The 72,089-nt window shown below is 38.8% G+C and overlaps 1 protein-coding gene across 23 annotated transcripts; it reads right to left on the bottom strand.

Moving 5' to 3' along the window:
* Window positions 1-13,194: 13,194 nt before the first annotated feature.
* NLRP3 (NLR family pyrin domain containing 3) lies at window positions 13,195-62,543 on the bottom strand. 23 transcript variants are annotated; one of them, XM_082724064.1, is made up of 13 exons: window positions 62,205-62,232; window positions 61,644-61,704; window positions 60,600-60,676; window positions 60,447-60,508; window positions 59,908-60,236; window positions 55,958-56,056; window positions 53,681-55,448; window positions 51,415-51,588; window positions 49,076-49,246; window positions 47,581-47,751; window positions 17,655-17,825; window positions 17,010-17,180; window positions 13,195-13,825 (listed from the first exon to the last, which is right to left on the bottom strand). In XM_082724064.1, the coding sequence occupies exons 5-13, from the start codon at window positions 60,188-60,190 to the stop codon at window positions 13,726-13,728; spliced, it is 3,108 nt and encodes a 1,035-aa protein (XP_082580190.1). In that variant the 5' UTR covers window positions 60,191-60,236; window positions 60,447-60,508; window positions 60,600-60,676; window positions 61,644-61,704; window positions 62,205-62,232; the 3' UTR covers window positions 13,195-13,725. The 23 variants fall into 23 exon arrangements, with proteins under 23 accessions (XP_082580190.1, XP_082580209.1, XP_082580201.1 ...); XM_082724083.1 differs by lacking the exon at window positions 61,644-61,704 and having other exon boundaries at window positions 59,908-60,085; window positions 62,205-62,324; XM_082724075.1 differs by lacking the exon at window positions 61,644-61,704 and having other exon boundaries at window positions 62,205-62,220.
* Window positions 62,544-72,089: the final 9,546 nt, after the last annotated feature.

Below are 72,089 nucleotides of genomic sequence, written 5' to 3'. Positions count from 1 at the left end.
AAACAAGATTGCAGTTGTTAGCAATTAGCATTGCAGCTAATTAAGATGAGGACATACTAGTGTACAGTGGACCTCCTCCTTTACTACAGGTATTTCTTCAAAGTTTGGTTACTAGGAAATCTTCAGTTGAATGCCTTGATTCTGGGACTGAATGGTACCATTGTAACCCAACTGTACATTTTGCTATTACGGACTGTACGTATTTGCTGGGGCTGCCGCAAACAGCATAATCTAAACAATAGACATGTATCATCCCACAATTCTGGAGGGTAGGAATCTGACTGTGGTATGCCAGAAGATTTGGGTCCTCTCAGGGTTATAAGAAAGAATCTGTTCCATGTCTCTCTCCTGGCTTCAAGTGGTCTGTGGGAAATCCCCAGCATTGCATGGCTGGTACATCTCTGTCATCATTCATCCTCACCTGGTGTTTTCCCTGCATCCATTTCTGTGTCCAAATTCCACTCTTCCCATCTCATCTTATATATAAATTGGGACTCACCACACTCCCTGTGTTCCCATCTTAACTAATGACATCTGCAACAGCTTTATTTCCAAGTAAAGTTACCCTATGAGGTACCAGGGGTGAGGATTTTAACCTCTGAATTGAAAAGTCCGGGGGGTGGGGGCAGGGGACACACTATACCCCATAAGAAAAGGAAACAAATACAAGGGAAGTCTAATGAACTGGCATCTACAGCTAGATACAGAGGCTCAGTCCCAGCGGACCTTCTGAAAGAATTGTAGAATGCATCTCAGAAAAGGGGTGAAGGGGGGCCTGGGTGACTCAGTCATTAAGCATCTGCCTTCAGCTCAAGTCAGGATTCCTGGGATCAAGCCTTGCATTGGGCTCCCTGCTCAGTGGGTAGCCTCTTTCTCCCTCTCCCTCTGCCCCTGCTTGTGTTCCTTCTCTCATTATCTCTCTCTCTGTCAAATAAATAAATATTTTTTAAAAAGAAAAAGAAAATGGGTGGAAATCTTCATGGGGCCCCCACCAGTGTTGGTCAAAGGCAGCGCCACAGGCATTCACTTTGTTGTATTGACAGATTGAGCAAAAGGGAGTGGTTCTGCATGTGTCCTAAGCAGTGTCACAGAAACTCTATGAAGAATCACAGGCGGCCCACTGATGTGCCATGCTGTCAGATTATATCTCCTGCAGTTTGTGGCATGTGTGGGCATAATGATGGCTGGAAGGAAATGTGGACCAGAGCCCAGCACAAAAAGTCTTAAGCTGGGGCTATAATGTTAACTTTACAATATTCAAAAATTTTACTTTTTAGTGTAGTTTAATTTACTGTTTTTTTTATACTGTGTGCATTTTAAGTCTATTCCAAGAAATTCATTCAACTTATATCTTAGATATTTTGCCCTATTTTCTTCTAAATGGTTTATGCCTTTATCCCCCCCAACACCCATGGAAACAATATGCTTTTATGGTAATTCCATTCTGTTAAGTTAATGTTCAATGTCAATATGCTTACATGACATGCAATGAAATTTGTTGGCTTTTTTAATCCAGGTTTATATACGGTATATAATGTAATCTTTTGAAACAAGTATGCATTGTGCAATCACTACCACCAACAAGATATTTAACATATCCATCATTTCACATAGTCACCCTTTTAATCTGTGCATTTGTGTGTGTGTGTGTGAATGATGAGAACACTTAAGATCTACCATCTTAACAAATTTCAAGAGTGCAATACAGCATAATTAACTATAGTCAGACTACTCTACATTTAGATCTATTTTTAGAAGAATCCATCAAAATGGCAGCAACCTCTTTGACATCACCCATAGCAACATCTATATTAGAGGTGTCACTGAAGGCAAGATAAAGAAAAGCAAAAATGAACTATTGGGACTTCATCAAAATAAAAAGCCTCTACACAGTGAAAGAAACAATCAACAGAACCCAAAGACAACGTAGAAAGGTATTTTCAAATCACATATCTGATAAAGGGTTACTATCTAAAATCTGTAAAGAAGTTATTAAACTTACCCCCCCCAAATAATCCAGTTAAGAAATGGGCAGAAGAAATTTCTCCAAAGAAGACATACAAATGTCTAACACACATAAAAAGATGCTCAACCTCACTCATCAGGGAAATACAGATCATACAGATCAAAAAGAGATACCACCTCACACCACTCAGAAAAGCTAAGATTAACAACTCAGGAAACAAGTGTTGGTGAGGATGTGGAGAAAGGGGAACACTCTTATACTGTTGGTGGGAAGGCAAGCTGGTGCATCCACTCTGGAAAATAGTACAGAGGTTCCGCAGGACATTAAAAATAGAGCTACCCCAGCACCCGGCAATTGCCCTACTGGGTATTTACCCAAAGGATAGAAACATTGTGATCCAAAGGGACACTTGCACCCCAATGTTTGTAGTGGCAATGTCCACAATAGCCAAACTGTGGGAAAAGCCCAGATGTCCATGGACAAATGAATGGATAAAGATATAGTATATAGTGGGTATTATAGAGGGCATGGATTGCATGGAGCACTGGGTGTGGTGCAAAAATAATGAATACTGTTATGCTGAAAATAAATAAAAAATAAATTTAAAAAAAAGATATAATATATATATATATATATATATATATATATATATATATATATATAATGGAATATTACTCAGCCTTCAGAAAGGATGAAATCTTGCAATTCGTAATGATGTGGATGAAGGTAGAGTCAAACAAGTCAGTCAGAAAAAGATAAATAACATGTGATTTTACTCATGTGGAATTTAAGAAAAGAAACAGGGGAACATAGGGAGGAGAAAGAGAGAGGCAAACCATGAAACAGACTATTAACTATGGAGAACACTGAGGGTTGATGGAGGGAGAGGAGTGGGGGGTGATGGGCTAAATGGGTGATGGGTATCAGGGAGGGAACTTGTGATGAGCACTGGATGTTATATGTAAGCAATGAATCACTAAATTCTACTCATGAAACTAATATTACACTATATTTTAACTAACAGGAATTTAAATAAAAACATGAAATAAAAAATAAAATAAATAATATCAACATTATTGAAAAAAAAATAAACTGTGTCTTTCCTACATAGGGAAATTATTTGTATGATATGAATAGCAGTGTTCCCATGCTTATGGCTATTTGTCCCAACCAGGTTCCTTTCTTCATCATTTTCAATGTCACAGATGACATTTCTATGCATTCCAGTGGCAGCACATGAACTCTATCCTGCCTCTACTGCATAGACCAATTTTAACACCTTAATATCTAGTACAGAAAATCCTCCTATGTTGCCAAAATTCCCCTCAATCCTCTCTCCATCTATTTTTCATATACATTTTCAAAATCATCTGGCTCAAATCTATTAAAATCCCTGTTAGTATGTTAATAGCAATTGCACTGAATTTTTGTTAGTTGGTGGAAAGTGGGGGGCAAGGGGAGAGAACTTGCATTGTTGCAGTACTGAAACTTTGGAACCTTGTCATCCATAAATAGTTCTCCATTTATTTAGTTCTTTTTTGTATAATTTTTATACAGTTTTTGATAGATTTACTTCAGGTACCTGATTTTTTTTAAGATTTATTTATTTATTTGACCATCAGAGATCACAAGTAGGCAGAGGCAGACAGAGAGAGAGGAGGAAGCAGGCTCCCTGCTGAGCAGAAAGCCTGATTCTGGGCTCAATCCCAGGACCCTGGAATCGTGACCTGAGCTGACGGCAGAGGCTTCAACCCACTGAGCCACCCAGGCATCCCAACCCCCCAATATTTTTTATTAGATAGTCAGACCACTATCTAATTTCTGTTCTTTATACAGTTACTATTTTTTTTTTTGCAACTGATTACCCTACTGTGGAGAGATGCTTTCCAACTGTGTAAGTATCCTGCTCTTCACTTATACTCTTTTTAGAGTTTTGCATCCATTTGCTTCATACCTTATCCAATCTTGACTATGATAGTTGAGAAAAGTTATTTGTTTTACAATTGCATGCTCTTGATGTTTGTGTGTAAATCTTCTATCCAGAAACTACTCATTTTTTAGTTTTACTGGTATAGAAAGCCTCATGGATTTTTCCAAATTAATAGTCACACTGTGGCACCTTTATTTGTTCAGATATTCCTCTGATGATTGACAGGTAAACTCTTAATTCAGTTGTAAGTTCATGGTGCCCAGAAGTTTTTCTCTTTCCAGATTAAATGTGCTTTAATTACATTTTACTCAGCATGTCAAGGTGTATATAGCAGAGAGACAGTATGCAATAGTTCCCTTCACCAACATGTGAAAAATAAAAACCTACATCTCAGTTACTTCCAAGTGCTAGTCCTAGACAAGAAAAAAGTTTGCAACAGAATATAAATCACATACTTCTTCCTTTATTGATATAATCTTACCAAGAAAAAAAAAGCTTATATAAAAAGCATATTTTGTAATGTGATTGACTTACATTATTGCACAAGTTCCTTATATCAACAGTCCACAGGCCATGCTTGAGCAAAAGAAGTCTGGATCACTAATTTAACAGAGGAAGAAGTGTTTCCATCCTGAAAAATCCCATGTGGTTCAAGGGTTGTCCCATGTGTGAGGAGAAATTAATCAATATGAAGTATGGCAGATGAACTGCTCCTCAGATCAGATAAATCCAAGATAAGCTCTTGTAATTGAAGGCAAAAGGCATTTTTTTAAATTTATAAGAAAAAGTTTAATTATAAAAAGGAGGCTGTAATTTAAAAGACTGCAAAGACATAATATGCTTCATTAAATTTTGTAAAATGCTGTTTTTCTTTTTTTTTTAATTTCTTTTCAATGTAACAGAATTCATTGTTTTTGTACCACACCCAATGCTCCATGCAAAACGTGCCCTCCATAATACCAACCACCTGGCTCCCCCAACCTCCCACCCCCCACCCCTTCAAAACCCTCAGGTTTTTTTTCAGGTCCATAGTCTCTCATGGTTCACCTCCCCTTCCAATTTCTCTCAACTCTCTTCTCCTCTCCATCTCCCTATGTCCTTCATGTTATTTATTATGCTCCACAAATAAGAGAAACCTTATGATAATTGACTCTCTCTCTGCTTGACTTATTTCAACCAGCATAATCTCTTCCAGTCCCATCCATGTTGTTACAAAAGTTGGGTATTCATCCTTTCTGATGGAGGCATAATACTCCATAGTGTATATGGACCACATCTTCCTTATCCATTCAACCGTTGAAGGGCATCTTGGTTCTTTCCACAGTTTGGCCACTATGGCTATTGCTGCTATAAACATTGGGGTACAGATGGCCCTTCTTTTCACTACATCTGTACCTTTGGGGTAAATACACAGTAGTGCAATTGCAATGTCATAGGGAAGCTCTATTTTTAATTTTTTAATTAAATTTATTTATTTTCAGCATAACAGTATTCATTATTTTTTTCACCACTCCCAGTGTTCCATGCAATCCATGCCCTCCATAATACCCACTACCTGGTACCCCAACCTCCCACCCCCCCACCACTTAAAACCCCTCAGATTGTTTTTCAGAGTCCATAGTCTCTCATGGTTCACCTCCCCTTCCAATTTCCCTCAACTCCCTTCTCCTCTCCATCTCCCTATGTCCTCCATGTTATTTATTATGCTCCACAAATAAGAGAAACCATATGATAATTGACTCTCTCTCTGCTTGACTTATTTCAACCAGCATAATCTCTTCCAGTCCCGTCCATGTTGCTACAAAAGTTGGGTATTCATCTTTTCTGATGGAGGCATAATACTCCATACATAGTGTATATGGACCACATTTTCCTTATGCATTTGTCCGTTGAAGGGCATCTTGGCTCTTTCCACAGTTTGGTGACTATGGCCATTGCTGCTATAAACATTGGGGTACAGATGGCCCTTCTTTTCACTACATCTGTATTTGTGGGGTAAATACCCAGTAGTGCAATTGTGGGGTCATAGGGAAGCTCTATTTTTAATTTCCTGAGGAATCTCCACACTCTTCTCCAAAGAGGCTGCACCAACTTGCATTCCCACCAACAGTGTAAGAGGGTTCCCCTTTCTCCACATCCTCCCAACACATGTTGTTTCCTGTCTTGCTAATTTTGGCCATTCTAACTAGTGTAAGGTGGTATCTCAATGTGGTTAATTTGAATCTCCCTGATGGCTAGTGATGATGAACATTTTTTCATGTGTCTGATAGCCATTTGTATGTCTTCACTGGAGAAGTGTCTTTTCATATCTTCTGCCCATTTTTTTGACATGAGTATCTGTTTTGTGTGTGTTGAGTTTGAGAAGTTCTTTATAGATCCTGTATATCAGCCTTTGTCTGTACTGTACATTTGCAAGTATCTTCTCCCATTCCATGGGTTGCCTCTTTGTTTTGTTGACTATTTCCTTTGCTGTGCAGAAGCAAAAGGCATTTTCTACATTATGCATTCATTTATGAGTATAGGTTCTATCTATTCTAAAACCTTCTTTTGCATGATTTTTAACTTCCTGTCCTATCAGAGCTGAAATTTTAACCAGCAGAGTTAGGGTTAAGATGATTTTTTTCCCCCATTTATTACAAGTGAATCATTTGCCAAAGAGATTTTTTAATGCATAAAGCAATTTAATTTATATTCAGTAGTTTAAAGTAAAAAGATTTCTAGTCACCTTCTTTTAAAATTAAGGGAAAGAGGAGTCCAAGATGGTGAAGTAGGAAACATTAATTTCTTCTGGCCCCAGGAATTCAGCTAGATAGCTATCAAATCATTTTGAACACCTGCATACTTAGCTGGAGATTGGAGAAAAGAATAGCTACAAATACAAAAAGACAAGCAATCATTTTCCATAAGGTAGGAGGTACAGAGAAGTGAATCCAAGGCGATATATGGGAAGATAAACTCCAGGGGGAGGCAACCTCCATCAGCCAGCTTCTAGAAAATGATAGAGCAGAGGAGCACAAAATCAGAACTTTTAGGAGTCTGCTTCTCTGACGGTCATCCCTCAGGCAGCCAAGCAGGAGGTAGAACACTTGCTGGGACAGTGTGGTCCCCAGATTCTCAGGGTCACAGGAAACCTTGTGCAGCAGAGATCCTGTGTCAGAATGGGGGAGCCAGCCCAAAAAATGAGCCAGCCCAAAAAATGAGCCCAGGAGTGGGATTTCAGCTCAGGCATGACTGACACCTGAGAAGCCAAGAAACAGGCCTTTCCCTAAGAAGACCGACTAGAAGAACAGATGAATAAGCTTTTAAGCTTATTTCCCAGAGCACTGTAAAACTCCAGTGCCAGGGGGAAATAATATAAGGAGCTCCAGGTGTTCCCTTCCAACTTGATTATACTTTAGGCTAAAATGTTATATTTCTTTATTAGTTTTTTTTTCTTATTTTCTTTTTTTGACCCTGCTGTCATTTCAAATAGATTTTTATTTCCCAAACTATGTATTAAGTCACTTTTTAACTTTTGTTTTCATATATATATATAATAGACTTATACCCCAAACATATTCCTTGGATTCATTTCTCTACACCTCATACCTTGTGGCCCATTTTTCACTCTATTCAATTTTATCTTGATATATGTGCAAGTTCTGGTTTTTTGAAATGTTGGGATATAGTGTCTTCTAACACAGAGACCAAAAATGAAGCAAAAACAGGCAAATCACCCTGCTGTGTCCACTCGGTGAGGTTATCATCTCTCTCCCTGTCACCCCTCTTTTTTTCTCTCTTTTATCTTTGTTTTTTGTATTGTTTCAGATCATATGCTTTAATGGTGTATCTATGGTAGCTTTAGACTACTTTGGATTTTTGTGGGGGTGCATTTTGCTTGGGTCATGGTTGATATTTTGGACTCTGTACATTCCTTCAACCATTTCTCAACAGAATGACTAGGAGGAAGAACTCCCAACAAAGAAAAGAACCAGAGAAAATGGTCTCTGACACAGAACTACTAGATATGAATATAAGCAAGATATCAGAGATAGACTTCAAGGTAGCAATTATGAAGTCAATAGTTAGGCCTCATAAAAGCATTAGCAACCTGGGGCGCCTGGGTGGCTCACTGGGTTAAGCCTCTGCCTTTGGCTCAGGTCATGATCTCAGGGTCCTGGGATCGAATTCCACATCAGGCGCTTTACTCAGCAGGGAGCCTACTTCCTCCTCTCTCTCTCTCTCTGCCTGCCTCTCTGCCTACTTGTGATCTCTCTCTGTCAAATAAATAAATAAAATCCTTTAAAAAAAAAAGCATTAGCAACAATATAGAATCTCTGAGGGCAGAAATGTGGTCTAATAGGCCAAACTTTAAAATGCTATGAATAGAATACAGTCTAAACTGGATACTCCAACAACCAGGGTAAATGAGGCAGAACAAATTGGTATTCTAGAAGATAAGCTGATAGAAAGGAAGGAAGCTGAGGAGGATAGCGATAAACAGCTAGAAGCCCATGAGAACAGACTTAGAGAGATCAATGATGCCATGAAATGCTCCAATGTCAGAATTCTTGGGATCACTGAGGGGGTGGAGAGAAAGAGAGGACTAGAAGATATATTTGATCAAATCATAGCTGAGAACTTACTTAACTTGGGGTAGGAAACAAGTAATTGTGTCCAAAAGGCAGAGAGGACCCCTCTCAAGATCAGTAAAGTAAATAAAATCGATAAAAATAAAGCAACACTGACATATAATAATAAAACTTTCACATCTTAGAGCCATGTAATCTGTCCTGAGAGCAGCTTTGGAAATATATTTCTTACATATGGAGGGAGGGTCATCAGAATAACATCAGACATGTCTACAGAAACCTGGAAAGCCAGTAAGGGCTGACAAGACATATTCAGGGTACTAAATGAGAAGAACATGCAGCCAAAAATACTGTATTCAGCAAGGCTATCATCCAGAATGAATGGAGAGATAAAGAGTTTCCAGAATGGGCGGAAACTGAAAGAATATATGGCCACCAAGCCAGTCCTGCAAGAAATATCAAGGGAGATTTTATAAAAGAAGAAAGATCCCAAAGGTAATATGGACCAGAAATTTAGAGAGATAATCTATAAAAATAGGGATTTTACAGGCAATATGATGGCACTAAATTCTTATCTGTCGATAGTTACCCTCAACATGAATGGCCTAAATGCCCCCATGAAATGACACAGGATTGCAAATTGGGTAAAAAAAAAACAGGACCCATCCCTACATAGTCTACAAGAGACTTATTTTGAACCTAAAGACACTTCCAGATTGAAAGTAGGGGGATGGAGAACCATTTATCAGGCCAATGGACCTCAAAAGAAAGCTGGTGTAGTAATTCTCATATCAGACAATTAGATTTTAAACCAAAGACTGTAGTAAGAGATGCGGAGGGACACTGTATCATACTGAAAGGGTCTTTCCAACAAGAAGATCTAAAAATTATAAATATCTATTCCCCAACATGGGAGTAGCCAACTAGTCAACTGTTAACCAAAAAAAGAATCACGTTGATAATAATACATTAATAGTAGGAGACCTAAACACTCCACTCACAAAAACAGATACATCATCTAAGCAGATCAACAAAGAAACAAGAGCTTTGATTGACACATTGGACCAGAAGGACTTCATAGATATATACAAAAATTCCACCCTAAAATAAAAGAATTTTCATTCTTCTCCAGTGCACATGGAATTTTCTCCAGAATAGACCACATACTGGGTCACAAATCAGGTCTCAACTGATACCAAAAGATTGTGATTATTCCCTGCATATTATCAGACCACAATGTTTTGAAACTTGAACTCAATCACAAGAAAAAATTTGGAAGAAATTCAAATATTTGGAAGTTAAAGAGCATCATGCTAAAGAATGAATGGGTCAACCAAGGAATCAAAGAAGAACTTAAACAATTCATGGAAACTAATGAGAATGAAAACACATCAGTCCAAAACCTATGGGATACTGCAAAGGTGGACCTAAGGGGAAATACATAGCCATCCAGCCCTCTCTCAATAAAGTAGAAAAATCCCAAAGGCACAAGCTAACCCCACACCTAAAAGAGAAAGAACAGCAAACAAAACCTAAGACAAGCAGGAGAAGAGAAATAATAAAGATTAGAGCAGAGTTCAATGAAATAGAAACCAGAAAAAAACAGTAAGACAGATCAATGAAACTAGAAGCTAGTTCCACGAAAGAATAAGATCAATAAACCACCGGCCAAACTTATCCAGGAAAAAAGAAAAAAAAAAGGACCCAAATTAATAAAATCATGAATGAAAGGGGAGACATCATGACTAACAGCAAGGAATTGAAACAATTATTAGAAATTATTACCAGCAACTATTTGTGAACAAATTAAGCAATCTGGAAGAAATGGATGCCTTCCTGGAAATATACAAACTAACAAAACTGAAACTGGAAAATATAGACAACTGAATAGACCAATTATCAGATGTAAAAAAAAAAAAAAATTGAAGCAGCAATCAAAAACAAAACAAAAAAAAAAAAAAAAAAAAACAAAAAAAAAAAAAAAAAAAAAGTCCAGAGCCAGATGGCTTCCCAAGGGAATTCTACCAAATATTTTAAAAAAGAAATAATACCTATTCTACTGAAACTGTTCCAAAAAATAGAAACAGAAGGAAAACCTCCAAACTGCTTTTATGAGGCATTACCCTGATCCCAAAACCAGGCAAAGACCCCATCAGAAAGATTTACAGACCAATATCCTTGACGAACATGGATAGATGCCAAAATACTCAAGATTCTAGCCAATAGGATATGACAGTACATTAAAAGTCTTACCTATCATGACCAGGTGGGATTTATGCCTAGGATGCAAGTGTTAAACTTGCAGATCAATCAGTGTTATACAGCACAATAATAAAAGAAAAGAGAAGAACCATATGGCCCTCTCAAGTGATGCAGAAAAAGCATGTGACAAAATACAGCATCCTTTCCTGATTAACTCTTCAGCATGTAGGGATAGAGAGGACATACTTCAATATCAAAAAGGCCATCTATGAAAAGCCTATAGCAACTATCATTCTCAATGGGGAAAAACTGAGAGATTTTTCTTTAAGGCCAGAAACATGACAGGGATGCCCATTCTCACTACTTTTGCTCCTCATAGTACTAGAAGTCCTAGCCTCAGCAATCAGACAACAAAAAGAAATAAAAGGCATTCAAATTGGCAAAGAAGAACTCAAACTCTCTCTTCACAGATGACATTATACTTTTTGTGGAAAACTCAAAAGACTCCTCAAATTACTAGAACTCATACAACAATTCAGTAAAGTGTCAGGATACAAAATCAATACACAGAAATCAGTTGCATTTCCAAACACTAACAATGTGTATGAAGAGGTATTAAGGAATCAATTCCATTTACAATAGCACCAAAAACCATAAGATACCTAGGAACAAACCTACCAAAGATATAAAAGATATATATTCTAGAAACTACATAATGCTTATGAAAGATACTGAGTAAGACACAAAGAGTTGGAAATACATTCCATGCTCTTGGGTTCGAAGAATAACATTGTTAAATGTCTATGCTGCCAAGAGCAATCTACATGTACAGTAAAATCCCTATCAAAATGTCACTGGCATTTTTTGCAGAGCTAGAATAAACAATCCTGAAATTTATATGGAACCAGAAAAGACCCCAAATTTACCAGGGATTGTTGAAAAAGAAAACCAAAGCTACAGGCATTACAGTGCTTGACTCCAAGCTATATTACAAAGCTGTGATCATCAAGAAAGCATGATATCAGCACACAAACAGACACATAGATCAGTGGAACATAATAGAGACCCCAGAAATGGACCCTCATCACTATGGTCAACTAATCTTTGACAAAGCAGGAAAGAATACCCAATGGAAAAAAAGACAGGCTCTTCAATAAATGGTGCTGGGAAAATTGAACAGCCACATGCAGAAGAATGAGTTTGGACCATTCACTTACACCATACACAAAGGTAAACTCTAAATGGTTGAAAGACCTCAATATGAGAAAGGAATCTATCGAAGACCTAAAGGAGAACATAAGAAGTAACCTCTTCAACATTGGTCACAGTGATATCTTTCAAGACACATGTATAAAGGCAAGGGAAACAAAAGCAAAAATGAACTATTAGGACTTCATCAAGATAAAAAGTGTTTGCACATCAAAAGAAATAGTCAACAAAACAAAGAGGCAATCCACAGAATGGGAAAAATAATTGCAAATGATATTATGGATAAAAGACTGGTATCCAGATCTATAAAGAACTTCTCAAACTCAACACCCAAAAAATAAATAATCCAGTCAATAAATGGATAAATGGGCAGAAGAGTTGAACAGACATATCTCCAAAAAGAAGACATACAAATGGCTAACAAACAAATGAAAAAATGTTCAACATCACTAGCCATCAGGGAAATACAAATCAAAACCACAATGAGATATTACCTTACTCCCATTAGAATGGCAAAAATTAAAAAGACAGGAAACAAGTGTGGGTGAGGATGTAGAGAAAGGGTAACTCTCTTACACTGTTGGTAGAATGCAAGCTGGAACAGCCACTCTGGAAAACAGTATGGAGGTTTTTTCAGGTTATTAATAATAGAATTACCTTAGGATGCAGTAATTACACTACTAGGTATTTACCCAAAAGATAAAGATGTAGTGAAAAGAATGGGTACATACATCCAAATATTCATAGCAGCAATGTCCACAATACCCAAATTGTGGGAGGAAACAAGATGCCCTTCAACAGATGAATGGATAAAGAAGATGTGGTTCATATATACAATGGAGTATTACTCAACCATCAGAAAGGATGAATACCCAGCATTAACATCAACATGGACAGAACTGGAGGAAATTATGCTAAGTGAAATAAGTCAAGCAGAGAAAGACAGTTATCAGACGGTTCCACTCATATGTGGAAACTAAGTAAAAGCACAGGAGAAGGGAGGGAAAACTGAATTGGAAGAAATCAGAGAGGGAGACAAACTATGAAAGACTCGACTCCAGGAAACTAACTGAGAGTTAAAGAAGGGAGGACATGGGGGATGGGGTAGCTGGGTGATGGGTATTAAGGAGGGCACATGTTGTGATGAGCACTGTGTGTTATATGCAACTAATGAATCGTTGTTCATTAAAAACTAATGATGTACTATCATTGCACATAATAATAATAATTTTAAAATAAAATTAATTAATTAAGGGAAAGACTATTTAAATCAACAAATACAAAAAGGTTTTAAATTTTCTCACTTTTCAACCAGCTACAATAAACATGAATTATTTTATTAGAAAATATAACTGTTACAAAAATTAAAAATAAATAAGTTGCTGCTACAAAACTGCAACATAGCATATAGTTTACTAGTTCTGTTATAGTCAGAAAGATAGGAGTGTGTGATAATGATGATATGGGTGAAGGTAAACAGAACAAAGATGGGTAAAAAGGGTATGAGGGAAAGGAGATTTAGAGATAGTAAGAAGAGAAAAACAGAAAAAGTGCTTTATTACATGAGTTAGTTATATGAGGTCACCAACAGGAACATATCCTCTAAGGTTCTATAATGAGAACCACCTCATTTGGATGATTTCATTGTCCTGGTGTCTTCAAGCCAGGGGAAAGGAGATGCTTCTCTTGTAAAACACACCATCGGCAAGATTTCACTGTCCCACCCTGGACCAGAGGAGTTGTGGAGTGATGGTCTTCACCTTGGTTGGGGGAGTGCTCATTCTCACTTCTCCACACCTGGATGACAGGGAGCCAAAATGCTTGCATCTGGTAGCCGGCATCTATCACTACCAAAAGGGCTCAAAGACAATGGTCAACTCGGGCTTTTCTTCTTGAAGTGTTTCTAATGCACATTTTGTATCATAATTGAAATACATTTCACATAACCTGTAGGAACAAATTGACAGCCTTGTGTTATATTCTTCAGAGAGCACTCTCAGAGTTTTGCCTTAAAAACCTCATCTCCTTACTTTCCTTAATCTAACATACTTCTAAGTTCTCCAATGCTACACTTCATGCCTATTGTTTTTATGTTATATTTTTAACCTTCAAGTTTGGAAATATTTAAACATGTTAATTTAGAGAGAATGAGTTAATCGTTAATTTTATCCATTAATTTGACAATTAATAACCCATTGCCAGGGAAGCCTAGGGAGTTCAGTCAGTTAAGCATCTGCCTTCAGCTCAGGTTATGATCCCAAGGTCCTGGAATTGACTACCATGTCATCAGGCTCCCTGCTCAGTGAGGGGTCTGCTTCTCCTTCTCCCTCTACCCTCCTCCCCTGCTCATGCTCTTGCTCTCTCTCAATCTTTGTCTCTCAAATAAGTAAATAAAATCTTTTTTAAAAATACATTAAAAAAATAACTCATGGTCAATCTTGTTTCATCTATCACCCACCCAATGGATTATTACAAACAGCATTGCATGCATCTATAAATGCTGCACTATGTGACACTAAATGAAGGTTTTTAGAAACACAACCACCAATGCCAATATCACACTTAAAAAGTTAACACTGATCCCTTAATATCAATATATGTCCAGTCAGCATTTAAATTTCCTCAATTAGCTGATACATTTTTTATATTAGGTTCATTTAATCAGGAGCCAAGTAAAGCTCCCACATTGCAACTGTTTTGTATGCCTCTCAAGTCTTCTTTGATATATAATTTCTTCCCTCTTGTCTCTTTTTTTCTTGTTTCCCTTGCAACTTAGCTAAGAAATCACACCATTTGTCCTGCACCATTTTTACCAATCTTTATTTGGTTGTGTTATGGATTGAATGTTTGTGATTCTTCAAAATTCCTATACAGAAGCCCTAATCCCTCATATGATGGTATTTGAAATGGGACATTTAAGATATAGTTAAGGTTAGATGAGGTCATGGGAGTGGGTCATCACAATGAGATCATTCCCCTAAGGTAAGAGATGTGAGGGCACACAGTGTCTATGTCTCTGTCTCTCTCTTCCACATAAGTACATGGGTAAAAGACAGCCATCTGCAAGCCTGGAAGAAAACTCTCACCAGAACCTGAATTGGTTGGCACTGTGATCTTAGACTTCCCATATTCAAAACTGTGAGCAATAAATATCTGTTGTTTAAGGCACCATGAGCTAATGAGACAGGTTGATTTTATCCAGAGGTTCCTTAGTCAGTTTGAAGCCTATCCCTCATCTGCAGAGTGTCCCTCAGGGCTAGGTCAGTAACTTCAGATACAGCATTTTCTCAGCTTCATCCTGGCCTACCCTTCCCTTTTTCATTCTATTTCTCTTCACTCTTAGAATGTTGGCTTTTCCTGCAGTACCCGTGTTCCACTGTCTCTACATGCACACTTCTGTTTATTTGAGCCTGCATTCCAACTGGTTCTCAGCCTTGAGGTCATGAACTAGAACAGAAGCCCAGGACTAATAGAATTTATATTATTTGAGTAAGATATAGATAACAAATAAGCAAGAAAGTGATGTAGCCGGTATGTATGATGGTGATCACACTGCGGAGGAAAATAAGCGGAAAAGGGGGGAATATGCTGGACTGTTATTTTCAGTAGGATGGTCAGAGACAGTCACAGAAGAAGACCTTGAAGCAGAGAATTTAAGGATACATGGGAACAAGACACATGGATATCAAAGTGGAGAGAGGTTCAGGCAGAGGGAACAGGAAATGCCAAGTTCTGGAGGTGACCATATTTTTGGAAAACTGCAAAATCAGTGTGTGTGGAGCAGAAGGAACATGGATTAGGAGACAATGAATTTGCAGAAAGAGCAGAGGGGGATCAAAGGAGGCCTTAGGCATTTCCATGGATTTGTGGATGTTACTTTCAATGTGATAGGGAGTCACTAGAGCACATGGGTAGGAATGATATAATCACTTGCTCCTGTTTTAGCTGCACCCTCCATCTGCCATGGTCAGGATACTAATAGATGCAGAGTAGCCTGGAAGGTGCCATTGGAACAATTCAGACAAGGGGGACAGTGGCTTGAACTAGGGTAGGAGTCATGAAGCTGGCATGATATGGAAGCAGAACAAACAGGACATGCCAATGAGCTAATGTGCATATAAGAAAGCTGACCTAGAGTGATGGGGTTTTTTGTTGGTTTTGTGGCATTGTTTTGTTTGTGTTTGGCTTGAGCAATTCTCACTGAGTAACCACTGACTTGAGATAAGGAAGAGGCAGAAGAGGGGCCAATATAGGTTTGGATTTGGACATGTAAAGTTTAGCCCATTTATTAGACATAAAATGGAAAAGTCAGACTAACATTTTGACATAGAATTCATGCAGGTATAAATTGGCTGGCACAGCATATATACGGTAAAGCCAGAACACTGGATGATATCAACATGGGATAAAGTATAAAGAAAAAAAAAATAGCTCAATGATTGAGTCCTGGTGTTTCAGCATGTGCAGGTCAGGATGATAAAGAGAATCCACAAAAGGAGACTGAGCAGAAATAGCAAATGAAGGAGAAAAAAATCCAGTGTGGAGAAGGTGTGGCCCCTAAAGCCAAGTGAGGGAAAGTTCTTCTGGCAAGAACGTGATTATCAGGGTTGACAAAGGTACAGGACTCACTAGGAAGCTCTTACTGGAGAGGTAATGAATACCAGTGGTATCACCAGTAATGAAACACAACACAATGCACATAAACTGGCTTATGGAATTTCTATCTTGACATTTCTGGAACTTTCTTTTCTCATTTTCAAATTCTAAGGATACCCCCACTGTGCAAAGACCTTTGCAATTAAGAGGAACCATGGACTGCTCTAGGTCTACGAAGTACCTTTGGTCCCTTTCAGAGTCATATAATTTTATTTGGCCACTTTCACTGGGACTTGGATTTCTTTCAGGAATATAAATGGAAACTCTTTTGACACCCAACTGAACCTTAATTATTCTAACTGTCTGGATGAAGTTAAATATGTGGTTTGTGAATCATAAAAAAGTCTGCAACAATAGACACAGACCCAACCTCACTCTTTGAATACAAATGAAGACATCCTGGGTTTTGATAACTCATCAACTTGTCCTTAGTACTCTGAACACTGCCATATAAATATGTTCAAAGCATACTTACTTCAGGCTTTTTAGGAGGCAGCCCTGCTGTTTTAACACTTCACAGAGCAGCATGACCCCTAGATCACCCAGGTCATTACTGCCCAGGCTCAATTCCCGCAGGCTCCTATTGGAGGTCAGAAGTGTGGAAAGATCCCAGCAACAGTGTGAGGTGAGGCTACAGCCATCTAATCTGCAAGAAAGATGGTGATTTAAGGAAAATGTCCCCTTAACTATCCTCCTAGACCCCCCAGATCTCAGCCTGCAATGTTTCAAATGCACAAAAAGCACAGGATTAATGAATTTGGAACAATTTTATGTGTCTGTGGTTATCCTTCTCCCTTTTTCAGATGAAGGCATTTTTTCCAGTCTCCTGGATTGTGCAGATCCAATCAGTAATCGTTTTTGAACTGATTTTTCCAAAATTCTATGGCTCTCTCCAAATTTCCCTTAAACACAAGTGCCATATTGCCCCATTCTTTTGTGATGAAATCCAGTTTTTACCTTTATACCACCAAGAAATAGAACTCCTCCCAGTCCCATGATCCTGCAATAAGCCAAATCTTAGGAGATCACCATCACTTCTCAGATAAAAATCATCCCACCATCATTCCCCCCACCTTAGCCACCATGCATCCCCATCACTATAATTAGCTAAGGGACTTACTCCAATATCTGAAGCTTACAGTTGGGGTGCAAGAGGCCCTCACAGAGTAGCTTAACTCCCGTGTCTCCAAGAGAATTGCCCCGTAGGTAAAGGTGTGTGAGCTTCTGGTTAGTGCTGAGAACTGATGACAAAGCTGGACAACAACCTGATGTAAGGCCAGAATTCATCAACCTGGAGAAGGAACAAGGAAATGAGGCCTCAATGTTCAGCCTTTCTTGAACACTGCAAAGCTATCTAAGCACAGGAATCTCATCTCATCTAAAAAGTGCATCCTTAGGGCACTTGGGTGGCTCAGTTGGTGAAGCATCTGCCTTTGGCTCAGATTGTTGTCCCAGTGTCCTGTGATCAAGCCCCATGTCAGGCTCAGTGGAGAGTCTGCTTCTCCCTCTCTCTGCCCCCCACTCCAAACTGGTTCTCTCTCTCTCTCTCTCTCTCTCTCTCTCTCTCTCATCTTTCCCTCTTTCTCTCAAATAAATTAAATCTTAAAAAAAAATTTTTTTTTAAAAAGCTGCATCCTTCTCCTTCAAGGTCAGGACCCAGCCTCTTGGATATAATCTGAGGAAAGCATGACTCTCTGTCTCTGAACCCATAAAAGAGACAAATAATAGTCACAGTGGCTGCTCTGCTGGGATTGATGGAACAGACAGAAAAAGCAAACGGATTCAGATTTCTTACATATTCTTCTTCCATCTTATACATTCTTCTCCCTTTTTGCACATATTACCTCTGCCATGCATGCTCTTTACCACCACACCTACCAGAAATACATCCCAAATTATCCTTCACTGATAATTCCAACAACATTGCAAAGAGTTGCCTTATTGGATTCTCACATTAACTGAGTAAGGCAGCAGTGCAGCTGTAACTATTATGTGTCTTTTGCAGACTAGAAATCAGGTTTACCGAATCCTGTTTCTCTTAAGTTGAAAGAGCAAGTGTTTAGTGGGAAGAGACATGAATTTAAGCCTTATAGGGCCATCCCTCTTCTGTGGCCCTTCTATCCATATCACCCTTCATTCTGCACTGGTAGGGGACTCTCAGAGTTTAGAGCTCTAGATTTTTATTACACTCAGTGGGACTAAGAAATTTGGCGTGCTGCATTTGGGTCAAATTGAATATATTCTCTCACCCAACAGAACATGAGGGTTTTAGGAGAGAGAGCTGCATCCCTCTAGCACAGAAGCTCAGAGGTGGGTATACAGTACACAGAAAGCCACTTATGCTAGGCCTTCAACAAAACCTTGACTTAACAACATCTCATGCAGTCACATTCCTTCCTGAAGGAATTCTTAACAATAACATGTTCATAAGTTCCAAGATGTTTTAGAATCAGGAAAAATAGAAACATAGAAAGTAGCACCAGCAGGTAGTCAAAAGAAAACAGAAGTATTTATCTACTTACTGGCTTCCATCTTGGCAGTCAGGGATGAATCGTAATTAAAAAAAAAAAAAAGCCTGAATATGCAAGACAAAGAGGGGAATAAATCCCAAGATGGATGAATTTTAAAAAAACAACAACAAATAAACAAACAAACAAACAAAAAACAGGACAAGGCTTCTAGTAAGAACTTTATTTCCAGCTGAGAATAATTTCATCAGATGGTCCTTAATTAATGTGCAAGATTATTAGCTATTACAAGCCAAATGTTTGTGTCATATTGAAATCATATGTTGAAATCTTAACCTTCATTGTGATGGTAAGAGTGCAGACTTTAAGAAGTAATTACATCATCAGGGTGGAGTCTTCATGATGGAATTAGTGCCCTGATAAAACAGACCCCAAAGAGTTCCCTTGCCACTATTGTCATGTGAAGACACAACAATAAGGTGGCTATTTGAAAGCCAGGAAGGAAATGATCTACAGGCACCTTGATATTGGGCTTCCAGCCTCCAGAACTGTGAGTCATGTTTGTTGTTTGAGTCACCCAGACCATGGTGTTTTTGTTACAGCAGCCTGAACAGACAAGATGAAGACGAAGAACAGCAAAGATGAAGACCATTCAAGAAAACTGCAGATACCCATCCAAAAGGAAAGGAAAAATTATTTTGTAAGCTACAAAATGACAAGCTTTGCCATCATTTCCAGAAAATGACTAGAAGAAATTATGAACAGGTGTTTGACTAGCAGTGCACGAAATGGTAGCACAAGGTGGTTTTGTTAAATATAAATCACATCTCAATTATCAAAATGTTAATTACTATTGAGATTGAGTGGTGGGTGCATGGAGTGCATAATGAAATGTTTAGGCAATCAAATGAGTTCTACCCAGCAATCCAGTTGATTAGAGGGATGTAACCAACATCACACATCTTGGTCTCAATCAATCCATTTGACTCAGTTCTACATTCACTGAGTAAAGATATCTTGCCATATACTATATTGTTAAATGATTGTGGTTTTTTTTTAATCACTAATATATGCTTATGTTATAAAAATGTGTCAGAAAGAAAATTAAGGAATAAATATGCAACAAGTCTGTTTCATTTCTACACAATAATAATATTTGGCTGAAATAATGACTTAAAATGGGATTGTCTCATAGAATTACAACAAAACCAAGATTTAGGTATCATTTTTGTCCTTATTTTTAAATGGAAAAGCTGTGAAATTACTTGAAAAATAAGGAGGAGTTTCCTAGATAGACTATGATGATGGGTGAATAATTTGCATACTAGGCAAAAAGAAAGTGGTAAGCAAAGGAAGGAAGGGTAAAATAGGTCACATTCTTAGAACTAAAAGCTTACTAAATATGACTCAGAATGGAGTGAAGGATGTGGCAGAAGCAATGATCTAAAGCTGATCAGGGACAATTTTGTATACTATGCTAAGACACAGCAACTACACTTTGACGTCAAAGAACTTGTGAAGTTTGTTTGTTTTTTTTATTTGTTTGTTTTTGTTTTTGTTTTTGTTTAATTTATTTAACATAGGCAGCTAGAGAAGAAATACAAGCAGGGGGAGTGGGAGAGGAAGAAGCAGGCTCCGTGCTGAGCCCGGAGCCCAATGCAAGGCTCAGTCCCAGGACCCTGGGATCATGACCTGAGCCAAAGGCAGACACTTAACAACTGAGTCACCCAGGTGTCCCCTTTTGAAATTTTTTTGAGAAAAAGTGTGATAATATCAAGCCTGCATTTTAGAAAACTCCTCTGGTGTTTTAAAAAAGAAAGAAGCAATTGTAAATGGGATTGACTCCTTAATATCTCTTTCGTCTGTCTTACTGTTGGTGTAGAGAAATGCAACTGATTTCTGTGCATTGATTTTATATCCTGACACTTTACTGAATTCCTGTATAAGTTCTAGCAGTTTTGGAGTGGAGTCTTTTGGGTTTTCCACATATAGTATCATATCATCTGCAAAGAGTAATAATTTGACTTCTTCTTTGCCGATTTGGATGCCTTTAATTTCCTTTTGTTGTCTGATTGCTGAGGCTAGGACCTCTAGTACTATGTTAAATAGCAGTGGTGATAATGGACATCCCTGCCGTGTTCCTGACCTTAGTGGAAAAGTATTCAGTTTTTCTCCATTGAGAATGATATTTGCGGTGGGCTTTTCATAGATGGCTTTGATGATATTGAGGTATGTGCCCTCTATCCCTACACTTTGAAGAGTTTTGATCAGGAAGGGATGCTGTACTTTGTCAAATGCTTTTTCAGCATCTATTGAAAGTATCATATGGTTCTTGTTCTTTCTTTTATTGATGTGTTGTATCACATTGACTGATTTGCGGATGTTGAACCAACCTTGCAGCCCTGGAATAAATCCCACTTGGTCGTGGTGAATAATCTTTTTAATGTACTGTTGAATCCTATTGGCTAGTATTTTGTTGAGTATTTTCGCATCTGTGTTCATCAAGGATATCGGTCTATAGCTCTCTTTTTTGGTGGGATCCTTGTCTGGTTTTGGGATCAAGGTGATGCTGGCCTCATAAAATGAGTTTGGAAGTTTTCCTTCCATTTCTATTTTTTGGAACAGTTTCAGGAGAATAGGAATTAGTTCTTCTTTAAATGTTTGGTAGAATTCCCCCGGGAAGCCATCTGGCCCTGGGCTTTTGTTTGTTTGGAGATTTTTAATGACTGTTTCAATCTCCTTACTGGTTATGGGTCTGTTCAGGCTTTCTATTTCTTCCTGGTTCAGTTGTGGTAGTTTGTATGTTTCTAGGAATGCATCCATTTCTTCCAGATTCTCAAATTTGTTGGTGTAGAGTTGCTCATAGTATGCTCTTATAATAGTTTGTATTTCTTTGGTGTTAGTTGTGATCTCTCCTCTTTCATTCATGATTTTATTTATTTGGGTCCTTTCTCATTTCTTTTTGATAAGTCCGGCCAGGGGTTTATCAATTCTTTCAAAGAACCAGCTCCTAGTTTCATTGATTTGTTCTATTGTATTTTTGGTTTCTATTTCATTGATTTCTGCTCTGATCTTTATGATTTCTCTTCTCCTGCTGGGCTTAGGGTTTCTTTCTTGTTCTTTCTCCAGCTCCTTTAGGTGTAGGGTTAGGTTGTGTACCTGAGACCTTTCTTGTTTCTTGAGAAAGGCTTGTACCACTATATATTTTCCTCTCAGGACTGCCTTTGTTGTGTCCCACAGATTTTGAACCATTGTATTTTCATTATCATTTGTTTCCATGATTTTTTTCAATTCTTCTTTAATTTCCCGGTTGACCCATTCATTCTTTAGAAGAATACTGTTTAGTCTCCATGTATTTGGGTTCTTTCCAAACTTCCTTTTGTGGTTGAGTTCTAGCTTTAGAGCATTGTGGTCTGAAAATATGCAGGGAATGATCCCAATCTTTTGATACCGGTTGAGTCCTGATTTAGGACCGAGGATGTGATCTATTCTGGAGAATGTTCCATGTGCACTAGAGAAGAATGTGTATTCTGTTGCTTTGGGATGAAATGTTCTGAATATATCTGTGATGTCCATCTACTCCAGTGTGTCGTTTAAGGCCTTTATTTCCTTGCTGATCTTTTGCTTGGATGATCTGTCGATTTCAGTGAGGGGAGTGTTAAAGTCCCCTACTATTATTGTATTATTGTTGATGTGTTTCTTTGATTTTGTTATTAATTGGTTTTTATTGTTGGCTGCTCCCACGTTGGGGGCATAGATATTTAAAATTGTATGGATCTTCTTGTTGGACAGACCCTTTGAGTATGATATAGTGTCCTTCCTCATCTCTTATTATAGTCTTTGGCTTAAAATCTAATTGATCTGATATAAGGATTGCCACTCCTGCTTTCTTCTGATGTCCATTAGCATGGTAAATTTTTTTCCACCCCCTCACTTTAAATCTGGAGGTGTCTTCGGGCTTAAAATCAGTTTCTTGGAGGCAACATATAGATGGGTTTTGTTTTTTTATCCATTCTGATACCCTGTGTCTTTTGACAGGGGCATTTAGCCCAATCACATTCAGGGTAACTATTGAGAGATATGAATTTAGTGCCATTGTATTGCCTGTAAGGTGACTGTTACTGTATAAAATACCTAGGAATAAACCTAACCAAAGAGACACAGAACCTATACTCAGAAAACTATAACGTACTCATGAAAGAAATTGAGGAAGACACAAAGAAATGGAAAAATGTTCCATGCTCCTGGATTGGAAGAATAAATATTGTGAAAATGTCTATGCTACCTAAAGCAATCTACACAGTTAATGCAATTCCTATCAAAGTACCATCCATCTTTTTCAAAGAAATGGAACAAATAATGCTAAAATTTATATGGAACCAGAAAAGACCTCGAATAGCCAAAGGGATATTGAAAAAGAAAGCCAACGTTGGTGGCATCACAATTCCGGACTTCAAGCTCTATTACAAAGCTGTCATCATCAAGACAGCATGGTACTGGCACAAAAACAGACACATAGATCAATGGAACAGAATAGAGAGCCCAGAAATAGACCCTCAAATCTATGGTCAACTCATCTTCGACAAAGCAGGAAAGAATGTCCAATGGAAAAAAGACAGCCTCTTCAATAAATGGTGCTGGGAAAATTGGACAGCCACATGCAGAAAAATGAAATTGGACCATTTCCTTACACCACACACAAAAATAGACTCAAAATGGATGAAGGACCTCAATGTGCAAAAGGAATCCTTCAAAATCCTTGAGGAGAACACGGGCAGCAACCTCTTCGACCTCTGCCGCAGCAACATCTTCCTAGGAACATCGCCAAAGGCAAGGGAAGCAAGGACAAAAATGAACTATTGGGATTTCATCGAGATCAAAAGCTTTTGCACAGCAAAGGAAACAGTTAACAAAATCAAAAGACAACTGACAGAATGGGAGAAGATATTTGCAAACGACATATCAGATAAAGGACTAGTGTCCAGAATCTATAAAGAACTTAGCAAACTCAACACCCAAAGAACAAATAATCCAATCAAGAAATGGGCAGAGGACATGAACAGACATTTCTGCAAAGAAGACATCCAGATGGCCAACAGACACATGAAAAAGTGCTCCATATCACTCGGCATCAGGGAAATACAAATCAAAACCACAATGAGATATCACCTCACACCAGTCAGAATGGCTAAAATCAACAAGTCGGGAAATGACAGATGCTGGCGAGGATGTGGAGAAAGGGGAACCCTCCTACACTGTTGGTGGGAATGCAAGCTGGTGCAGCCACTCTGGAAAACAGCATGGAGGTTCCTCAGAATGTTGAAAATAGAATTTCCCTATGACCCAGCAATTGCACTATTGGGTATTTACCCTAAAGATACAAATGTAGTGATCCAAAGGGGCACATGCACCCAAATGTTTATAGCAGCAATGCCCACAATAGCCAAACTATGGAAAGAACCTAGATGTCCATCCACAGATGAATGGATCAAGAAGATGTGGTATATATACACAATGGAATACTATGCAGCCATCAAAAGAAATGAAATCTTGCCATTTGCGACAACATGGATGGAACTAGAGCGAATCATGCTTAGCGAAATAAGTCAAGCAGAGAAAGACAACTATCATATGATCTTCCTGATATGAGGAAGTGGTGATGCAACATGGAGGGTTAAGTGGGTAGGAGAAGAATAAATGAAACAAGATGGGATTGGGAGGGAGACAAACCATAAGTGACTCTTAATCTCACAAAACAAACTGAGGGTTGCTGGGGGGAGGGGGTTTGGGAGAAGGGGATGGGATTATGGACATTGGGGAGGGTATGTGCTTTGGTGAGTGCTGTGAAGTGTGTAAACCTGGTGATTCACAGACCTGTACCCCTGGGGATAAAAATATATATTTATAAAAAAAAATAAAGAAAGAAAGAAAGAAAGAAAGAAAGAAAGAAAGAAAGAAAGAAAGAAGCAGGTAAAGGGTACTGAAAGGAAAGATAATCTAGGTTTTTCCTCTGTTTACTGGCTTATCTGCCTTCTGGAAAATCCCAGTATTCAACAAGGCATTAAAGAAAGGGCAAGAAGGAGACAAAGGATGATGGTGGAGAGTAAGTTATAAGAATTAAAGAATTTTGCTATTGCTCACTATGAGGCACTTATGAGGGGGGATTGCAAACTGCAACCAAAAATAAAGGCCTAAAATTCAGGACATGTGGCCATACCTAACAAAATATAAAATGCCATAAAGGATGACTTCATTAATTATGTTTATAGGTTTCCATCTCAAAAGAAATATCCACACATAAATAAATTTATATATATAAATATATTTTTTCATAGTTACTTATAATAATAAAAAAGGAAAAGGTCATCCAAAAGTTTATCATTTGGTAAGAACCTAAATAAATTACTGTAATGTATACTATGTAATATTATGCCTAAATCTGTAGATCTGTATATGTCAGCATGGTAATAAATTCCTGATAAATTTAAGAAGATATAATAAAGACTCCACAAAAAAATTGCTAGACTTGATACACAAATTTAGTAAAGTCACTGTACACAAAATCAGTGTACACAAGTCTGTTGCATTTCTATATACCAATAACGAAGTAGCAGAAAAAGAAAAAGGAATTGATCCCATTTATAATTGCACCAAAAACAATGAGATACCTAGGAATAATCCTAATCGAAGAGGTAAAAGATCTGAAAACTATAGAATACTTACAAAAGAAATTGAAGAGGACACAAAGAAATGGGGGAAAAAATCCATCTAGTAGACTGGAAGAATAAACATTGCTAAAATGTCTATACTACCCAAAGCAATCTACATATTTAAAGCAACCCCCTATCAAAATAACACCAGCATTCTTCAGAGAGCTAGAACAAACAATTCTAAAATTTGCATGGAACCAGAAAAGAGACCGAATAGCCAAAGCAATCCTGAAAAGAAAACTTGAAAGCATCACAATTCTAGACCTCAAGATATAGTACAAAGTTGTAGTCAACAAGACAGTAAGATACTCACACAAAAACAGGTGCATAGATTCATGGAACAGAATGGAGAACCCAGAAATTGACCCTCATCTTTATGGTCAACTAATCTTCAACAAAACAGGAAAGAGCATGCAATGGAGAAAGATGGTCTCTTCAACAAACAGTGCTGGGAAAATTGGATGGCCACACATAGATGAATGAAACCGGACCATTCTCTTACACCATACACAAAGATAAACTCAAAATAGATGAAAGACCTCAATGTGAGAAAAGAAACCATCAAAATACTAGAAAGGAAAAAATGAAGCAATTTATTTGACCTCAGCTGCGGGAACTTCTTGCTAGACATGTCTCCAGAGGTGAGGGAAACAAAGACAAAAATTAACCATTGGGACTTCATCTAGTTAAAAACCTTCTGAAGAGTGAGGAAACAGTCAAAAAAACCTAAAAGTCAATGTTCAGAATGGGAGAAGATTTGAAAATGACATCTGATAAAGAGTTGGTATCCAAAATCTATAAAGAACATATCAAACTCAATACCCAAATACAAATAACCCAGTTAAAAAATGGGCAGAAGACATGAATAGACATTTTTCCAAAGAAGACATCCAGATCACCAATAGACTCATGATATAGATGTTCAGTATTTCCCACCTTCAGGGAACTACAAATCAAAACCATGATGAGAGCACCCCACACCTGTCAGAATGGCTAAAAAGCACAGGAATCAACAGATGTTGGCAAGGATGTGGAGAAAGGTAAGCCCTCTTATGCTGTTGATAGGAATGTAAACTGGTGTAGCCACTCTGGAAAGTAGTATGGAGATTCCTCAAAAAGTTAAAAATAAAACTATCTTACAACCCCACAATTGTACTTCTAGGCATTTACCCAAAAGATATAAAAATACAGATTTGGGGACAGGTTCAGTCAGTTAAGCATCTGCCTTTGGCTTGGGTCATGATCTCAGAACCGTGTTCCACATTGGGCTCCTTGCTCATAGGGAGCCTGCTTTTCCTTCTGCTTGATCCTCCTACTGTTTGTGCTCCCTGATAAATAAACAAATAAAATATTTAAAAAAATAAAAGAATGTTAGATGGCCCTTAGCTCTATGCTTTGGAGACACTAAAAAAAAAAAAAAAATACGGATTTGAAGGGGGCACATGCACCCTGATGTTCATAACAACATTATCAACAATTGCCAAACTATGGGAAGAGCCCAAATATACAATGACTGATGAATGGATAAAGATGTGGGGTATACATATATACGTACACACACACACACACACACACACACACAGACACACACAATGGACTATTGCTCAGCCATCAAAAAGAATGAAATCTTATCATTTTCAATGATGTGGATGGGGCTAGAGTGTATTATGCTAAGTGAAATAAGTCAGTCACAGAAAGACAAGTACTGTATGATTTCACTCACATGTGGAATTTACAAAACAATATAGATGAACATAAGGGGAGGGGGAAAAGAGAAAGGGATGCAAATCACAAGAGATTCTTAACTATAGAAAACAAACTAAGGGTTGATGGAGAGTGGTGGGTGGGGATGGGCTAAATTGGTGATGAGTGTTAAGGAGGGTCCTTGTTTTGATGAGCACTGGGTCTTGATGTAAGTGATGAATCACTGAATTCTACTCCTTAAACCTATATTACACTATTATTAACTAACCAGAATTTAAATTTAAAAATTCAAAAAAAAAAAAGAAAAAAAGGAAGAACAACAACAACTATAACCAACAAACTGGACAACCCAGAAGAAATGGAAAAATTCTTAGAAACATACAACTTACCAAAACTGAACAAAGAAGAAATAATGTGAGCAGAACAACTACTAGAAAGGAGATTGAACCAATAATCAAAAATTTCCCCACAAAGAAAGAGTCAGGAACAGATGGCTTCACTGGTGAATTTCATCAACACTTAAAGAATTAATAGTAAGCCTCCTCAAACTTTCCCCAAAAAATTCAGAGAAAGGAATACTCTCAAAGTCATTTTTGAGACTAACATTACCCTGATGTTAACAAACCAGACACTACAAGAAAACCGGAGGTCCATGTTCCTCATGAATATAGAGCAAAAATTTTCAACAAAATAATAGTAAACAGAATTGGGCAGCACATGTAAAAGATTAATTATGTCAAGTGGAATTTATCCCTAAGATTCCAAGATGGTTTCCACATATGAAAATCAATGAATGCAATAAGTAACAGTAATAAAATGAAAGATAAAATTCATTTGATCCAGTGGTGGGTATTATGGAGAGCACGTATTGCATGGAGCATTGGGTGGGGTGCATAAAGAGTGCATTCTAGAAATTTTGAAAAGAATTTAAAAAAGAAATTTAAATTTAAAAAAGAAATTTAAAAAAATAAATCTAAAAAGAAAGAACAGGAAGAAAATACATTTGATCCTCTTAATAGAAGCGGAATAGACATTTAATAAAACTCAACATCCATTCATTATTAAAACTTTTAACAAATTAAGCATAGAAGGAATGTACCACAACATAATAAAAACAATATATGGTGAGCACAGAGCTAACACCTTGGTCAATGGTGAAAGGTTGAAAGTTTTTTCTCTATGGTCAGGAACAAAACAAGAGTACCCATTCCCTGCACTCCTATTCAACATAGTCTGGGAAATCCTGGCCAGAGCCAGCAGGAAAGAAAAAGAAATAAAAGTCCTCAGAATTGGAAAGGAGAAGTAAATATGACTTTTACAATTGACTTGATTTTATAGATAGAAAATCCAAAAGACTCAACCAAAAAACTGTTACAGCCTGCACCTTGGTGGCTCAGTGGGTTAAGCCTCTGCCTTTGGCTCAGGTCATAGTCTCAGGGTCCTGGAATCATTGAGCTCTTTGCCCAGCAGGGAGCCTGCTTCCCCTTCTCTCTCTACCTGCCTCTCTGCCTATTTCTGATTTCTCTCTCTATCAAATAAATAAGTAGGTAATTCTTTTTAAAAAATCTAATCAGTGGATTCAGTAAAGCTGCGGGATACAACATTAATATACAAAAATTAGTACTATTTCTATAATGAATTATCTGAAAATGAAATTTTAAAAAGTATCTCATTTTCAATAACATCAAAAACAGTAAATTATTTAGGAATAAGTTTAACCAAGGAATGGAGAGATCTCTACTAAAATCTACAAAATTGAAGATGAGACAAATAAATGTAAAGATACCCTGGTACATGGATTAGAATTAATATTATTGGAACACCTGGGTGGTGCACTCAATTAAGTGTTTTAACTCCTGGTTTTGGTTCAGTTCAAACTCTGTGTTGGGCTCTACAGTTAGTGTGAAGTAAGATTGAGATACTCTTACTCTCCCTCTCCCTCAGCCCTTCCCTCTTATGCTCTCTCAATCAATCAATCAATCAATCAATCATCTTTAAAAAGTAACCATATTAAAAAAATAATTAATATTGTTAAAATGTCCATTCTATCCAAAGCCATCTATAGATTCAATACAATCTATATCAAGACTCCAGTGGCATTTTTAAGTGGGAAAAAAGAAAATTCTAAAATTTGTATGAAGCACAAAAATCTCCCAAATAGCTAGAGTAGTCATGAGAGAGAAGAATGCAGCTATAGGCATCACACTTCCTGATTTCAAATGGCATTATAAAGCTATAGTAATCAAAACAGTATGGTACTGACATAAAAACAGACACATATATCAATGGAACAGAATCAAGAACACAGAAATAAACCATGTGAATATGGTTAACTAATACTTAAAGTATTAGTTACTTATTTAGATACTTAGTTACTTAGATAAGGAAGCTAACATTACTCAGTAGAGAAAAGACAAGTTCCTCAATAAATGGTACTGAGAAAACTGAATATTCACATGTAAAACAAAATAAAACTAGACCCCTATTTTACACCATTCACAAAAATTACTCAAAATGAACTAATGATTTAAAATAAGACCTGAAACCATAAAAACTTATGGAGGAAAATACAGGGAAAAATCTCTTTGACATAAGTCTTAAGAATGATCTCTTTTTAATATGACACCTGAAACACAAGCAATAAAATAAACAAACAGAACAAACAAACAAAAAACATGGAGAATTTCACCAGTCTAAAAATCTTCTGCACAGCATGGGAAATGATCAACAAAATGAAAAGGCAACTTACAAAATGGGGGAAAAATTGCAAATGATATATCAGATAAAGTGCTAATATCCAAAGTGGATAAACATCAATAAATATATAAACATCACTAATCATCAGCAAAATACAAATCAAAAATACCAAGAGATTGCCACCTCACACCTGCCAAAATGACTATCATTATAGAGACAAGAGATAACAATAATAATAATCCTGGGAGGATGTGGAATAAAGGGAGTTCTCATGAAATGTTGGTGGGAATTCAAATTGGTAAGATCAGTGGAAACCAGTGTGGATGTCAAAAAATTAAGAATACAACTATCATGTCCTACCAATTTCTCATTTGAGTACTTATCTAAAAGAAATAAGATCATTATATGAAAGATATCTGCACCCCATGTTCATTGCAGCATTATATACAATAGCCAAAACAAGGAAACAACCTAACTGTCCATCTGCATATGAATGGGTAAATAAGATATGATTGTGTATACAACTGAATACTGTTCAACCATAAAAAAGAAATAAATTCTGTCATTTACTACAAGATGGGTGGACATTGGGGAACGCTATACTGAATGACACAAGTCAGAGAAAAACAAATATTATGATCTCACTTATACATGAAATTTAAAATATTAAAAACTGAAACCACACTTACAGAAAAAGATATCAGATTTGTGATTATCAGAGATGTGGGGAAGGGAGTGGGGAAACTGGATGAAGGTGGTCAAAGGGATAAACTTCTAGTTATAAATAAGTACTGGGGACATTACATAACATAATGACTATAGTTAATACTGCTGTATGGAATACTTCAAAGTTGATAAGAAAGTAAATCTTAAATGTTCTCATTACAGGGAAAAAAACATATTTTTGTAACTAAACGAGTTGACGGATGTTAACTAGACTTATTGTGATGATTTTTACACTATATGTACATCAAGTCATTATGCTTTAGACCTTAAATTATACAGTGCTGGGTGTCAACTGAATCTCAATAAAGCTAAAGAAAATAAATGACTCTTGTTAACCACCCTTTTGTGGATGTTGGTTACAGCAGACCTAGAAAACCAATTTATTTTGAGTGTATTAAGATAGGTGGGTGGAACGGTTGCCAAACTGTGGAAAGAACCAAGATGCCCTTCAATGGATGAATGGATAAAGAAGATGTGGTCCATATACACTATGGAGTATTATGCCTCCATCAGAAAGGATGAATACCTAACTTTTGTGGCAACATGGATGGGACTGGAAGAGATTATGCTGAGTGAAATAAGTCAAGCAGAGAGAGTCAATTATTACATGGTTTCACTTATTTGTGGAGCATAACAAATAGCATGGAGGACATGGGGAGATGGAGAGGAGAACGGAGTTGAGGGAAATTGGAAGGGGAGGTGAACCATGAGAGACTATGGACTCTGAAAAACAATCTGGAGCACTGGGTGTGGTGCAAAAATAATAAATACTGTTACGCTGAAAAGAAATAAAAATAAATAAATAAATAAATAAATAAATAAAAATAAAAGAATCCTATAAATATGTGTATGCCTACAGAGTTAATAAGCTAGGTTAAATGGACCAATGATTAAAGAACACAATCTGCCAAACTCACTCAAGAAGAAATACACAATCTGAATAGGCTTTTTATCTATTAAAGCAATTGAATCAATAATTAATCAATTTAAACACATACAAACACACACACCTAAGCACCTGACTCAGACTGTTTCACTGGTTAATTCTAGCAAATATTTAAGGAAGAAATTTTGTCAATTATCTACATCTCTCTGAAAAGAAAAGAGTAAAAGGAATACTCTCAAATTCATTCTATAAGGCCAATATTAACTTAATATCAAAACCAGACAAAGATATTACAAGAAAAAAATTACATATATTTCCTATAACCATAAGTTCAAAAATCTCAACAAAATATCACCAAATTGAATCCAACAATGTATAAAGAGAATTACATGCCACAACCACATAGGATTTATTCCCAGTACACAAAGCTGAATCTACCTTTGAAAGTTACTTAACATTTAAAAATAAATTAAGGGGCACCTGGGTGGCTCAGTGGGTTAAAGCCTCTGCCTTTAGCTCAGGTCATGATCCCAGGGTCCTGGAATCGAGCCCTGCACTGGGCTCTCTGCTTTGCAGAGAGCCTGCTTTCCCCTCTCTCTCTGCCTGCCTCTCTGCCTACTTGTGATCTCAGTCTATCAAATAAATAAATAAAATCTTTTTTAAAATAATAAAATAAAATAAATTAATATAACACATCACATCAAAAGACTATAGAAGAGAAATCACATGATGATATCAATAGATGCAGGAAGAGTTTTTGACAAAATTCCAATACTCATTCATGATCAAAGTATTCAGCCAATTAAAAATAGAGGGGAACTTCCTCAATTTAACAAAGAATATCTACCAAAAAATTCTACTGCAACAGCATATATAGTGGAGAGGAACTCAAAGATTTCCCACTTAAATCAGAAAAAGACAAGGATGCTCCCATTCTTTAATTCTTTTAATTCACCTAATGGAAGTCCTATCTAATGCAATATGACAACAAAAGGTAAAACACAAAGAAATATACAGATTGGAAAGGAACAAATGAAACCGTTTGGAAATGGCATGATCTTTTACATAAAAAATCTGAAAGAATTTACTAAAAAACTCTTAGAATGAAATATATGCTGACATATATCACAAAATATGTACAAGATCTGTATGAGAAAAACTACAAAATTCTGATGAAAGAAATCAAAGAAAAAAACAAATAAATGAACAGACAGTGCATGCTCATAGTTAGAAGACTCAGTGTTGTCAAGATGTCAGTTCTGCCCAATTTTATCTATAGATTTGATGCAATTCCAACAAAATCCCAGAAAATGTTTTTAAGATACTGACAAATTGACTCTGAAGTCTATATGGGTGGACAAAAAAACCAGAACAACCTACACGGTATTGAAGGAATAGAACAAATTCAGAGGACTGACATTACTGAACTCCAAGAGTTGCTATAAAGCAACAATAATGAAGACAATGTGGTACTGCCAAAGTAACAGACAGAGCAGAATAGAAAGCTCAAAAATAGACCCACATAAACATCATCAGTTGATCTTTGACAAAGAAACAATGGACCAAAGTTAATCTTTTCAAAAAATGGTGCAGGAACAACTGGACATCCACGTGAAAAAAAAATAAAAAATAAAAATGTCTCTTGACACTGATCTTAATGCATTTCATGTATGTATGTAAAAAAATTTAATTGATGCAAAACAGATCTAAATGTAAAAAACACAAAATTATAAAACTCTTATAAGATAACAGGAGGGAACCTAGATCACCTGTGCTTGACAATGAGTTTTTAGATACAATACCAAAGGCAAGAAGCAGGGAACAAGAATCAGTAAGTTGAACTTTATTAAAATTAAAATTATTTTCTGTAAGATACCATCAAAAGAATAAAAAGACAAGCCATACTGGGAGAAAATATCTCCAAAGACATTTTTGATAAAGGACTGCTATTTAGAATATACAAAGAACCCTTAACACCCAATAAGAACATAAAACACCTGATTTAAAATGTGCCAAAGACTATAACAGACACCTTACCAAAAAATACACACAAATGACTAATAAGTTTATGAAAAGACACTCAATATCATAAGTCATCAAAGAAATGCAAACTAAAACAAAAAGAAAAACAAAATATGACTACATGAATATTAAAATTGCCATGATGGAAACTCACAATGCCAATTGCTGGTGAGGATATGAAGCAACACAAGTGCTCATTCATGGTGTTTGGGATGCAGAATGGTACACACCATCTTTAGAAGGCCCGTTTGAGATTTCTTACAAAACTAAACATCCTTTAATTATATAATGCAGCAATATCTCTCCTTGATATTTATCCTGAGGAGCTGAAAACTTATTTCCATGCAAAAACCTTCACACAGATGTGTATGCCCCCTAATTCATACATATCAAAACTTGAACACAAGAGGTTCAGTAAGATGATGGAGTAGGAAAAATTCAAAAGATGGCTGCAGAGTAGGAGGATCCTAGGTTCATCTCTTCCATGAACACAATTAGATATCTAGCAAATCATCTTAAAAACCTCCAGAAACTGACCTGAAGACTGACAGAGCACACTATACAACTAAAGGGACATAAGAGAGCACACTGAAGAAGAAGATAGGAAGGTCAGAGACATGGTTTGAGGGAGAAATGGATTATGGGTGTCTGGTGGGATGGGACCCATGGTTACAGAGACGGGTGAAAGAGAGGAGAGCAAGCACATAGGGGAAGTTCAAGGAGAAAAATTCACCAAAGGCATTGGCTGGGAAAGTGAGAAAGACTGAATTTTGTGAGTTCTTGAAAACCAGCAGGGCTTAAAGCTTGGATTTTAAAAGTCAGCAGGCTTGGCTGGGATACAGCCTAGAGGGTGCTACCCTACTCCTACAGCAGATAACATTGAAAGAGTAATTTGAAAATGCCTGGGGCACACAGTGGTACAATTATTCCCTCTTCCTGGAACACTTTCCCACTCAAGGAAGCATTCAAGGAGACCCTCTACAGGAACAAAGGAAGTAGCTAGTGCCATTTCCTTCCTCCATCCCTCAGCATAAACAGAAATCACCTGCAGAAAGCAAGGCAGAACCCACATTGGCTGCCTAACCTGCTTACACCAAGCCCCGCACACCTGAGACTCTGCCCTTCTCAGCAAAGTTTGCCTCACTTTCAGCATGGTGGGGCCCTCCCCACAGAAGACCACACATAGCACAGCCCCCACCACATCAACTGACCAGAGAGTTCTATAGGGTCCCCTGATCTCATGGAAGTGGTATCAGGTTTCATTTTATAAGCAGACAAGAACATACCACATTTAAACTTACCACATGCAAGTCAGGGACCAAACACTGCCCACAGCAGGAAAAGAGTTCTTCTTCAGATGACTGGCCTGAAAGATAGAGCAGCCAGAACACAACAGCACAGTGCATGCAACACACACCAGAGATACTTCCTGAGGCACCAGAACCTTGACACTATATGATCTCTCCTTGACACAATGCCAAGATGGAAGAATTTATCCCAAATGAAAGAACAAGATAAGGGATGGCCAGAGATCTAATTGAAACAGTTATGGGTAATGTGTGGTAGAGAATTTAAAGCAACCAGCATAAGGTTACTGACTGGGCTTGAGAAAAGAAGACCCTTACCACAGAGACAAAATACCACAATGAGACCCTTACCACAGAGATAAAAGTTAAAAAGAATCAGAGATGAAGAACACAATAAATGAGACTGGAAACAGACTTGATGCAATGAACAGCAAACTGGAAGAAGTGGAAGAAGGAATTAGTGGCATATAAGACAAGATAATGGAAAATAATAAAGCTGAACAAAAGAGAGAAAGAATTATGGATCATGAGAAAAGAATTAGGGACTCAGTGGCTGCCATCAATCATAATAACATTTGTATTTTAGGAATCCTGGAAGAAGAGAGAGAAAATGGGACAGAAAATTAATTTGAGAAAATTACAGCTGAAAACTTCCATAATCTGGGGAAGAAAACAAATATCCAGATCCAGCAGACACTGAAAACTCCCATCAAAATCAAGAGAAGCAAGTCAACACCAAGATATACTGTAATTAGATTTTCAAAATATAATGTTAAGTGGTGCCTTAATGATATGGGACTTTAACACCTCACTCACAACAATGGACAGATCATCTACAGAAAATCTGTAGAAATTCATCTGCAGACAGATCATCTGCAGAAGATCACCAAGGAAACAATGGCTTTGAATGACACACTAGACCAGATGGACTTAACAAATATATTCAGACATTACATCCTCAAACAGCACAATACACATGCCGTTCAAGTGCAGATAAGATATTCTCCAGAATAGATCACACATTAGGTCACAAATCAGGCATGAAAAAACACACAAAAAAAGATTGTTTATGTGGAGTAACAAAAGATCCTGAATAACCAAAGAATACTTGAAAAAGAAAAGCAAAGCTGGACACATCACAATTGTGGACTTCGAGTTATATTACAAAGCTGTAATCAAAACAGCACAGAACTGGCACATATATCAATGGAACAGAATAGAAAACCCAGAAATGAACCTATAACTATGTGGTCAACTAATCTTCAACAAAGCAGTAAAGAATATCTATTGGAAAAATTGTGTTGGGAAAACTGGACAACATCATGCAGAAGAATGAAACTGGACCACTTTATCACACCTTACACAAAAATAAATTCAAAATGGATAAAAGACCTAAAACCTGAAACCATAAAAAGTCCTAGAAGAGAAGACTGGCAATAACCTCTTTGGTCAGCCATAGCAACTTCTTTCTAGATATGTCTCCTGAGGCAGGGGAAACAAAAGCAAAAATAAACTATTGGGACTTCATCAAGATAAAAATCTCTGCACAGCAAAAGAAATAATCAACAAACTAAAGACATCCTACTGAGTTAGAGAAGATATTTACAAATAGCATATCTGATAAAGGATTAGTAGGCAAAATCTACAAAGAACTTCTCAAACTTAACACCCAAAAACCAAACAATCCACTTAAAATAGGGGCAGAAGACATGAATAAACATTTTTTCTAAGAAGATATACAGATGACCAACAGACACATGAAAATATTTTCAACATCACTCAGCATCAGGAATATACAAATCAAAACTACAATGAGACATCACCCCACACCTGTCACAATGATTCAAATCAACACAAGAAATAAGTGTTGATAAGGATATGGAGAATGGGGAACCCTCTTACACTGCTGGTGGATATGTAAACTGGTACAGCCACTTCAGAAAATAGTATGGAGGTTCACCAAAAAGTGGAAAATATAACTACTCTAAGATCCAGCAATTGCACTTCTAGATATTTGCCCAAAGGACACAAGAACATTAATTTGAAGGGACACATGCATCCTGATGTTTATGGCAGCATTATCTACAATAGTCAAATGATGGAAAGAGCCCAAATGTCCACAGAATGATATATGGATAAACAAGATGTGTGTGTGTGTGTGTGTGTGTGTGTGTGTGTGTGTGTGTAATGGAATGTTATTCAACCATAAAAAAAGAGTAAACCTTGCCATTTGCAATGACATAGATGGAGTGAAAGAGTATTATGTTAAGCAAAGTAAGTCAATTAGAGAAAAGCAAATACCATAGAGTATCACTCATGTGTAGAAATTTTTAATTAAAAATTTTATTTATTTATTTGTCAGAGAGAGTGAGCACAAGCAGGGGGAGCTGTAGGCAGAGGGAGAAGTAGGCTTTCTGTTGAGCAAGGAGCCCAATGTGGAACTCGATTTCAGAACCCTGGGATCGTGACCTGAGCTGAAGGTAGACACTTAAACCGACTGAGCCACCCAGGCATCCCTCATGTGTGAAACTTAAGAAACAAGACAAATGAGCAAAGGGAAAAAGAAACAAACCAAGAAACAGACTTCTAACTATAGAGAAATACTGATGGTTACCAGAGGGGAAGTGGGTGAGGGGATGAGTGAAATGGTGATAGGGATTAAGAACACTTCTTGTGATGAGCACTGACTATTGTATGGAAGTGCTGAATCACTGTATTATACATCTGAAACTAATGGTACATTGTACGTTAACTAACTGAAATTTAAATTAAAACTTTTTTAAAAGATGGTGGTATAAGAGGATCCTGAGTTCACCTTGACCCATGGACACACCAAGAACTACATCTCTAGAACTAAAACTCTGAAAATAATTGGAAAACTGGTGGAAAAGATATTCCACAGAGAGAAGGCCACATGGAAACAGATAGCAGTCATGGAGGCCCAGTTAAGAACAAAATTCCTGGCAAGTCTAACCACAAATGAGATGGACAACACAAGCATGAGGGACTCAAACTGTGAAGAAAATTCACCATAACATCTAGCTTTGAAAATAAGCAGGACTTAACTCTGGGCACTTTAAAAATCAGCAGACTAAAATTTAGGAGAGCCAGAGGACAACAAAAAATGTAATCCTTGCTGGCTCAGTCAGAAGAGTGTGGGATTCTTGATAGATTCATGAATTTAAGCCCCATGTTGGGTACAGAGAGTAATTTTTTTTTTAAATTAAAACTATTTATTTATTTGTTTATTTGAGAAAGAGAGAGAAACAGTGGGAGAAGGAGAAGATGGAGGGGGAGAGAAAGAACCCCAAGCAGACTCCCTGCTGAGCAGGAAGCCCAAAGCAGGACTCAATCCCATAACCCATGAGATCATGACATGACTAGAAATCAAGAGTCAGACACTTACTGTCTGATACTTAACTGGACTGAGCTACCCAGGTGCCCCAAGTTAAAAATATTTTAAAAAACAACAACAACATAAAAGATAATATAGCCCAAAACACAACACACAACTGAAAAGTGCCTAGTCAGAGGGGAAGAGCCTCGGTGGTTCAGTAGATTTTTGGTTCAGGTCATGGTCTCAGGGTTGTGAGATTGAGATCTGTGTCAGGATCCATGTTCAGTGGGGAGCCTGTTTGAGATTCTTTGCCCTTTGCCCTTCATCCCCTTTAATTAATTAATTAATTAATTAATATTTTTTTAAGTGCCTGGGGTATATGTGAAAATGATTTATTTTTTTTTAAGATTTTATTTGTTTATTTGACAGACCCATCACAAGTAGGCAGAGAGGCAGGCAGAGAGTGAGAGAGAAACAGGCTCCCTGCTGAGCAGAAAGCCCAATGCAGGGCTTGATCCCAGGACCCTGAGATCATGACCTGAGCCGAAGGCAGAGGCTTTAACTCACTGAGCCACCCAGGCGCCCCAAAAGTGATTTGTTTTCTTATCTAAGATCATCTTCTGGAGGGGCAGTAGTCTTCAGAAGATTTTTCTGAGAGTAAAAGTGTTAGTTGGTACCATTTCTCTTTTCCTTCCTCACCTAGATAGCTGGAAACTAGCCAAAGCCAGCACTAACATTCTCCACCTACCTTACTAACATTGCATGCCCTTCTCTGTATTCCCCTGCAGATCCATCATATCCAAACCACCCACCTCAACAAGTGTCCACCCAAAATGGCTGCCCCACCAAAACCAGCAAGCCACCCCAGCAGGGACCTGCACCACTCCAAGGCGACTCTTGTCCTTTAGAGATAGGAAGATAACCCCACACACCAGCTTCAGCAGCTAAGCCTTTAAGCTGGCTGCACAGGAAGATTGCCTTGCCTTTCCATGTACCCACATCTGTAGCAGAGAGGCTAAGTCCAGAAAACTAGCCTGATTGTTGATCCCACCTACCTATAAGCCTGTAGCAGCCTCAGAAGGCTCCTCAACAGAGCAGGAACTAAACCCCATCCACTGCACCTACAGTAGGCACAAGAAGGTGTATGAAGCCCACATAGAAGAGCACACCTGGAATTCTTGATTCTGTTAACCAGGAGCATTGCACCATAAGGAATCAAAGAATCTTTTCTACACAAGGTCACTACTTCCAAGACCAGGAGATGTAGATAACTTCCTTAATACAAAGAAGCAAATACAGAGAGTCATACAAAAAGAGGAGGAAGATAAATATGTCCCAAATGGAAAAAACAAGAAAAATTTACAGCAAAAGAACTAAATAAAACACAGAAAACCAATATGCCTGGTAAAGAATTCAAAGTAACAGTCATAAAGATAAAGGACTTGAGAAAAGAGTAGATGAACTCAGAGAGAACCTCAACAAAAAGATAGAAAATATAAAAAAGAACAAGCCAGATATAAAGAATCCAATAGCTGAAATAAAATATACACCAGAGGGAATCAACAGCAGATTTAAGGATACAGAGTAATGGATCAAAAATCTGGAAGACAAGGTAATGGAAACCAACCAAGTTGAACAATGAGAAGAAAAAAGAAAAGAAAAAATTACAATAGATTAAAGTACTTTACCAACATCATCAAGCATAACATTTACATTCTAGGGATCCCAGAAGGAGAAGAGCAATAACATACTTGAAGAAATAATAGCTGAAAAATTCTCTAATCTTGGGACAGAAATAGACATCCAGGTCCAGCAAGCACAGAGTTCCTAACAAGATAAACCTAAAGAGGTTTACACAAGAATGCATAACAATTTATTTTTTTTTAAAGATTTTATTTATTTATTTGACAGAGAGAAATTACAAGTACACTGAGAGGCAGGCAGAGAGAGAGAGAGAGAGAAGGAAGCAGGCTCCCTGCTGAGCAGAGAGCCCGATGTGGGACTGGATCCCAGGACCCTGAGATCATGACCCGAGCCGAAGGGAGCGGCTTAACCCACTGAGCCACCCAGGCGCCCCATGCATAACAATTTAAATGACAAAAAAGTAATGATAGAATTTTTTTTTTTAATTTTCAGCAAAAGAATTTCAGGCCAGAAGATAGTGGTATGATATATTCAAAATAAGTCTGCAATCAAGAATATCCTACCTGGCAAGATTATCATTCAGAATAGAAAGAGAGACACAGTATTTCCCAGATGAAAAAAAGTTAAAGGGGTTCATTACCACTACATCAACCTTACAAGAAATGCGAAAGGAAGAAATGTAAGAAAAAGCTTTCAATGTAAAGAAAAAGCCATAACTAGAAGTAAGAAAATTATAAAAGAAAAAAAAATCGATAACAAACATTCAGTAAAGGTAGTAGACTAATCACTTATAAAGTTAGTATGAAGGTTAAAACAAGAAGGTAATAAAATCAATTATATTTACAAATATCAGTCAGGTGATATGCAAACTAAAAAAGGAGATAAAATATGACATCATATACATAAAACATGGAAGGAGAGTAAAAATTTAGTGTTTTTAGAGTGTGTTCAAACTCAAGCAACCATTAACTTAATATAGACTGATAAATGCCTAAGATGCTATATATGAACCTCATGGTAACTACAAATCAAAAACCTATAATAAATACCTACCCCCAAAATTTTTAACTTAATCTACACATAACACTGGAGAATGTCATCAAATCACAAGGGAAGAGAACAAGAGGACAAGAAATGAACTACAAAAGCAACCAGAAAACAATTAACCAAATGGAAATAAATGCATGCTTATTAATAACCACTTTAAATGTAAATGGACTAAGTACTCCAATCAAAACACATAGGTTGACTGAATAAATTTAAAAAAAAATGAAAGAAATAGATCCATCTACATGTTCCCTGCAAGAAATTTACTACAAACTTAAAGACAAAAACAGACTTGGGCACCTGGGTGGCTCAGTCATTAAGCATCTGCCTTCAGCTCAGGTCGTGATCCCAGGGTCCTGGAATTGAACCCCGCATCAGGATCCCTGCTCAGCGGGGAGTCTGCTTCTCCCTCTCCCACTCCCCCTGCTTCTGTTCCCTCTCTCACTGTGCTCGCTCTATCAAATAAATAAATAAAATCTTTAGAAAAAGGGGGTACCTTGGTGGTCCTGGGATCGAGCCCCACATTGGGCTCTCTGCTCTTCGGGGATCCTGCTTTCTCCTCTCTCTCTGCCTGCCTCTCTGCCTACTTGTGATTTCTGTCTGTCAAATAAAAAAATGAAATCTTTAAAAAAAATCTTTAAAAAAAAGACAAAAACGGACTAAAAGTGAAAGGATTGAAAAATATACTATACAAATAGAAAAGAAAAAAAAAGTCAAAGTGGTAATACTTGTCTCTAACAAAACAAACTTTAAAGCAAAGATTGTGGGGTGCCTGGGTGGCTCAGTAGGTTAAAGCCTCTGCCTTCGGCTCAGGTCATGATCCTAGGGTCCTGGGATTCAGCCCTGCAATGGGCTCTCTGCTCAGCAGGGAGTCTGCTTCCCTTCCTCTCTCTCTGCCAGCCTCTCTGCCTGCTTGTGATCTTTGTCAAATAAAATCTTTAAAAAAAAATAAAAATAAAGCAAAGATTGTAATAAAAAAAAAGGGAAAAAGAAAGGCACTGTATAATGGTAATGGGAAAATCCAATAAGAGGCTATAACAATTGTCAATATCTATGCACCCAACATAGGAATACCTATAAGTAAATCAGTTATTAACAGGCATAGAAGGAGAAAATGACAGTAATACAATTACAATAGGTGATTTTAACACTCCAATTACACCAATGGACAGATCATCCACACAGAAGGTCAATGAGAAAACAGGGGCTTTGAATAACGCATTGGACCAGATGGACCTAACAGATATATACAGAACATTCCACCCAGAAACAGCAGAATACACATTCTTTTCAAGTGCATATAAATATTCTCCACAAGACAAATCTCAATAAATTTAAGAAGTTTGAAGTTATATCAAGCATCTTTTCTGACCACAACAGTAAAAAACCAGAAATGAATTACAAGAAACAATCTGTGAGGAACACTAATACATGGAGGTTAAACAACATTCTCCAAAACAATGAATGGGTCAACCAAAAAATCAAAGAGGAAATTTTTAAAACCATGGAGACAAATCGATAACAGAGCAATCCGAAATCTTTGGGATGCAGCAAAACCTGTTCTAAGAGAAAACTTAATAGCAATACAAGCCTGCCTGAAGAAACAAGAAAAAATGTTCTAGACTAGAACATAAATAAATTAAATAGAGACTAAAGAAACAGTGCAAAAGATCAATGAAACCAGGAGCTGGTTCTCTGAAACTATAAACAAAATTAAAAACCCTTAGCCAGACTCATTAAGAGAGAAAGGAGACCCAGATACATGAAAATAGAAATGAAGGAGAAATAACAACAGACACCACAGAAGTACAAATGAATATAAGAGAATTTTATGAAAACGTATATGCCAAAAACCTGGACAACCTATAAGAAGTACATAAATTCTTAGAAACATAATTTTTCAAAATTGAATCAGAAAGAAATAGAAAATTTGAACAGACCAATTAATGAAATGTTATCAGTAATCAAATATAATTACCAACAAATAAATTCAGGGCCAAATGGTTTTACAGGTGAATTCTATCAAATATTTTAAAAAGAGTATTACCTATTCCTCTCAAACTATTCCAAACAATAGAAGAGGAAGGAAACTTCCAAATTCATTCCCTGACTCCAGCATTACTCCAATACCAAAACCAGACAAAGACACACACACACACACACACACACACACACACACACACAAAAGAAAAGAAAAGAAAAAGAAAGAGAGAGAGAGAACTATGGGCCAATATCCCTGATGAAGCTAAATGAAAAAATTCTCAACAAAATATTCAACAATACACTAAAAAATCACTCATCATAGTCAAGTAGGATTTATCAGGGATGCAAGAGTGCTTCAATATTTACAAAACAATCAATGTGATACATCACATTAATAAGAGAAAGGTTATATGATCATCTCAATACATGTAGAAAAATCATATGAAAAAATAAAACATCCATTCATAATAAAACCTCCCAACAAAGTGGGTTCAGAAGGAATATATTTCAACATAATGAAGGTCATATGTGGAAAAACTCACAGCTATCATCATATTCAATTGTGAAAAACTGAAGATTCCTCTAAGACCAGGAATAAGAAAAGATTGCCACTCCCACCACTGTTATTCAACATGTTACTGGAAGTCCTAGCTGCAGGAATCAGACAAGAAAAAAAAAAAAAGGAATCCAAAGATTCCTTTGGATGAATGAAAGAAAGATTTTCATTATTTGCCAATCACATGATACTATAGACCCTAAAGAATACAACAAAAAAACTATTTGAACTGATAAATGAATTCAGTAAAGTTGCAGGATACAAAATTAATATACAGAAATTGGTTGCATTTCTATACACTAATAATGGAACAGAAAGAGAAATTGAGAAAATGATCCTACTTAATATATCACATGATATATATATGGAATCTAAAAAACAAAACAAAACAAGAAATCAACAAAAAACAGAGAATCATAAATACAGGGAACAAACTGGTGGTTCCATGAACAAAATGGAGACAAATGAGAAAGCAAAATAGGTGAAGGGGATAACTTGTGGTTATAAAATAAATTAGTGATGAGGACAAAAAGTACAGCACAGAGAATATAGTCAATAAAATTGTAGTAACTTTGCATGCTGACAGATGGTGACTGTATTTATCATGGTAAGCATAGCATAATATATAGAATTGCCAAATCACTTTGTGGTACACCTAAAATTAATATAACATTTTATGTTAACTCTTCTTCAATTAAAAAACAAAAAACAGTCGTTTGTTGGAATTAGCAAAAGGGATGGATGAATAGTCCAAACACAAAAGATTTGGGGACAATGAAACTACTTTCTGTGATACTACAGTAGTAGATACATGTCATTATACACTTGCCCAAACTCATATGATGTACATAACTGAGAGTGAATTCTGATATAAACTGTGCACTTTGTGTGATAATGATATGCCATTAAGTCTTTTAACTGTAATAAATGTACCACTGTGGTCACCGATGTTGATAACAGGGAGACTATGCATGTAAGGGGGCAGAAGGCATATAGGAAATCTCAGTACCTTCCCCTCAATCCTCAGTGAATCTAAAACTGCTCTAAGGTATGAAAATCTATTAAAAAAGAAAAGTTAATGAACAATACCTGGGTTTAAGACCATTTTTCAGAGCCACCTCTGTACACATTGTTTTTGAGGCTAAGTGGCATATAAAAGTTCCCAGAGAGTGTACAAACATCAGTAAAAAAGAAAACCAGTGGTGAAATTCCCCAGACCACAGGATGAGAAGTCAATGCAGGACCCAGAGAAGGAGAAGTTTTAGAATTCACAGGAAAGAATGAGCAATTTCCCAAAAATAAGAGAGAATAGTTTCAGGAAAATGAGGAGAATTAAAGGCAACAGATGTCAATGAAAATAGAGACTGGGAAGGATGTATATGTCAGAACCAGGATCACTGAGGACCAACTGAGAGTCTATGTTCTGGACCTCTTCCTTCTATTTTTCCCTTGGGTTTTGTTTTTCATTTGTTTGTTTGTTTGTTTTTCCCTGACTCCTTCACCACTCATACTTTCACTTCACTAAGTACTTGATCCCACGTCACTCAAGAGGCATTTGAGGAACACTTGGACAAGAAAGCAAACTTTTACTGTCAACTCCAGTTTTATTATGTCACTTGCATGTACTGTATATTGTTTGTCTATTATCTAGTGTCTGTTGCCTGTTCTACCAATATTTGTGAAAAATGACTCTTGGTCTGTCTTACTCACTGCCACTGTCAGCAACTACAAGTGAGCCTCCAGCATGCCCAGAAATAAAGGACCCAAAATATGTCTGTTGAACAAATAGGGAGTAGCAGAAGCCAAACTGCTGAGGTAGAGTAAGAAGGAGAGGATATGGAGATGTGGAAGACAGGGCTTTCCAAGGAAAGAGATGCGGTGATATCTGAGGATGGGTTGATGGGACAGATAGAAGGATATCAGAGTGTTGTGAACCTATGCAGGTTGTAATGATGAATTAATGTATTATTCCTCATTAAAGACCCTTTCTGTTATATTTGTCTTGGTGCTGATATGGTTGGTATTCATATCAGTAATGTCAATGAAGACATTTACAGTTTGCTTGTTGTAGGTAGAGATAACATTGACAGAATCACAATTCAAAAATGCCTAAGCAATCTGTCCAAAAAAAGATAAGATTGTGAGGCCCAGACAGGGATGTAAATGCCCCATAGAAAACCTGACAGCAAGACTCATGACTCAGTATTGCACTAGTGTTAAGGCAACAGGCAGGGGGTTACACTGGGCTGTATCTTCATGGGTTCCACTGCCTTCTATCCAAGTGTCCTTGGAAAAAGGTCTTAAGCTCTCTTGGCCTCATTTGTTCCTATTTGAGTTAGAGACACTAATATCTACTTGGCATAATTTTTATGAGGTCAGCTGAGATAATCCATGTAAAATGATCAAGGAAAAGCCATGATACATGTTTAAATACATGATTATCAGTAGATATTTTGTGTGTCATAATGAGAAATACATTTAGTCTTTGTCCCCAGTTTCTGCACAGAGCTTCTAAAACCCTTGAAATGTCCTAAGTGAAGCAGCCTCTTTTCCTATTCAAAGGAGCCCTTTCTGATCACAGGTAAGTTTGTAGTAATGAGGTGACTGAAGGTGGGTCCCACAGATAGCCTTGGGATGGGGCTGGTCACCAGAATGATCACGCAGTTGGTGAGGTGGAACTTTCAACCCATCCACCAACCCTGAGGAGGCAGAAAGGAGGAAGGCTGATCAAACTCTATAAAATCTCTTAAACAATGAGGTTTGGGGACCTTATAGGTTGGTGAATGCATCCGTTGCTGGGAGGGTGAAATGCCCCAAATACATGGGGACAAGTGTCCCTGTGCTCCGGACCCTTCTCGACTTCACCCTGTATCACTGTTTATTTGTATTTTTTATAATATCTTTTATAATAAATGTAACTGTAAGTTGTGTTTCCCTGATTTCTGTGAGGGGTCCTAGCAAACTTTAAAACCTGAGGAGGGGGGTGTAAAAACCCCCAGGTCATAAAGAAAGAAGTGCAAGTAACCTGTGCCACTACTTGCAATGATATCTGATATTGCCAGTGTGGGAACATGTAGGACTAGGTTCTTAACCTGTGGGGTCCGTACTACCTCTGAGTAGATAGTGTCAAAACTGAATTGACTTGTATGGCACCTAGTTGGAAGTCTACAGAGATTTGGGTGTTAATGTTAAAAAACACACCAGAATTTCACATTATTATTTACTACAGAATTCCAATTTGAACTTGTGATCTGATGTGACTGCCAGAAACACAAGAAAATCAGAGGCTCCCTCTGTGACAGTTACAGGGCCCTGCCACAGGAGGTGAAAATTCCACCATACATCTCTAGGAGTATCAGGTTCAGGTCTGGGCAATGTACTTCAAATAGGGACACGAACAGAACAGCCCTTCCCTAGGACAACATGACTATGTAGGTGAAGGCGTGAAGCTATATCCTTCTTGAGAATTTAGAGATGTCCAGGCAAGAGTGGAGAAGGCCTAGAATGTGAGTATTGTCTCTTGGGAACTGAGATCAATATCTCTCAGCAGAGTCCTGCGTAGCAGAGCAAGGACCAACACACAGAAACCAAAGGTGTTATGTAGAAATAAGAACTCTCTCTTACTGCAATGGCCGCATGTGCAGCAATGGCTGGTGTGCTTGGAAGAGTCCACACATGAAACCAGTAACTATCCATGTGAATGTCTGAGAAACAATGGTTTCCCTCAGTGGGGGATTGAGCTGAGCAATCCCTAAGGTTTCTTTCAGTTGTATAGTCATAAATAACTTACTAGTAGAAAGTAGTATCTAGTATTCCAACGACTTCATATACTGTCTCCTCCATTCTCTACCCTCAACTCTGTCTGATCATCCTACTATAGAACGACCCTCATCCATGTTTCCCAAGCAATACATCGTGAAGAGAAGCTGATTTCTACTGAGATACCAATGAAGACTTACCCCAGTTTCTGCAGCTTACATTGTGGATGCTTTGCTTTTTCACATAGAATTCCAACTCCTGCATCTCCCAAGGCATTTTCCCCCAAGTAGAGTCTGGTCAGGGACTGGTTGGTGCTCAGGACGGATGCAAGGTCCTCACAACATGCTGATGTGAGACAGCAACTGACCAACCTTCCATAAAGATGGCAGAATGTCAGACATTTCTCTCACCTCACTGTCTGTGAGTCATGGAAGCACTTGCTCCAATGCTGTTTCTAGTCCTTTCCACACACAGGAAGAGTGTCCAAACTGTATATTTCCTTTTGTTTGGTGTAATAGCAAGTAAACACCTTCCAAGCTCATGCCAATACTCCATCTTATCAGCTCCCTATACTTTTTTTTATTGTGGTAAAATATACATAACATAAAAATTACCATTGTAATCCTTAAGTGTACAATTTAGTAGCATTTAAGTTATCTTCTCATTGTTGTATAACTGTGACCACCATCCATCTCCAGAAGGTTTTCATCTTTCCAAACTGCAACTTAGTACATACTGAACACTAACTCCTCACTCCTCTCTCCCCCAGCCCCCAGGACCCACTATTCTATTTTTTGCCTGTATGAATTTGATTATTTTAGGTCATTCCTATAAGTGGAATCACACATTTCTGCCCTTTTGTGTATGGCTTATTTTAATTAGTATAATGTTTTCAAGATGCATCCAGGTTGCAGCATGTGTCTGAATTCTCCTGAAGGCTGTATGCATATATCTACCACATTCTTCTACCCCCAACCCCACCCCCTTACCACATGTTTAATCCATTCATTCATCCATGGGTATTTGAGTTGTTTCTACTTTCTGGCTATTGTGAATAATGCTGCTATGGACACAAGTGTACAAATACAGGTTTGGATCCCTGATTACACTGCCTTTTATATACCTGGAAGTGAAATTTCTGGATCATACGGTAATTCTATGTCCACTTTGAGGAACTAACATACCAGCTATACTATTTTACATTCCCACCAGCAATTATGATGGTTCCAATTTCTCCTCACCTACACTTATCTTTTGTTTTGTTTTGTTTGTTTATAATAGCCATCCTAATGGCCCTACCATTTTCAAGTGCTTTCTCTTATTCAAAAATCAAGTCTCCCAGAAACATTTAGTGAAGGGCTTCATAAAAGATCAAGTGTGTTAACACCTCTTTTCTGTTTTGTGTGGAGACCAAGAGCTTGTCATAAAGTCCCAAAACTCTCCTGGAGCTGGTTGTATTTTCTCAGCTTGACTGTAAATACCTTAAAAGTGAGCATGATTTGTTGGATTACTTAAGTTCATTTCTAAGACTTAGTATATGGCTCTTCCCACAACAAACACTAACTGAATGAATTACTGATAAACACCTGGAAATCTTCTGAGCAGTAAAGTCTATTCTCATGCTAAAACTGTAGTGCATCATAGATCCCAGAAGCAACAGCTCATGTTACCTGAAGGAAAATAGCTCAGACTCACCAAAGCTTCTTCAGATTGCAGAATAGATGCCTCAGCCCCACACAAAGAAGTCTAATTCCAAAGTCTCCCAGGGTGTTGTGGCTCAGATCCAATTCCATCAGCTTCTGGTTGCTGCTCAGGACTGAGGAGATGTTGAAGCAGCAGTGATGGGAAAGGCAACACCGCCCCAACCTTCATGCCAAGTACAGAAGCAGAAAGCATCAGAACAACAGCTGCTTCTCTGACACTGCCTTCTGGTCTATGCCAGTTTTCAGCACCAACTGGGGTGATTTGTGGTCTCATGTTACAAAGGGAAAATTTTAAGGAAAGAAGTTAGGTGAGAGTATGATCTTACCAGAACTCCCACATGCAGGCTGAGACTTATTGTGAAGTTAGTTCCCAGGCTTATGAACTCATAGCCTGAGACCACAACCACTGAGTATGTCAGTGAACTCCCTCCATTAATAATGGTCAGCTCTACAATATATACAGGCATGTCCCTGTTTTATAAATGAAAAAGGAGGTAAATCTGTGTCCCACCTCTGTATCACATGTTCTTCACTGCAAAAATCCCTCAGGTGGACACTGATCTCTCTGGGGTTTTTAACTTATCTACTTCTCTGTCAATCTTGTCTCCATTGTTCTGTTTAATGATTAAATTCCAGCCCTCCACCTACACCAAAATAGCAGGAAGCTCTGTTTCTTGATTTGATTTACAACTCCCCCCAACACACACACAGACACACACAAAGACACCGTTATCACCATCATCAACAACAACAACTAGGAGTGCCTGTGTCAGAGGACTAAGAATGTTGATTCTTCTTTCCAGATGAATACTTCATCATCCTAGAGCCTGTTAACATCTTCCTTTATACCCCTATCTTCACACCAACTAGAGCTGAATGCATGACTAAACCTCTATTTACTTGCAAAATATCTCATCATCACCCATGTCTCTCTATTTGTGTCTCACTCTATGGAATCACACAGGGGCACCCAGCAGGATAGTGGGAAGACTGGCATGGGATAAAGAAGGCAAGGAGCCCAAACCAGCCAGAGCCTTGAAGGCAAGAGGAGGATTTGTAATTTATCAAAAGAACAAAGAGAAAGCATTCAAGCAAGGGAATGACGTAATTAAAGTAGAATTTTCTAAATAACCCTCTGACTCCTGTATGGAGAATAGGATGGTGCTATATGGAGAAGAGGAAGGTGGTAAGGGTGGATGTGGGAAAACCAGTCAGTAGTCACTCAGTATGTATTTTTGAGCACTGATGTGTGCTAAGACACTTGTCCAGACATTGTAGGGACAGTGGAAAGATGAACACAAATTCTGTCCCATGATCTTGAATTGTATTGCAATATCATGGCAAACAGTCATGGTTACTGGGCCTGGGATACTGGTTTATATAGGAGATAAAATTGATAAAGTTGGTGTTAGGGTGGGTATAATGATCAAGAAAGGGATGTATGAAAACACCCTGGAGGGATGGGCTTTAGTGCTGGTTATGTAGCTCATAAAAAATGCAGATGTGTGATGGAAGAGTGTTTGTAGGATGGCCCAGACACTCATGTATTGTCTTGGGGAATGTGAGTCTGATTCACAGTGTGAGTCCAGAGCAAGCACTCTTTATTAAGAAAGCTGAAAGAGATTCTCTGTGACATTTCAACCTATATGAAGTGTTTTGATGGGGTCCAGCCCAGGTAGACATTGTATATGATGAAACTCTCCAATTCTCAGCCGTGATGAGGGCCAGTGAGGAAACAGAAGATATTGAGGGCCATGCACTTTTTGTCCTATCGCCAAGAAATGGCTTACTTTCAGTTCCCCATCATTCTTCCCTATTTGAAGCTTTCTAAACAAGTGACCTCCAATCCATTTTACTTTCCTACTTGTTATGGGCTGAACTGTGTCCACCCCCCCCCAAAAAAAATCATATGTTGAAGTCTTAATCCCTAGGATTTCAGAATTGTGACTATATTTGGAGATCAGGTTTTAGACCCTTAAATGAAGTCATGAGGACAGGCCCCAATCCAACATAACTGGTATCCTTTAGGAAATCAGACACGAACACAGAGACCACATGAAGACTTAGGGAGAAGACCACCATCTACAAGCCAAAAAGAGAGACTCAGGAGAAACCAATCCTGCTGACACCTTCAGCTTGGACTTCCAGACTCCAGGACTATGAGAATATGAATTTCTATTGTTCAAGCTTCTTTTTCTCTGGTACTTTGTTACAGCAGCCCTAGAAAATTAACAAACCATTGATCTGGACCCTGAGGTCTTCCTCCACTCTGCTCTCTGTGTCACTCACAGATATGCGTGCACACACAAAGACACACACACAGTTTCTTACCACAGTCTCCGAATATTACAGCCGGGTCGCTGGAGCATTTCACATAACACCTGTACCCCTGGGTCCCCCAGAGCATTGTCACTGAGGTTCAGTTCAGTGAGGTTCAGTGAGTTAGTGCTTAGGACTGAGAAAAGCCCCTGCCAAAGGCTGAGAGTGACATAACAATTCACCAACCTGAAATTGTAGGGAAGGAAGAAAGAAAAGAAAATCAGGAGTGTCTGGCCCCAGTTCAAAGACTCCCCAAGGATTAAGAACTGACTCACAGAACCAAAAATTGCCTACTAAGGAATGACAAAGACCAGGGGGCCATGGTAAGACTGTCCTGCATACCTTATTATGGAAACAGCATGAGTCTGTGACTGGCTGCCTTGGCACACCCTCCAGTACCTCCCTCAGATGTCTTTCTCCTCCCTCTGTCATCAGACAGCTGTCCTGCCCAAGGCCTTGTTTTCTGTTAAGTGATCCAGAGACTACACTGTGAGATCCAGATCTCAGATCTCACATTGGCTGCATAATAGCATCACCAATGTTCTCAAAAGAGAGCCAGGCCACACCATAGGACTAAAGTCAGAATCTCTGAGGCAGGACCAAGTATATCAATAGTTTTAAGACTTCCACATGGTTCCAACATGCAATCCTTGTTAGAATACAGATTCTGGCTCTGTGTGTCTAAGATTGTGCCTGCAATTCTGCACTTTTGACAGCATGGGGTGGGATATCCATGCTGCTGGCCTTCAGAAGGTTCTGGAACACACAAAGCAAGCTCCTGCCCTCAGAAGAAGGTAACTGTCACCCAATCAAATGGGCATCAGGCTTTTCATCAGGAGTTTTAATTCAAGTCTCTCCCAGCCTTCTTTATAGCTCTGTAATCTTGATCAGGTTTCTTTCCAACATAGTTTTTAGGGCCCTAAGAGACAGATGTGCTTCCTTCCCTCATTACCTTTCTCTCACCCTCTCTAGGTTTTCTGAATCATTTCCCATCATAGGGACATAATTGTTTCCCCAGCCTCTGCCCTCTGAACCCACTGTTCCCTCTGTTTGAGCTGCCCCTTGCCCACACTCAGGTTTCTCATACTCCATGTGTCAGAGTCCAGCTGTTCAAGGGCTTCCCACCATGTGTTTCTGGCGCATTCTATATGTGTTCTTGCCATAGCCCATCCTCTCCACTGTCTGTCCTTTTTTCCCAGATATCCCCACAATTGAACCTTAAGTTGCTATGAGCAAGGCCTGGGTCTTCATCACCACTGAACCCCCAGCAGGAGGTCCTGGATGACCAAATGATAAATTAAAAGGTCATCCTGCTAGTGATGCCAAGGATGAAAGAAGGAGCTGAAAATTTATTATTCTTGGTGGAAAGGCCAGTCTCCTTTCTCCTTAATTTTATCCCGTATCAAGTGCTTTCTGTGCAGGTTAAGCCCAAGCTTTCATAGACTATCCACCCTCCCACCGTAGCTGTGGCAGTTCCCAAGCAGGGACTTCAGAGGTCAGGTAACTGAACTGCATTGCTGTCCCAACATAGCAACTCGCCTCTGATCTCCTACATTACTGAACAGACCCCAAAGAGGGAGCTGTTGGTGACTTCCTGGTTGTAAACACAGTGCAGGAGCTTAAAAGCACCCTCTCCTTTCCAGGCCTATGTCCCTCAATTTTCCCTCATTATATCTGTTCCAATGAAGCCATGTCCCTTGGCATAGTCTCCTATGTACATTTTTCCTCAGACACCAGACTCTACTGCTAGAATCCCTTTAACTTCTCCTGCACTCACCCACATCCTACCAGTCCTTCAAGGCAGGCTCAAAACTTACTCCTCTGATAAACCTCCCCCCAGCACCCAGAACTAAAGGCTTTCTGTCCTCTGTGTTCCTGGGACAGTCACTGGGGTTGTTTGGCTCCTTGTGTGTTAACTGAATACTATGCAGTAGAGCCCCAAGTCGACTGCAAGCATTTTGAGTTTACATTTTTATTCAACTCTGTAACCCACATAATACCTTGCGCTGAGTTGGCATCTACCAAACACTTGCTTATTTTCTTCATTGGCTTTTCTCCTCATCCATTTATCCACCTCCCTTTCCTCTACTTGTCCATCTCTGCCACTGAAGGAGTCTGGTAGAAATGTGGGGTGGTGGTATTATTATGGAGCTGTGGCAACCATATTGTAAAGACAGTTAAGAAGCAGGCAGAAAGAACAAATGCCCAGAGAAAGGTGGCTAGATGGCGGAGGGCAGCCCTACCATTCTAATACCTACCTGAAGGCAAATCACCTTACCGGTGAGTACAGGCAGCATGAGGATCTAGGCGGACACAGTGATCCACCTCAGAGAGCTGCATTTCCCCTTCTTCCTCCTCTTCCTCCTCCTCCTCCTTTGAGGAGTTATGAAGCAGCCTCAGGGAAAGTGATTCCACGCTGTGGCAGTTCTCAATACAAAAGGAAGAAACCACATGGTCCATTCTGGTGGAGAGACTGATCTCAATTTTGGGGAAATGGCCCATGGCTTTTTGTACAAAATCCTCCTCTTGCATCTCATACAAACAGTAGAACAATTCCAGCTGGCTGGGCTGGATTTGAAGATTCTTGGCCTTGGCTTTCTCTTTAATCCATTTTAGCAGTTCCAGCCTGATGTGCTGAGAGATCTTGCAACTCAGTTTTTTCTCCAAGTAGGAGGTTCTCTCCTGGTTTACAAGGCCAAAGAGGAAACGGACAACAAAGATCAGATATCCCTTTTCAAATTTGCCGTAGTTTTCAAGAAGGACAGTCACGTCTCGGTTGGGAAGCTTGGAACTTCTCCATGGCAGGTTCCTCAACTCTCCCTGTTCCTCCTCTTCCAGCAGGTAGTACATGGCAGCAAAGAACTCCTGGAAAGTCATGTGAATGAAGCTGTAGAATTTCTCACAGTCCACTTCTTTTTGGAATAGGTTCATCCTCAAGAAAGCAGACACATCGGCCCTCTGAAGGCCATGGTTCCTAAGGTCACACTCTTCAAACAGGATTTTCTGATTCCAGATTCCATCTGCAGCCAGTGAGCAGAGACCCCGGATGTTGGTAGAGACTTGGTGTTTCTGGTTCTCTCCATGAGACTGCAACAAACTGGAGAGGAAGAAGACATACACAGCAGTGGTGGTCTTGGATGTCTGGGCAAGACTCTTGCCACTGTCCATCTGCTGCTTTAACCCAGTGCATACAATCCAGCAGACCAAGGGGATAAAGCACATGGTGAAGAGGACCTCATTCTCCTGAATCAGCCTGAAGGCCTCTGTGGCTTGTTGCTCATCTGAAAAATACTTAAAGAAATATTCCTTTCTTTTGGCCTCTGAGAAACCCAGGATCTCCACATGACGGGGACGGTCCAGCAAATGCTGCAGTTTCTCCAGAGCCACAGGTCTTGTGGTGATGAGTAAAGAGGCCTCAGGAAGGAGCCTCTTTCTGATGAGGCTGCTCAGGAGAATGTCTCCCCGCTCCACCTTCTGCCAGTTTGTGCATAGAGTCTCTGTGTGCTCATCAAAGGCACCCTGCAGCTCATCGAAGCCATCCATGAGGAAGAGAATCCTGGAAGGCTTGCTCACAATCTTATATATGGGTGGATTTGGGTCAGGGCAGCAGCTGACAATCAGGTCCCCCAGGCTCCTCCGTGTCCCGAGGCTTACCTCCCGACAGTGTATATAAAACAAATAGTCAAACCTGTCCTGGTAAATTTTCTCTGATGCCCAATCCAACATGATCTTCCTGGCCAGTATTGTTTTCCCAATGCCTGCCGCTCCCTGGAATACCACCGTGTGAACAGGCTCTGAGTGTTGGTCATCAGGCTCAAACAGCAATTCCATATTCAGGGAACTCACAGGGCTGTCCAGCATCCTGGCTGAAGTCCTGCCAATGGCCAGGAGTTCATGCTCCCTCTCCTGCTGACTCTGGTGTTCTTTGACAAGACGCAGCCTGGTGTAGCGTTTGTTGAGGTTCACACTCTCACCTAGACGGGCATTCCTGTCTTTAATACATTGGAATCTGCTCCTCACGTGTTTTTTGTACTTCTTACAGTAATCTGGGGTAAAGACAGAAAGGTAGTATTTGGAAGAAGTCCAAGCATACATTAGCTATCAACAAGGATCTGAGGTCCAGAGGGAGTGATGACCACCAGAGCTAAGGAAAGGGAGATACACATTCTCTTCACTGTGGGTATGGACAGCCCGAGAAACTCTAGGATGTCAAAATCTTCCTATACACAGTTGAGCAGGAGAACAGCAAAGTGCCATAGGTACTGTCACTTGCCAGAAAATCCTTCTTATTTGTTTTTTTTTTCCTCTTATTCAGTTTTATTCCTTTAGGTAGTCTGCAGCCCATACCTTTTAGAACCTGAGACACTCAATCACCTCCACTTGGTTCTGGGACTACAAGGAGCCATGTGAACACTGATCTGTTTTTCAGCTCTAGTGGATTTCCTGAAATGGGCCTTTGCTCACCAAGGAGAAGTAACATTTAGAATGATCAAGCTTCTCAGCTTCCAAAACTGGGTTTCCAAATGCAATAGGAAGCACTACCCTCATTGCTTACCTTTCCTTTTTTTACAAATAGAGATTCTGGTTAGGTACCCCAATAAACCCATCCACTCTTCTTCAAGGCTTTCTTCCTGGCATACCACATATACATTATCTGGAAGAACAAAAAAAAAAAAAAAAAAGAAAGAAAGAAAAAAAAAGAAATACAAAGTTAAAAATCAGGACTCCTGAATAAGATGATGTAATTGAGACCCAGTACTCAACACCTGGCACAGCTCAAAGTCACTATCCCAGACATCTTGCAAACAAAAACATAGCTTTGAACTTCAGATGACAGGTGTACAGTTTAACATCCAGTTTGTGGCATTTGTGCACTCCTAATTTCAAAGCAATGGATGTCACTATCACTTACCCAGTTAGCATTGTGTGCCCACAGTATCCAGTCTCAGGATCTCTCCCAGGCTCAGAAATCATTCAGCAAACACATGAGATAGGCAAGGTTTCTCCTATCCTTTGTTTTTGGCAAACTTCCCTTGGTGCCCTGGTTTTGAGGCCATCCCCACACTAAGTATCTAAATATGCCCAAAATGGTTATGGGCCAGCAGGATTCTCCTCCTCCCCTGCCCCCAAATGCCTGGATTAATCATACACACATTCTGAGTCTTCAAGACAGAATTGTCAAGCAGGTTTGTTTAACTCAGTGGTTCATAATCCCTACTGACTTGAAATTCACCTAGGAAGCTTTTAAAAAGCTCTACCCCTAGTAAATATTTTTCAGTCTATCCAAGATGTGACCAACACCATTATATATTTTTTATTTTTTTATAAACATATAATGTATTTTTATCCCCAGGGGTACAGGTCTGTGAATCGCCAGGTTTACACACTTCACAGCACTCACCATGGCACATACCCTCCCCAATGTCCATAATCCAACCACCCTCTCCCGACCTCCCTTCCCCCAGAAACCCTCAGTTTGTTTTGTGAGATTAAGAGTCACTTATGGTTTGTCTCCCTCCCAATCCCATCTTGTTTCATTTATTCTTTTCCTTCCCCCCAACCCCCCATGTTGCATCTCCACTTCCTCATATCAGGGAGATGATATGACAGTTGTCTTTCTCTGATTGACTTATTTCACTAAGCATAATAACCTCTAGTTCCATCCATGTCGTCGTAAATGGCAAAATTTCAATTTTTTGATGGCTGCATAGTATTCCATCGTGTATATGCATATATATATATATATATATATATATATATATATATATATACTACCACTTATTTATCCATTCATCTGTTGATGGACATCTAGGTTCTTTCCATAGTTTGGCTATTGTGGACATTGCTGCTATAAACATTAGGGTGCACATGCACTATTATATTTTGAAAGCTCCAACATGCATCTACAGTTAAGAATCATAGATCTGGGGGGCGCCTGGGTGGTTCAGTGGGTGGAGCCGCTGCCTTCGGCTCGGGTCATGATCTCGGGGTCCTGGGATCGAGTCCCGCATCGGGCTCTCTGCTCGGCAGGGAGCCTGCTTCCTCCTCTCTCTCTCTCTGCCTGCCTCTCTGCCTACTTGTGATCTCTCTCTGACAAATAAATAAATATTTTAAAAAAGAATCATAGATCTAAGCAGTCACTAAATTACACATCCTAAAGAGGAGGCACTTCACTGAAGAAACTGAGGTACAAAAGAATGAGTGCTAAGCACCAGGGGAAATATTTGGGAGATGAACCCAATATCAACATAAAGGATTCCTGGTAGGCGTCTACTCAGTCTGAATGCAAAAGCTATTGGTGACCCCAATTACAAAACAGAATCTAAACATTAACTCATGCCAAAATCATGACTTAATTCTTATCTAAAGCCTTACCCTATAATCTGGTCCTCCCCAGCAAAAGACAAACAAACTTCTTACTAGGTATAATTCTTCCATCTCATAGCCCAGTTACAGAAGCCAAAATAGCCTAGTGGTTAAGAGCCAGATTCCAGCCAAAGACACACCCAACATTGAACCCAGGCCTTGGCTCTGACTGAAAGAGAGCCACAAGCAACCAAAACCTCTTTCAGGCTCACTTTACGTGGCTGGTTGAGCTCCAGAATTATCTTTTGTTTGCAAAACTGAAATTCTATAGCCATTAAAAATTCCCCAGTCCCTACTCGGCAGCCCCTGGCAACCACTTCTTGTCTATAAATTTATCTACTCTAGTACCTATTACAAACAGAATCATACTGCATTTGTCTTTTCGTGACTGGTGTACTTCGTTTAGTAATGAAATTGAAAGTTCTTTCGAAAGTGCAGCCTGAAGGTTGCTGGCTGGTATAGTTGGTAGGCCATGAAACTCTTGATCTAGAGATTGTGAGTTCAAGCCCTGGGCGTGTACAGACTACAAAAAAAAAATAAAAAAAAAAAAGGTAAAATGCCAGTTTTGTGGTGTTTTTATGAGGAATGATGAAAATCCGTAAAAACTGCTTAATAAACTCACTTCTGTAACTTAAATTTGGTTAGCTAGTATATAAGCACTGACACAATCATAATTGTGTTATTATATGCAATTTGTTTATAACATCCACCTACCGTGCACCCCTGCCTCATGCCTCCATGTCTTGTGTCTCTCCCTCATTTCACCCATATTGCTGCTCCACTCACCATGCTTCTCCTAATCTGCTTTTCCATTTTTATTCCTCTTTTCAACTAGTTCAACATCACCATCCTGTGATTTTCTAGATTCCTCTGAGCCCTTGCTTGTGCTCTTCCCATGATCTGAACACCAAGCCAAAAGAATAAAAACTTCACTCCTAGCATCTCCATAGTCCTAGGGGTAGGTGAGCCCTGACTTTCATTTTTAAAGAAAATTTCATTTCATTTCATTCTAGTTTCATTTTTAAAGAAACTAGAAAAAAGAAAACCATTTTCCTCCAACTTCTCATAGCACTATCATGAGAAGAAAAGAGAGGATAAAGCCAAGATGGTAAAAGGAATTATCGAAAAACAAACATACTAACTTCATTGCATCAAAAAATACCATCAACAGATGAAATGGTAATCCATGGAATGGGAGAAAACATTGCAAATCATATATCTGATAGTGTTAGTATCCAGGATATATAAAGAACCCTTATAAGTCAACAACAAAAAAAATAACCCAATTAAAATATGGGAAAAAGTTGAATAGACATTTCTCCAAAGATAAACAAATGGTGAACAAGCACATGAAAAGTCATTCAGTATCAGTAGTCAATAGGGAAATGCAAACCAAAACCACAAGGAGATATCACCTCACACCCATTAGAATAACTAGTATCAAAACAAAAATAAAATAAAATAAACATTGGTGATGATGACGAAAAATTAGAACCCTTGTACCCTGTTGATGGAAGTGCAAAATGGGGCAGCCACTATAAAAAACATTATGATGGTTCCTCAAAAAATGAAACCTAGAGTCACTATATAATACAACAATTCTACTTCTGAACATATAATCAAAAGAACTGAAAGCAGGGTCTCAAAGAGGTTTGTACCTTCATGTTCCTAGCATCATTATTCACAATAAACTAGAAGCAATCTAAATGTCCACTGGTGGATAAATAAATGAACAAAATGTGGTATACGCATACCACAGGAAATTATTCTACCTTAAAAAGGACTGAAATCATGTCATATGTGACAACATGGAAGGGGCTCAAGGACTTTATACAACATAAAGCAAGCCAGATACAAACAGACAAATACTTTATCATGCAATTTATAAGTACCAAGAGTAGTTAAATTCATAGAGACGGAAGGTGGTGGTTCCAGGGTCTGAGGGGAGGGGAAAAGAGGAATTGTTGTTTAATGGCCCCAGGGTGTTGCAAGATGAAGAAAAGTTGTAGAGATTGATTGCACAACAGGAATGTGCTTAACACTGCTGAAACGTATGCTGAGAAATGGCTTAAAAAGGTAATTTTATGTTATATGAATTTTATTATGATTTTAAAAATATGCTGTCTTCCTTCCACTCACCCCACTCTGGTGCATCCCTCTTAGCTTTCTCATAAAGGTCTCTCCTGTTGATTGCAGCAAAAATCCACACTGCCATGGCCCATGCCTTCTCCTCACCATTGAAGTCAATCATCAGAGTGGCCAGATCCATGTGGTCGGCTTTCTCTGTCTGACTCCGAGGGAGTGGTCGGCACCCTTTCTGAGAAGGATAGTCTTGTAAGTGCATTTTGAACTTCTTAAAGTCTGCATCCTCCAGATCCTCCAGGTAACGGGCCAGCTTGCAACGGACACTAGTCATGTTCATCTGTGGCTTTTCTCAGGGTCCTTGTGTAGAGATTCACACAAGGAAGCTGGATGGTGAAAACAGTGCACATGCAAGGAGAGTCTTCAATAAAGTCTATCCTCTTTAGAAAGAACTAAACCATGAAAAACCCACAATACAAAGGAAAAAAAATATATATATATATATACATATATATATATGTATATATATATATATGTAAAAACTGAACTTTAATTAGATGCCATCTTTAGTTTTGAAAAGTGACCCAAATACCCACCACAACGTTTTCCTGTTGGCTTGACTCAGGGGTGTGTCCTGATCCATGGAAAAATGGTGTCCCTATGGAGAGAAACAGTAGTTAAACCTACAAAAGCAATCATGTCCACAGTACTATATGCCCAAACTGCTTCACAATGTCCCCTCAACATACCACGGGGAGAACTTTGTTCTTACTGTTTCCTGGACTATGTTCTAGGACAAACTCTTCCTCAGCTTCTGTTTCTTCATCTATAAAATGACAGAATGGAAAATATGCCTTTTCTATTCCTTCCAACTGAAAGGCTCTGGTTCCCTGTTTCTGTTTTGACCCAGGAAGTGAGTAAGTATAATTGTAATAGAGCAGCACGTGGCTAGACAGAGAAAGGAGAAGACGGACATGCACAGAGAAGGGAATGGTCTTCGACTGCACTTCCATCCATCTATTGATAGATAGAAACAAATGAGATGACATTTGGGATGCATAGGGGGAATGATAAACACATAACACCTCCTTGAGGTCTCCTGGCAACATTCACATTGTTAGAACTCATGGTTACTGAGAACCTCTCATGGGCAGGACCCTGCACTAATGTGTTTTCTTAACTCTTGCAAAGCCCTGGGAGGTAGTACATAGGCCTAGACCCACTTTATGGAAGAGGAACTGAGTCTTAGGAGAAATTAAGTGAGTTGCCCAGAGTTTCAAAACAAAAGGGGGGGTGGTTCAAAACCAGAATTTAGATCAGGTTCACTGATTTCTGAACTTATGTCCCTAAATACTACTTTCACAGCATGAAAATGTGTGTGACTCTATCATCCACTACTTACCTAGGTTCCTTAGTCAGATACCAACAATCAAGATCAAAGACAATAAAATAGATGGTTAAAAGGCAAAAAAACACTTTCGCAGCATTTACCACACACAGCATCTTGTTACAGAGTTCATGATCTGTTTTACTACATAGACTTAGAGTTCACAAAGAGCAGAGGTCAGCTACTGTGTCTTTCTCTGTTCTATGTCTCCCATATTTTGGATTAATAAATACTTTGTCTTTGTTTGGGATCAATCCCCTCACATTACTGAATTTGGGAAAGCACACCAACCCAAAGCCATAAATGATGTTAACAGGAGATAGAAGGCCTATGGAGCTGTAGAACAGTGCATATGGGAATTTAGTGTGACCACAGCGAGTGTGCAAGAAAACTGAAACATGCTCACCTCTCCTTGTATCTTCATCTTGCCTCTCACTTTTGGCTCCACACAACCACCAAGTCCATTCCTTACGCATTTGAAAGGGAGGTGGGGCATGTCCAGATAGATCCATCAGTTTTACAGACCTTCCCAGGTACCCCTCCATCAGTCTTTCCACCCACACCAGGACTCTACCTCTCCTCTGTGACCCCTATCCCTAAGTCTCATGCACTCTATCCTTTTACCTCCTGTGTCCCTTGGTGTCCAAGACATTTATTTCCTCATACACATCCACTCCTTGGCGGGGGGTGGGGGGCGTGCTTGGCAAATCTGATGCAGTTGTGGGTATAAGCTGTACACTACTTCCCTCACCCCCTGCCCCTACACACATACACACTTGCATACATGCACAGAGCCCAATAATGAGAAACATAAAAGGAATTTCCAGAAACATTGCTGAAGGGCAGACTTGGAAGTGGTCAGAAGAAATCCTTAGTGTATTAACCAAGACAACTCTGGCCCTCAACATCCCCTCCTCATTTCTCCCCAGACCTTTCCAGCCATGCAGCTCCACAGAACTGGACTCACCCAGACGACAGCCTCAGAAACAGCCCAAGAGGAAACTTGATGCATTTATAATGGTCACAGCCCAGCAGGAGAAGGAAGGATGTGGCCTCAGCATGGAGTGAACAAGCTTGCATCACAGACAAAGCCAGAGACTAACAGTTACTTATATAGCTGGATTTTCCAAACCAAATGAATAGTGTTCTTATTTCTGGCTGTAGTCATAGATGTCTGCACTGTCCTCAGTGGCCATTGGGGTAGGGATGTTCCCTCTGGGTCTCCAGCGGCCATGGGAAGGTTCTGAGTGGGATAGAGGATTCTGCCAGGGCTGGCAAGTACAGGATCAAAAGCCTGACCAGCCCTCAAGCCATCAGATGGAAACCATTGGCAGGCAGTAGGCTCTCCACATCACCTGTCACTGTCTGTAACCACCTTACTGAAGTGAGAATATGCTTGTGAAAACATCACCTCCACCAGACCACATTTATCTCCTCCCAAAGTTTCCTAATATCCTTGTATTATTGTTGTTATTTTATCATTACTTTTTTGTGTGTATGGTAAGAACACTTAATACAAGATCTACCTTTTAGTAAATATTTAGTGCACATCACAGAATGATCAGTTATGGGCACTGTGCTGCACAGATCTCCAAGACTCGGACATCTTGCATCACAGAAACTTGGTTACACTGACCGATACTTCCCCAGTCCTCCCTTCCCCAGCCCATGGCCACTACTATTCCACTCTCTGTTTCTATAATTTTGACTAATTCACATTCCACATATATGTGACATCATACAGTATTTGTCTTTCTCTGTATGACTATGTCACCTTGCATAATGCCCTCAAGGTCTATCCATGTTGTTGCAAACACCAGGATTTCCTTTTCTTTCATGGCTGAATAATATCCATGCTGTGTGATATATATATATACACACACACACCATATTCATCCATTCTTCCGTTTATGGACACTTAGATTGTTTCCATATCTAACTATTGTGAGTAATGCTATAATGGACCTGGGAGTGTAAGCCTCTCTCCGAGAGCCTGATTTCAATTCCTTTGGACAGACACAAACTTTGCTCCCTGACTAACTCACTTGTCTACAAACACTTAAAGAGCACCTGGTGTGTGCCAGGCATGACTGCAAGCCTTAAAAGCACCTTGCTAGGCCCAGGAAGATCTGGGGTCAGAGAAAAACCCAGACCATGTTTCCCAGCACTCATGGTAGCTGCAGGACCAGAGTGTGCCACTGTCATGTGTTTCATAGAGCATAGTGGAGGACAGGTGCTCAGCTCCCCAAGCCAAGGCAGAACCCTTGAGTGAGAGGGACACGAATCCATGTCCAGAGGAGGGGTGCTGGAAAATAGTTTTGTCTCTGTGCTGATGGCACTGAAGGCAGAGAGTTATCCTAGGGATTGAACAAATGACTAAATGAGCACAACCTGATTCAGTGAAGCTGGAGTCAGTGATTAAGTCCTGCTACTGGTAGTAGCAATTGTTATACAATTGTGTGCAGAATGTCCTGAGAGAAGAAAGAGAGATACCTACTCCTACTATGGAAAGGGCAGAAGAACAGACCTGAATGCCAAGCTTTACCAATCTGAGGAGTAGCAAGCACTTCATATGGTCAGGACAGAGACACAGACAATCACGCTGAACCAGAAAACATGGAATTTAATTTTTTTTTCTTTTAGAACAAGACAGCCTTTCCCTTTTGTTTTCTATCTTTCTGTACTATTTGAATTTTATTTTGTTACCAGGCATGACTCATATGAGTAAGAAATAAATTAATCAGTTAATAGACCCCACTTCTTCAAAGTAGATCTAAAAGAAACCTTCAATCTTTTTGAGGTGCTGTTGGATCCCATTTGATAGGATCTTGTTGAGAATCTTGGCATCCATATTCATCAGGGATGATGGTCTAAAATTCTCCTTTTTGATGGGGTCTTTGCCTGATTTGGGGATCAGGGTGATGCTGGCTTCATTTAAAAAAAAAAAAAGTCTAGAAGCTTTTCCTTCTGTTTCTATTTTTTGAAACAGCTTCGGGAGAATAGGTATTATTTCTTCTTTGAATGCTTGGTAGAATTCCCCAGGGAATCTGTCAGGTCCTGGGCTCTTGTTTTTCGGGGAGGTTTTTGATCACTGCTTCAATCTTGTTACTAGATATTGGTCTATTCAGTTTGTCAGATTCTTCCTGTCTCAGTCTTAGAGCTTTCCAGAAATGCATCCATTTCTTCTAGGTTGCTTAACTTACTGGCATATAACTATTGATAATAATGTCTGATGATTGTTTCTGTTTCCTTGAAGTTAGTCATGATCTCTCCCCTTTCATTCATAATCTTATTAATTTAGGTCCTCCCTTTTTCCTTTTGGATTAGTTTGACCAGTGGTTTATCAATCTTATTGATTCTTTCAAAAAACCAGCTTCTAGTTTTGTTGATGTGTTCTACTGTATCTCTGGTTTCTATCTCATTGATCTCCACTCTAATCTTATTTTCCTTCTTGTGCATGGGGTTAGCTTAATTAGTTGATTTTTTTCAGTTCTCTGAGGGGTAAAGAGAGCTGTTGTACTCTGGATTTTTCAATTTTTGTGAGTGAGGCTTGGATGTCTATATATTTACCCTTTAGGACTGCTTTTGCTGTATCCCATGGTTTTGGAACAATGTGTCTTCATTCTCACTGGTTTCCTTAAACTCAACACACACAAAACATATAATCATGTCAAAAACTGGGCAGAAGATATGAACAGACACTTCTCCAATGAAGACATACAAATGGCTATCAGACACATGAAAAAATGTTTATCACCATTAGTCATCAGGGAGATTCAAATCAAAGCCACATTGACATACCACCTTACACCAGTTAGAATGGCCAAAATTAGCAAGACAGGAAACAACGTGTGTTGGGGAGGATGTGGAGAAAGGGCAACCCTCTTCCACTGCTGGTGGGAATGCAAGTTGGTGCAGCCACTTTGGGAAACAGTGTGGAGATTCCTCAAGAAATTAAAAATAGAGCTTCCCTATGACCCCACAATTGCACTACTGGGTATTTACCCCAAAGATACAGATGTAGTGAAAAGAAGGGCCATCTGTACCCCAATGTTTAAAGCAGCAATGGCCACGGTCACCACACTGTGGAAAGAACCAAGATGCCCTTCAATGGACAAATGGATAAGGAAGATGTGGTCCATATACACTATGGAGTATTATGCCTCCATCAGAAAGGATGAATACCCAACTTTTGTATCAACATGGACGGGACTGGAGGAGATTATGCTGAGTGAAATAAGTCAAGCAGAGAAAGTCAACTATCATATGGTTTCAATTGCCTGTGGAGCATAAGGAATAACATGGAGGACACTGGGAGAAGGAGAGGAGAAGTGAACTGGGGGAAATCGTAGGGGGAGAAAAACCATGAGGGATTGTGGACTCTGAGAACCAAACTAAGGGTTTTGGAGGGGAGGGGAACATGGGATTGGGTGAGACTGGTGGTTGGTATTAAGGGGGGCATGTATTGCATAGAGCACTGGGTGTGGTGCATAAACAATGATTCTTGGAACACTGAAAAAAAATTGAGCTTTTACCTCAATATAATAGAAATATTTTAAATCCTATACTGAAGACAAATTGAAGCAATACTGTTTTAAAAGATTTTTCTTTCCTCCTTATTATTACATTTGTTAATGTATTAGGAAGAAACAACAAAATCCTGAGTAGGCTTTTTTCTAAAAAATTCAACATTCTTTGTCCAGATTTTAGATTCTCAGAATAATTGCCTTTTATAGATGAAAGCAAAAAACAAAACAAAAACAAAAACAAACAACAAAAACCACTTCCAACATCCCCCAACCTCTACTCCTCCCTCTTCCACCCACAGACCCAGGCATCCATGGGGACCTAGTTTCCAGAGTGTCACAGACACAGAATCCAATGGCATGTAGCCTTTTGTGGCCAGGTCCTTCCATTCCTTGTGATGCCCATGAAGCTCATTCCTGCTGCTGCATCTCCATCCTCCTTTGCTGCTAAGATGGATTCCATGGTGTGCACAAACCACAGTGTGTTTGTCTATTTTCCACACAAGCACATGTGGGTTGTGTCTCATTTTTGGCAAATGTTAATAAAGCCACTATAAACACTCACATGCAGATTTGTGTGTATGCTTTCATTCCCCTTGTGTAGATATCTAGGAGTGGAATGTCTGGATTGTATGAGAAGACTGTGTTTAAATGCTAAGAACTGTCAAACTATCTTCCAAAGTGGTTCCACCACCAACCATGCATGAGGACTCCAGTCCCTCTGCCCCCTTGCCAGAAACAGTTGTGTTGTACTTGTTTAAGCCATTGTAACAGGTTTGTAGGGAACTTGTGAAATTAAAGAAATCATTTGAAAATTGGTGCAGTTTGACTAGTTGCAATTACTTAGGGACATTAGTCATTGGGAATATGAGGAAGAAAAGACATGATCTCCAGTCTTCACAATGCTTAACCTCATTTCCTTCTATCCCTATTGGCTGGTCCATGCTCTTTTCCCTTTCAAATGTGGGAATAGAAAAGTCAACATGAATAATAAGCAAGGATGGTCAGCCACAAAAGTAAAACATACTTTCTTCTTCATTTGTATTCATACCTCCTTGAAAAACAGAGTGGATAACCACAATTTTAAACAGTGAACTGAAGAAAAAGCCTATTTAACACTCGAAGCTCACACTGTAAGGAGAACCCAAAGTGGCCACAAATTATTTCTCACTGAACGAACTACAGGAAGCTAAAAGAAAACAAAAATAAACCCACTCTGAGAAACCAATGACCAATGTAAGCCACAGGGACAGCAGCCTACCAAATGTGAGGGGAAAAGCAATATGGCCAGCACAGATATACTTTGCCCTCCCTACATCATAGTCCTCAAGACCAGGACAAGCTCTTGTTCAGCAGATGGGAGCAGAGCCAGGAAATGTCACACAGGTTTTTCTGATCCAAAAATTCACACACCAGACCTGGGGACAAAGACCCAAATACTGAAAGTCAGGATCATTTTGGAAAACCCAAAGCAATAGTAACAGAGCAGGACACCCCAAATCCTTACCCTGCTCCCTGCTCCCTGCTCCCTCCACCTACCCTGGGAACACCATGCCACATCAATCATCCCCTCTGGGTGGGCAGGGGACACAGTTTTATTTCTCCCACATGGGTTGCAAGAAGTACAAAGGCTTCCTGGAAGAGAAATTCTCTCAGTCTACAGGGTGGCTGTTACTTTCTGTCTGTTAGCCCTCCAGTGATCAGTATAGGAGCCATTAGCTACCTGTGTTTACTGAGATTCAACTTCATTTTTCCCCACTTTTCTAAAGTTTTTTTTTTTTTTTAGTTTTAAGGTTTTATTTAAATTTTAGTTAGCTAACGTATAGTGAAATATTCAGGTGTACAATATAGTGATTCTACAGTTCAACATACGAGTGAAGTCATATGGTATTTGTCTTTCTCTGACTTATTTCACTTAACATAATACTCTCTAGTTCCATCCAGATCATTGCAAATGACAAAATGTCATTCCTTTTGATAGCCAAGTAATGTTCCATTATGTATATGAACCACATCTTTTTTTTTCTTTTTTTTTTTTAAGATTTTGTTTATCTATTTGAGAGAAAGAGAGATAGTGAGAAAGAGGATAATCAGGGTGGAGAGAGAGAAGCAGGTTCCCGAATGGGAGGGGAGCCTGATGCAAGGTTATATATCCTAGGACCCCAGGATCATGACCTGAGCCAAAGGCTGATACTTAAAAGACTGAGCCACCCAGTTACCCCCTGAACCACATCTTTATCTGTTCATCTGTCCATGGACTTCTGGGCTCTTTCCATAGTTTGACTACTGTGGACATTGCTGCTGTAAACATTGGGGTTCAGGTGCCCCTTTGAATCAGTACTTCTGTATCCTTTGGATAAATACCTAGTAGTGCAATTGCTGGGTCATTGGGTAACTCTATTTTTAACTTTCTGAGGAACTGCAATACTGTTCTCTAGAATAGCTGCACCAGTTTGCATTCCCAGCAACAGTGTAAGAGGATTCCCCTTTCCCTACATCCTTGCAACATCTATTTTTTCCTGAGTTGTTAATTTTAGCCATTCGGACTGGTGTGAGGTGGTATCACATTGGGGTTTTGATCTGTATTTCTCTGTTGCTGAATGATGATGAGCATGTTTTCATGAGTCTATTGGCCATCTGTATGTCTTCTTTGGAGAAATGCCTATTCATGTTTCTGCCCATGCTTTAATTAGATTATTTGTGGTTTGGGTATTGAGTTTGATCAGCTCTCTATAGGTTTTGGATACATCCCCTTTATCTGTCATGTCATTTGCAAATATTTTCTTGCATTCCATAGGTTGCCTTTTAGTTTTGTGGACTATTTATTCCCCTGTGTGAAAGTTTTTATATTGATGAAGTCTCAATAGTTCATTTTTGTTTTGTGGAGATATATCTAGTAAGAAGTTGCTGCACCTGAGGTCGAAGAGATTGCCGCCTGTGTTCTCCTCTAGGATTTTGATGGATTTCTGTCTCACATTTCGGTCTTTCATCTGTTTTTAGTCTATTTTTGTGTATGGTGTAAGAGAATAATCCAGTTTCATTCTTCTGCGTGTGACTGTCCAGCTTTCCCAGCATCATTTATTGAAGAGACTGTCTTTTTTTCCATTGGATATTCTTTCCTGATTTGTTGAAGTTTATTTGACTATAGAGATGAGGGTTTGTTTCTGGGATATCTATTCTGTTCCATTGATCTATGTGTCTGTTTTTGTGCCAATACCATGATGTCTTGTTGATCAAAGCTTTGTAATATAGCTTGAAGTCTGGCATTTGTGATACCTCCAGCTGTGCTTTTCTTTTTCAAGATTACTTTGGCTATTGGGGGTCTTTTTTTTAAAGATTTTATTTATTTATTTGACAGAGAGATCACAAGTAGACAGAGAGGCAGGCAGAGAGAGAGAGGGGGGGGGAAGCAGGCTACCTACTGAGCAGAGAGCCTGATGCGGGCCTCGATCCCAGGACCCTGAGATCATGACCTGAGCCGAAGGCAGCAGCTTAACCCACTGAGCCACCCAGGCACCCTATTGGGGGTCTTTTTTTGTTCCATATTAATTTTAGGATTGTTTTTTCTAGCTCTGACCAAAAATTGGTGGTATGTCAATAGGGATTGCTATCGGTATGTGTAGATTGAATGTGTAGCTTGCTTTCGGTAGTATAGACATTTTAACAATTTTTGTTCTTCTGATCCATAAGCATTGAGTATTTTCCCATTTCTTTGTTTTACCTTCAATTTCTTTCATAAGTGTTTCATAGTTTTTGGACTACAGATATTTTACCTCTTTGGTCAGGTTTATTCCAAGATATGTTATTGCTTTTGGTATAAATGGAAGTGGGATCGATTCCTATGTTTCTTGTTCTTTTACTTCATTATTGGTGTGTAGAAATGCAACATTCTTTTACACTAATTTTTTTTATTCTGTGACTTTATGAATTTGTGTATCAGTTCCTACTGTGTTTTGCTGGAGTCTTCCATGTTTTCTACATAGAATATCATGTCATATTTGAAGAGTGAGAGTTTGACTTCTTTGCCAATTTGGATGCCTTTTATTTCTTTTTCTTGTCTGATTGCTGAAGCTAGGACTTCTAGGACTATGTTGAACAACAGTGGGAATGGGCATCCCTGTTATGTTCCTAACCTCAGGGGAGAAGCTCTCAGTTTTTCTCCATTGAAGATGATGTTAGCTGTGGGTTTTTCATATGTGGCTTTTACTATGTTGAGGTACATTCCCTCTCAACTTACTTTATTGAGGGTTTTAATCATGAATAGATGTTATAGTCCTTATCCTTTCTCTTATTGCTTTGGTGTATCACATTGATTGATTTGTGATAAGAAATCATCGTTGCAGCCCAGAAATAAATTCCACTGTATCATGGTGAATGATTCTTTTAATGTACCATTGGATTCAATTTTCTAGTGTTTTATTAGAAATTTTTGCATCCATGTTCATCAGGGATATTAGCTTGTACGTCTGTTTTATTAGTAGAATTTTTGTTTTAGATATCAGGGAAATGCTGGTCTCATAGAATGCATTTGAAAGTTGTCTTTCCTTTTCTATTTTTTGGAATAATTTGAGAATAGGTATTAATTTTTCTTTAAATGCTTGGTAGAATTCCCCTGTGAATCCATATGGTCCTGGGGTTTTGTTTCTTGGGAGGTTTTTAATTACTGATTCCAGAGAAGGGAGTCAAGATGGCAGAGAAGTAGCAGGTTGAAAATACTTTAGCTAGCAGGAGATCAGCTAGATAGCTTATCTAAAGATTGCAAACACCTACAAATCCATCAGCAGATCGAAGAGAAGAAGAACAGCAATTCTAGAAACAGAAAAACAACCACTTTCTGAAAGGTAGGACTGGCGGAGAAGTGAATCCAAAGCGATGGGAAGATAGACCCGGGGGGAGGGGCTGGCTCCCAGCAAGCGGCGGAGCAACGGAGCACAAAATCAGTACCTTTAAAAGTCTGTTCCTCTGAGGGACATTGCTCCAGAAACCGGGATGAAGCCCACACAGGGTCAGCGTGGCCTCAGGTCCCGCAGGGTCACAGAAGGATCAGGGGTGTCTGAGTGTCGCAGACCTTACAGGTATTAGAACGGGGAAGCTGGCTACAGAGACAGAGCTCGGGGTTACCTGGAACCGGTCACAGGCTCGGTGAGCTTGGAGCACTGCCGGAGGTCAGGCAGACTGGAGTTACTGGGCACTGTTCTCTGAGGGCGCACTGAGGAATAGGGCCCCGGGCTTTCGGCTCCTCCGGGCTGGGGACCAGGAGGCTGCCATTTGTATTCCCATCCTCTGGAGCTCTAAGGAAAGTGCTCAGGGAACAAAAGCTCCTGAAAGCAAACCCGAGCAGATTACTCAACCTGGCCACTGGTAAGGGTGGTACAATTCCGCCTGAGGCAAAGACACTTGAGAATCACTACAACAGGCCCCTCCCCCAGAAGATCAACAAGAAATCCAGACAGACCAAGTTTACCTACCAAGGAGTGCTGTTTCAATACCAAGGAGAGCAGCAGAATTCCAGAGGAGGAGAAAGCAAAGCACGGAACTCAAGGCTTTCTTCCCATGATTCTTTAGTCTTGCAGTTAATTTAAATTTTTCTTCTTTTTCATTTTTTTTCTCTTCTTCTGTTAAATTTTTTTTAACTTTTACCCTTTTCTTTTTTAACGTTTTTAACCAGTTTATCTAATATATATATATATATATATATATATATATATATATATATATATATATATTTATACTTTTCTTTACTCATTATCTTTTTTTAATTCTTTTCTTTCTTTTTATTTTTCCTCTTTCTTTCTTTCTGAACCTCTTTTTATCCCCTTTCTCCTCCCTCACAATTTGGGATCTCTTCTGATTGGCTTAAAGCATATTTTACTGGGGTTGTTGCCACCCTTTTAGTATTTTACTTGATCCTTCATATACTCTTATCTGGACAAAATGACAAAGTGGAAAAATTCACCACAAAAAAAAAAAAAAAGAACAAGAGGCAGTACTGAAGTCTAGGGACATAATAAATACAGACATTGGTAATATGTCAGATCTAGAGTTCAGAATGACAATTCTCAAGGTTCTAGCTGGTCTAAAAAAAGGCATAGAAGGTATTAGAGAAACCCTCTCGGGAGATATAAAAGCCCTTTCTGGAGAAATAAAAAAACTAAAATCTAACCAAGTTGAAATAAAAAAGCTATTAATGAGGTGCAATCAAAAATGGAGGCTCTAACTGCTAGGATAAATGAGGCAGAAGAAAGAATTAGCAATATAGAAGACCAAATGACAGAGAATAAAGAAGCTGAGCAAAAGAGGGACAAACAGCTACTGATCCACAAGAG

The sequence above is a fragment of the Mustela nivalis genome (genome assembly GCF_964662115.1).
Source record: "Mustela nivalis genome assembly, chromosome: 3".
Taxonomy (NCBI): domain Eukaryota; kingdom Metazoa; phylum Chordata; class Mammalia; order Carnivora; family Mustelidae; genus Mustela; species Mustela nivalis.
The sequence above is the reverse complement of the archived record's forward strand: the minus strand, read 5'-3'. Positions and strand labels throughout refer to the sequence as shown.

Coding starts and splice junctions, on each gene's coding strand:
- NLRP3 (XM_082724081.1), bottom strand. CDS start 60,190: ATGAACATGACTAGTGTCCGTTGCAAGCTGGCCCGTTACCTGGAGGAT. Junction 17,826..47,580: donor TGTAAGCTGCAGAAACTGGG/GTAAGTCTTCAT, acceptor TTCCTTCTCCAG/GTTGATGAATTCTGGCCTTA. Junction 17,181..17,654: donor TGTAAGCTTCAGATATTGGA/GTAAGTCCCTTA, acceptor TCTTTCTTGCAG/ATTAGATGGCTGTAGCCTCA.